The sequence below is a fragment of the Panicum virgatum genome, chromosome 3N (genome assembly GCF_016808335.1).
Source record: "Panicum virgatum strain AP13 chromosome 3N, P.virgatum_v5, whole genome shotgun sequence".
Taxonomy (NCBI): Eukaryota; Viridiplantae; Streptophyta; class Magnoliopsida; order Poales; family Poaceae; genus Panicum; species Panicum virgatum.
In genome coordinates this window covers 62,442,747-62,512,895 of record NC_053147.1, presented here as the reverse complement: position 1 = coordinate 62,512,895, position 70,149 = coordinate 62,442,747, and the positions used below count along the sequence as shown (strand labels likewise).

Sequence of the window (70,149 nt, the reverse complement as noted above, 5' to 3'; positions counted from 1 at the left end):
AGGGGATGAGACCAGGCACATCAACGTTCAGATGTGCCTACTAATTTTCCACACACAGAGAGAGAGATCACCTCTGCAGCAGTAGCAGCCGGGTATCGACAGGAATAGAGAGAAGGTATCGCAAACAAGGTATATGTGCATGATCCATCCATGTGTCCATCAGGAACAGCGAATCAGGACACCGCAGCCGGCCAAACCCGACTCGGAAGCCACGTCAGGTACCACCGCACAGTTCCCAGCCCCTGCCACCACCGATGCCACGGTAATGCAACGGGAGAGCAATTGCGAGGCGGCACCGTACAGATGGGGACCTTAATCGACATCCGCTCAAGAGAATGGCCCGCGCACAGCCTCAATTCGGACCCACCGTCTCAGAGCCTAACCAACTCAAATCCTAAAAAATCCGCGAAATGAAAAAAAAAACTAATTGGTTAGAATGGAGGAGTTACCTTCAAGGATCGGTTTTCCTTCGTTTCCTCTTCGAATCGGGTGGAGGATGGAGTGGATCTAGAGGAGGAGAGGGAGGAGCGGCGCCATGGAGGTCGGGTCGAGTGGGGAGTGGAGGAAAAAAAATAGGAGAAAAAGGAAGAGAAGGCTGGCCGGGTGGATCTGTATTAGGCTGAGTCGCGCCAATGCATGTGGCGCGACTCAGCCTTGCCACGTCAGGCTCGCTGGCACGCGTGTGCCAGGGTGACAGCTCGGTCGCACCGAAGCATGTGGCGTGACCCTTCAGGGTTTGGCCGGCTGTGTGTGCGGACAAGGCGGCGGGGGCTCTGTGGATCCCGTTTTTATCAAGCGATCCTTGAGAATTCTAGCTGAATTCCGTATATTCGAGACCTCCTGAATTCGATCGATTACGAATTCTGAACCACACAAATATCGAGTTCGTGACGCCCGGTTGCTCCACCAGCGCGCGGGAAGTCGTCACGCGAGAGCGAGCGTCGTGCGTTCACGGACCCCCTTGGTTTCCTGCTGCCCCTTCCTTCTTGGTCCCTGTCGTGCGACTGGTGAGCGGTGACACCTCCGGGCTCCGGCCTCCGGGCCGCGCGCTTTCTTTCTCTCTGTTTGGGAATGGGAGAGGCGGCGAGAGACTCGACTCGAACTCGAAGAGATCGTCCATGGTTCGCGTTGCGCAGGGCGGGCCTGGTCCCCGTCCGTCCGTCCAACCTCGCGCGCCTCCCCTCCTGACACGCGCGCACCAGCCCCTGTGCTGCAGGAGCTAGTTCTGCACTCTGCTGCCAGGCGGTTCAGAGAAAGGGAAAAGGCCGCCCGGGCAGGCCCTTTTGCCCCCTGCATGGCACGCACGCCAACACGTACCGGCACGCACGCTGCGCCCGCCGGCGGCACCCGATCGCTCGTTCATACGTGCGCGCCTCGCCATGCGCACGCGCGCTCCGGCGAAGCGCGATCCTCTGGATGATCGAGATCCAGTGGCACGGTGGCGCACCTGATCAAGCTACCTGTATTCGTGTAATAATATTTTTTTAAACTGTAATCTGTAGATAATTCTTTTTGTTAACTGAGAATGATTTGATGGCTGGGTCGTTGCTGGTTGATGTGATCGTGATCGTGATTCCCCTCGACCTGCCGTGCGGACACCCGGCCCCGCCAGCGCGCCGGCGTTTCGCAGCGCCATGGCCTGGACGCACCACGAGTACCACTGTACGTCTGTACCAGTGCCATGCCATGCCACGCACCCCGCGCCAACGTCTGCGCGCACACACCGCCCCTGCGGCGCGCCCCGCTTGAGGCTGTCCGCGGTGGGTACTCCAACCCGCTCTGTATCCCCTTTGCAGTGCGTTTTAGCGCAAGAAATCACTGCAGCGGGGCGCGCTATAACATCCGCAATCGTTGCGGACGGCGAGCGGCTCGCCAAATCGAGCGCTCGTAGCGGCCTCGCGCTACGCCGCCACCGTGGCACCGGGCCCGCGCTGCCCAACAGCTTCACGCCGGGAGGGACGGGCCGCCGTGAGGAGCCGCCGCCGCAAAGGGAGGGTGCCCGCTGCGTACGTCCAGACCGGCCCGTGCCCACCGCCGCCGCTAGCACGCGCCGGACCGTCGCGCCCGGAGGAGGGTGGGGCAGCAGCAGCCCATCGCTCCGCTGCTCCTCCATGTGCTCGCCTCCGCGCCGCCTGCGCCTCCGCCGATCTCGAGGCGGTCGGCGCAGAGGCCATGGCAGGAGAGCGGAGCCCTCCGCCCCCGCCGCCGGAGACAGGCCACGCGCCGTCGTGACTCGGAGGGGCCGGCCGCCCGCCGCCTCGCCACGGAGCAGGGGCCGCCTGGCCGGAGCCCCGCCGTGGCGACGCGCCGCCCGCCACTGCCGTTGCCCATCGCGGGCCGCGTGAGCGCCGCCCAGCGCCTCGACTGCGTGCACGGCAGTTGAGCCCGGCACCTCCGCTGCCCACCCGCCCAGGCTCGAGGCTGCCTCGCCCCCGCCGCGTGCCGCGGAGCTCGAGTCCGCCCTCGCCCTCTCTCTCCGTCGCATCCTCCTGCGCCGCGGGGGGCGCCCGCGCGCGCTGAGCTCCGCTGCCGGGGGCAGGGACGGGGACGGGCGGCCGCCCACGCGCGCGGAGATCTGCCGCCGGGTGCAGGGACGAACACCGCTCGCGCACGACGCCACGACCACTCCGACGAGCGGCGAGGCAGAGCGTGGCGGACGCGCGGACGGACACCCGGCACGAGGACGGCTGGCAAGGCCCCTGGTCCGCGCCGCCGAGGAGGCCCTTGCGCCGGGTCGAGGTGGTCCAGCCACGCCGCGGGCGCTCCACCTCGCCTGTTCGCCTCCAGACCTCCGTCACCGCCTCTTCCCGCTCACCTTCCTCGCGCTCCCGTGCCCCGCCGCGCTCGCCCGCACCGTCCCGCCACCGGGGGCTGCGTCTCGCCGACGGAGGCGAAGCAGGGGAGGGGCAGGCCACGGGCCGCTGGTGGATGCCGCCCCGTCGCGCCATGGTCTCCGCGCCACCCAGCTCACCGCCCGCTCCGGCCACCGTGCGCGCGAGCTCCACCGCCCGCCGCCTCCATGGCCAACACGCGGGGCACTGCCGCCACGCCGCCATGGCCACCACGAGGGAGGAGGGAGAAGAGCTGGCGAGGGAGGGGGAGGAAGGGGATGCCGTCTGGGAGGGGGCGGACGCGGGCGCCGCTCGCAGGGGAGGGCCCGCTCGGCCGGCCACGCCGCCTGCTCGCCAGGGGAGGGGCGCCCCGTGGCGAGAGCCCCGGCCGGGGGGCAGGGCGGGCGCCGGGGGGGCAGGGGCCCCTGCTCCGCCGCGAGGTCGCCGGGGGCGCCGAGGTCCAAATGCGGGGAGAGAGAGAATGGGAGGAGGAGAGAGAATGGAAAAGGAAAAAAGAAAGAGATAAAAAAATCTGACGTGTGGGTCCCACGGCTGGTACTTGGTATAGAGAGTAGATATAGAGAGTGAATGAACGCGGAGAAACTGAATATAGAGAAGAGAATCTCGATGACCAGATAAGAATATTCTTTTTAGAGAGTGAATTTGGAGAATGACGAGTGCGGAGAGCCTGATGGCGAGTGGTAGCGCTACTACCTACTCAAGAGAAGAGGAGCCTTTAAATCTTAGTAACTTTTTGATAAATTTTGTCAAATTTAAAATTAGTTGACTTATCAAAAATTGAGAGTTGTAGGCTGCTAACTACTACAATAGCTAGCTAGGTAGAAACCTCATGACAGGTTAAAGCTACTTCCTCAATCCAAAGAAAATGCAACTCTCGTTTCTCGAGAGGTTGAATAATTTCAAATTTGACCAAATTTGTATAAAATTATATTATAAATTAAGTATCATTAGAATAATCACGTGATATATTTAAATACTAAATTTATTTGAAGGCATAAATATCAATAATATTTTATATAAATTTATTAAATTATTTGACTTATCGAAAGGCGAGAATTACCGGTCCGGAGAAAGTAAGCTGTAGCAGGTCTAATATTTCTATAAAAAAAGGCTATGGGAGGAGGAGCCAATTGGACACCTGCTGGCAGCCGGCCCTGGCCTTTCCCCGTTCGCTCCAGCAAGCTCTACGGCGTTACTCCTGCATACTGTGCGCTTGCCTGGGTTGGCACGACCACATCGTAGAGTTTTTCTGATTTTGCTTCAAGCAACAGTGGCCAGTGCGGTGCCTGTACTACAGTCTGTACCAAACGGTACAGGGATTTCTTTTCAGATCTTGCATCCGTCTGTACTACAGTCAGAGTGAGTCCTGCACCAAACTGTCCGGTGCTCGCAGTCGCCCTCCCGTCTCTCCCTGCCCTTGCATCGCGGCGGCTCCCTGGGGCCGGGGGGTCGGTTGCGTACTTGCGTTGCGTGCTGTCTGCTTCCGTCCGGATCCGCAGCGCTGCCACCGTGCGCGCAGCCTTCCGTTCCCTACGCCTCCGGCGGGCCGCCGGTCGCCAAAACGACAAGACGCGCACAGGCCGCTGCTCTGCTCCTGCTGGAGCTGGATGCTGCCGAACACCGTCGCGTTTCACCTACGCGCGCGGACACGGATCGGACCCCTCGTCTCGCCCCTTGGTGGTGGCGACGATTGGAGCGAGCGCCCGGGCTGAGGGTCCGTGCCGGCTTGCGTGACGAGGAGCATGCATGCATGCCGGATCAGGGCCTGCCGCAGCTAGCTGGGTGCGTTGGCGCCAGCCGCCAAGGGCACCGTGCATGAGATTTCGGCCTCAGCCCCTCTACGCGGGCGTCCGCCCAGAGGTGTGTCAGTTGTCTCTCCTGATTTCTTTGTCTGCCCATTCTATCTCAAACGATTTCAAATTGGCCACGGTGGATTTACCAACGTGGCAGGAATACGTGACTTTGGCTTTGGCCGTGTTTGGTTCCTGCTAGGAACATAGCATGCACGTTTTTCGAGAGAAAAATCTTGCATGCATGGAGTACTAAATAGAGTCTATTTGCGAAATCTCTTTAGAGATGAGTGCAACTTTTCGCGACAACTTTAATGACGATAATTAATCGATGATTGGCTGCAATGATGCTACAGCAATCATCCTCTAATCACGCGGTCAAAGACCTAATTAGATTCTTCAAGGTTCCGAGCGCAGGGGTTTTGAACTTGATTTTGTGAACTGGCTTTGTTTGACACCGTAATTAGCGGTCTAAATGTTACTATTCCTAGCAAAAGAACGAACTAAACATAGCCTTTTTCTTTCACCACACATATATTCGTACTAGCAGGGGTGGTAAAGGGCCTTAATTTTTTGCCTACATAATCTAAGAGCCGGGCTCTAATCTTATTCAATTTTGAGCTAAAAAAATTAAGGGCCAAGTAGAATTGTGAAGAGACCATTAGGGTCATGGTTCATTACCACCCATCACGTCACTTTATTTTTTAGAGGTAATTCAAATGTGGGTGGCAGAGAGAGAGAGTGCCCATATACCATGTAGCGAAGGTAATATTTTTTAACCTAGTGCACGTAACATTCAGTTGCGGTGTGGTGCCGAGCCGATGACCGTCCTATATATATATATATATATATATATATATATATATATATATATATATATATATATATATATATATATATATATATATATATATATATATATATATATGTGTGTGTGTGTGCATGATTGTACCGCTCTCTCAAGGCCACGAGCTACAAGAAATAATCGTGGGAGAACGGCATATCTTGCTACAGGGTGCAACTGCTATATATACACGACTGCCATCATCATATCGTCCTCTCCTCTCCCTTTATGTCGCGATGCAACGGTGCTAAATCACTTCTCAAAGTAGCTAGCGAAAAAAGATGAGAAAAAAATAGCGGTATCTTTTGTGGAAGAAAGGGGTAAAGACTAAAGAGGTTGATCGATGAGAAGGGCAAGCACCTCAACAATGGAGGGCACTCATATATATATAGTGCTATATGCACTCGTTGCCATCCGCCCTTCTCCTTGCCATCATTTTTTTTAAAAAAAAGTTTGTGAGTGCACCTACATGTTTGATCACTCGAGTTCCTAGCTAGTAGATAGGAGTATAGAAAAGTAGCTAGGCAGATCACAAGAGCCACAAATGCCCCTAGATAGTATATGAGATTTTTTTTAAAAAAAATGTTATAGAAGACGTAGACTAGCATTGCCATGCTTGATATTTCGCACAGAGCGAGCATACATAAAATTGGGGGAAAAACGCGTACTCGTCTTGCTGCAAAAATAACGATGCTAGCTAGCTCATTTTACCAACGCGTGTACTTACCCACCGGTACCACAGCCGTGGCACTGCGCGTGGCATGGATCGACCCTGGTGCAGTTCAGTGGATGGAGATGAAAAAGTTGGAAACCGATCGATACCACCGTACCCCGGTGACTTGTCTACCAGGTGTCGACCGGGCGGATCATGTCTGTCATGCAGCACGTACGCAGGCGCACCGGCACGCGGCGCAAGCCTACCCCCCACACGAGCGCCACAACCACAAGGCCACCACACGCACGGGCCTCCCCTTGTTTGGGACGACGGAGGAAGAGGAGATGGAACCGAATCAAACAACGGAGAGGAGGGACACGCGTGCCCACCTGCCGTTGGCGCTGCAGGTGCAGCCTGCTGCCGCACTGTCCTCCTGACACCAGCCGTACTGGGGCGCTGCAGGTCTTTGGTTTGTGTAGCGCTAGTGAATAGTAACAATTTTGATCACTAAATACGGTGTCAAATAAAGTCGATTTACAAAATCAACTTCAGAACCCCCGCGTTAGTGATCCTGAAGAATCTAATGAGACATTTGACCACACGATTAGAGGATGATTACTGTAGCATCATTATAGCAAATCATCGATTAATTACCGTCATTAGATTCGTCGCGAAAAGTTACACCCATCCCTAAAAAAATTTTGCAAATAGACTTTATTTAGTACTTCATGCATGCGAGATTTTTTTTGGAATGTGTGCGTGCTAGAATTCTAGCACAGCCAAACAAGGCCTTGTCCCCCCGGCGGCACGCACGCCAACGGCCGGAGCCGGCCGGGGTCTGTTACGCCCCGCCCCCCGCGCGCGCCGCACGGGCTTGCTGGATCTCGAGTGCTCGGCGCGTTCGTGAGGGGGGTAGGGCTAGGCTAGTAAAGTAGGCTTTAGACCGGGTCGGCCTGATCAAGTGATCAGCAACACCTTCCCACCCTCCGCTGTTTTTGCTTTCTTTCTTGGATCGGAACATCGGCTCGTTTTGGTTTTGCGGCAATGCGTGCGGGCGTTGCATTCTCTCTCCTCTGATTGCAGCGCGGGCAGGTTTACCTGGGCAAAGTTCCATTGATCGATCTTCTCCATTAACCAAGCTCGACCCCATGTGGCACTAAAATTTGCTCCGCCCGAGTCCATGCTTCTCAATCTTTATCCTTATTTAAAAAAACAGTTATAACCTATATTTTTCTGCAAAGAAAACTCTGACCCACAACTTTTCAACTATTTTTTGTCGCATGTGCTTTCGCTACGCATTTCATGTATCGTCGTCCCGTGGAGTGAAAGAGCTGAGCGTGGAGGTTGGCAAGTGCCGCCTATATCTGGTAGGGCGGCACTTGACTAGACATGGAGATCCACGCTTGTAACTTTGCTTCGCAATAACAAAAAATTTGCGCTCTTCTTGTAGCTTTTTGGCATGATGAGTGGGTGGGCTACCAAGATCCATGACATTACCATTGGACATCATTGATTCTAGTTCATCCACACTAATTTTCACCATTTTAGTCCATCCGATGGTGACCATTATCGTCCGTTTTGGTTTTTACAACGGTGAAATAGCTAAAATCATCTCTAAAATATGGTGTTCAGCTTAATTTGGTCCTTGAATTATGAAAACATCAAATTCAGTCCTCAACTACCCAAACCAGCCCAAATTCATTAATGAACCAACGTGGCACACCACGCAGGCTCCTCCTGTCATCGTCCAGTCAGTTTGGGGTGTGAAATGTCATTTTTACCCTCCATCCATAGAGCAGATTTTAACATAACCAGCTTCGACCCAACCCGCATTGAGCTAGCCCGCTCCCTCCCCTGCCAGGTTGCCAGGCGCCAGCCCTCCTGCCAGCGCGCCCAAATCAAATTGAGATCCCACAAGGAACTTGCACTCACCTTCAATCATCAGCACACCTATGCAATGCTGGGGAAGGAGAACAGCTTGGCTGCGACGGCATCGCTAGTAGGGAGTGGTTGGTGAGGGGCGGCGATCCGAACTGGCTAGGAGTGGCCACGCTCGGGCGAGGGGCGGCGAGCCTATGTGGCATGCCACGTCAAATTCATGGGTGAATGTGGACTGGTTAGGATATGGACTGAATTGGATGTTTTCGTAGTTTAGTAACCAAATTGAGGCGAGCACCATAGTTTAAAGATGATTTTGGCTATTTTACCTTTTACAACCTATGATCACCATTTCCCCTATGAAAGAAAGCGTGCACGCATGATTACAAGCACATGGTGACTTTTTTCAAATGACCTACAACATTATAATAGTTGTAAGAAAGTAGTAACTACACACGCAAAATGGCAACAATAATTAGTTACTGATGGGACACAACATAAGAAACAAACATCAATCCAAGATGCCATGCCTCACTGCCCCTCCAACAACGCATCATCATCCATTGAACATTTGAACCCAATGAAGGCACTTGCCTGCTGGCGACGCTCATGTCCATCCCTACCCAGCTACCCCTCTGACGTCATCACCAACCAAAATCCCCCCGCTCGCCCACCAAGAACGATACGCGGGGCCCACCTCCAAACCCCTCCTCCTCGTCCCCCACGCTTTGCAGGCTTCCCGTTCGCACGGCCGCCAGCCCGCTACCACTCCAATGAACCCCACACCACCCTCTGACTCGCGGGCCACACGTATCCCTGCCCCACCTCTCAGCGAGCCCCCACGGAATCTTCCGGAGAGCACCCACCCCGTCCCGTCCGGTGGCACGAAGAAGCCCCGGCCCATGGCGGCAGCGCCTGCCCCCCGGGTCCTTGACACGCACAGGCGCGGCAGCGGAGCACCGGCCGGGACGCGACGACAAAACGGCGAGCGACTCCACGCCACCACCCGGCCGCGTCGTCCTCGTCCGCCCGTGTCCCACCGGCGCCTTCCGCGCAGCTTCTGGCTTCTGCTTCTCCCCGGGGTTTCCACGTGTCGCCGAGCGATTCGAATCAGGCGGCCGGGCACGTACGAGCAGCATGCACGGCCCGGCCGGACGGGGGTGGCGTTGGTTTGGTGTTGGGGTTTCATCCCGTGGCAGCGGCCCGGTTGCCTGAAACGGCAATGGGGAAAGGGGGTGGGGAGCGCAAGGCGACGAGCGAGGGGGGCAAAAGCTGTGACGGGTACGGGGAGTAGGTAGAGCCCTGCTGCCACTGCCAGAGATAAGAGAGAGAAGACAGAGGAGGGAGGGAGACAGCGGCAGGGGGGAGAGGGTTTGCTGCCCCCGGCCGTGGTGAGTACAAGAGAGAGAGAGAGAGGCAGGACGATCGTTCGGGGGTGTGGGAGCTGGAAGGGGTGGGAGGGAGGTGGTTCTCGGAGGAGGCCCAGGGCAGCATAAAGCGAGAGGGGAGAGGTGGAGGTGGGTGCGCAAGGAGGAGACGAGCGCGCGCCCGTGCGAGGCGAGGACGAGCCGAGCACGCATGGGGGAGGTGAGTCGCGAGGGGTAGCTTGGGCCGGCGCGTAGCTAGTCAGCAATGGGCGTGTGATCGGCCACCTTGTTCTTCGGCGCACGCGCCGGCGGGGGTTGTTTCGGCTCTCTCGCGTGATTTGGTTCGTCGGAACCCCTGTTCGGTGTGGTTCGTCGCGCGCGCGAGGTTTGGTTTCGAGTTGGTTTAATTTTCGGCGGATTTTTCGTCGGCGTTTCTCGCAAATGCGGCGTGCGTCTTCTCTTCCCTGCTCCCGGCGTCGCTTGGGCTTGACGCAGCCGATGATGGTTCGCCGAGGCGAGCGGTCGCGGAGCTGGAGAATGGAATTTCTCCCTCATTTTTTCCTTTTTTTTTTCTTGGGGAAGTTGCGATCGGGGATGATCGAGTGTTGTGTTGTGCGTGCGTGTGCTCCGCTCCGGTTGGCTTCCGTTCGGTTCGGCGGCGGTTCGATTTCCCTGGGGGCTTCGCAGGATTCGGGGGTTTCCGGGGGGCCTTCCTGCGATTCTGTCCGGCTTCTTCGTCCGGGCGGCCCTCGGGCTCCTCGCCTCCTCCGCCGCCGTGTGTTTCCCAGCTCGCGGCAGCGCGAGCGCTGGCGGTTCGAGCTCCGGAATCCGGCCATTTCGCAGAGTTTTTCCTGAGCTACCCTCGAATTTGTTCTCGTTTATGCCCCGCCGCGCCTCATTTCGGCGGATTCCGTAGATGATGGTTTTGTTGCTGTTACTGTTAGGGTTTTTGGCCTCCGCGTTTTCTCCCCCTTTGGACATCGAGTTCGCCCCCATTGCTTCGCTTTCGGTTGATGTTTTTCCTGCGCCGCGGTTTACTTCGATCGAAAGCTCGCTGCCATTGCTTTGGCCGGGTTGTTTGCCTTCCTGCACGCCGCGGTCTTCTTCGATCGATTTCAGTGGTGGGTGCTTTTTGCTTTAAACTGGTCCTATATAACCAAACTAAGCTTCTAAGGCAAGAGGATGGGATGACGAAATTTCTGCGAGAGCGCTCTCTCCTCGCTCCTTCGCGAGCTCTCTGATCGCACCCCGTGTGCTCCCGTTCCATCTCACTGCTATTTCTGGCTTTGCTTTTGGGGTTTTCCACGGGCTTGTTTGGTGTTTTCGTTCACGCGCAAATGACGTTTCGGTGCGGTTCGATGCGATCCACCGCCATCATCCATGCTATTTTTGGAATTCCTTCTGGGGTTGGGGAGGTTTCGCGCTTGTTTCCCCGTATCCGATGGCTGCTACTATTTCCTAGGTGGCGGTGGATTCCGAAGAAATCTTTCGCACAAATCTTTTGCGTGGCTTGGTAGCTTCGTATCTGGTACCTGTGGCCATGTCGTGTCATTCGCATCTAGGTGACCCGACCTCCGGCCACTGTCCATTGATGTGCTGATGTGACCCAGCTCAGTCAGCTGCTCTACTTGTGATTTGACCATGGTCTGAGCAGTGAGCAGGCACTGGCTGGAGAGAAACTCTTGTCCCTTCTGCTTGTTCTTACACGGCGTGGTCAATTGATTCGTCGCGTTCCGTTTTCGTGTCTGTTGAATGTTGAGCGGCTTGACTGGCTGCACTTTTTTTTGTTTCTATTACAGTTCCGTGCTGTGCCTCAAGCTGAGTAAGTCTGAGTTGCTTGGGTATTGCAGTAAGATTCAGCGATAGCGATTTTGAGCAAGGGGCATTTGTCGGATTCCATTCTGGCTTGTCTTTAGTGGCAACCCAACGAAGAAAAACTTGATTAGTTTGATTTTCGCTGCCTGCATTTGTCAGATTCCACTCTGGGCTGTCTTTATTAGCCTGCTGTTTCCTGTTCTGCTCGTGCTTTGTGTTGCCATTGCTCAAGTGGAAGTTTCGATCATTAGTTCCTTAGGGCTACTGCAATAAGATTTCACCCACTCTGCTGGGGCATGTTTCAATTGAAGCAAATTGATCATTTTTTTTGTTGTAACATAAGGTGTTAAAGTGAATTTCGTCTTTTGAATTTGCAGAGTTCAAGTGAAGAAACCAGCGGTGCGGGGACTGGCGGCAGCATGGACCGCGTGAAGCACGAGAACTTCTGCCGCGCCGTCGTGGAGGACAACACCGCGCTCCTCCTCTCGGCGGTGGGGAGGTTCAAGAAGGAGGCCCTGTGCCGCATCCGCAAGGGCTCCGACGCCTCGAGGGTGCTGGACCAGGAGATGTCCACGAGGCTGCTGCACCTCGCCTGCAAGCACGACGCGGTGGAGTGCGCCAGGCTGCTCCTCGAGGGCGGCAGCGGGATCACGGCAGCCCCCGTTGATGCCAGGGACCAGCTCACGCGGACGCCGCTGCACGTTGCCGCTGAGACACACTCGGCCAGGTGCATCGAGCTGCTGCTCTCCAAGAACGCCCGCACTGATCTGAGGGTGGTTGATGGGAGAACACTTCTCCCGCTTGAGATCTCACTAATGAGCAGGAGGTATGTGAATGTATCCCATAGCTAATTAATGCATGAATTTGATTGAACCCACTCCCCAAGTTTCCTGCAATAACTGTACTGTTTCCTCATTCACAATGTACTGCTGTTTCATTCAGAGTTCAAACTAATTGGTCGCTGGACAAGGACAACTCAATTGAAGATCTTCTGTCTTTTCTTAAAGAAAGGGTTCGTATACTCATTACTACAGCTGCACATTATCTGAATTGTTCCATGGCAGATCTGTAGGATTAAGTGCAGCTTTTTACTCAAAATTGCCACCTCACTCTTTGTGTAGGATCTCAAAGCAGTAAGGCTCCTGGCAGAGAAAACCAGAGTGGTCGGGGAGCTTGCTTACAGATATGCCATGGAGGGACGTGTACCTGCATTGGCAATGCTGCTTCTCGTGGTGGAAGAGAAGATATCGGCACAAGTGAGTGTAGTGATAGAGGGTGTCAGAACAAAGAGATCAATTTACAATGCTGTTGTGGATGAGGCTTTATCCATGGGAGATGCTTCAGCTCGTGATGGAAATGAAAGGAGAAAGGCTCTGCTATGTGAGATTCAGCTGCTTAACCAATTTGGGTCGGCATCTTGGAGGGAGCACACTGACAGGAGAACATTACCCCCTCTACTCAGGGCTGCTAAGGTACTACTGTTCATATAGTAATGCTTAAATACATTGGTCCGCACTCAGTAGTATAGTTATAAAAAATTCTACTCGCATGTTGTTTATGTTGCTTTCTTTTTCATGACATCAAATAAGTACTAAAATATACTCGCATGTGACTTGTGTATTCATATTCAATGCGTGTATAGTAAATGAACTTTCAGTTACTGTGACTTTCACTTTGAGTTATGTATTCGATGTGTTTATTTTGAGATCTAAACTGACTTTCATGAAAAACAGTGGATTTCTCGCAAACTAGGTTGATGCTATTTACCTTAGTCGTGCTATGCATCACAAGCTCAAGTTTTTTTTGGGAATGCAACTGTATCTTCACAAACATTCTGCTGATCGACCTTTCTTGTGTAGGTTGGAGATATGAATGTCATAAAGATGCTTCTGATGGGGAATGTTGATGTAAATGAAGCCGACTCTGAAGGAAACACAGCACTTCACTGGTGCCTTAGTGGTAGCTCAAGTACACAGGAGCCAAGGTGCCCATCTCTGAAACTGCTTTGTCCTAACCAGTGATTCCTAATTTGTTAGATAGTTGTCTTCTGTCATTGTGCAGGATTGTGTGGCTCCTGCTCAAGAATGGGGCCAGAGTTTTCCAGGGGAACAAATTAGGGCTCACTCCAGTACACAGTGCTGCAGCTAAGGGCAATTACAAGGCTCTTCAGGTAGCCTTTTGTTACTTCCTTTCATAGTACCTAGTTGCTCTGTTGTGAGTTGTTACTGATTGGTTTTATTTTTCTTTGCTTTGAAAGTCACTTCTGCTTCATGCCCAAGATTGTGTTGATATACCTACCAAGACCAAAGAAACCCCATTATTCTTAGCAGTGAAGAATGGTTCTGTGGACTGTGTTAAACTCCTTTTGCGTTTTGGGGCTGATACCAAAGCCCGGAACCTACGGTGAGTACATTCAAAATAATTCAAATAATAGAATTACAAGAATAAATTACAAAAAGGAAAATACATAAAATGATTTTTAATCTATGGTCCAATGCACTTAACATACTTATTTGACTTGAACAGAAAGCAAAGACCCATTGACGTGGCAACGTCCCAGGACATGCGTTTCATTCTTAGCTCTGCAAATGTGGTACCATGTAAGAGACTAACAGAGATTTACTCTTTTTCTGTTCGGCCTAATCTTAATATATGTTTACATTTTCTTCTGTTAGCTTATTTGTTTTCTGTAAGTCTAGTAGTAAATACAAGCCAGGAGTTCAATTAGATGGAAGGAATTTACTAAACTGTGCATATATATTTGTTGTTCTTTTGCTAGTATTACTACATAATTTTGGACACCTAGAATTGCCATTTTAACAGAAAAGTACTCTAGTTTCAGGGAACCATAGCTCACTTCAAAAGAATCATTTGATGAAAAAGGAAATTTGCAAAGAGCTTCTGGGTGATGATTTTGATGACTTATACAGTGAGGACTATAGTGAAAGGTACATCTGGTATACACTACAATGCTACATCATTACTTGAACTATGACATCTTTGCTTCTCACCTGTATTTGCTTTGAATTTTTCTGCAGCTATACTGGGCTAAAGACATCAGTAGGCCAGCGTGATTTGCGGTCCAGTAACCGTTCTGCTCAAGGGCCTAAGAGTAAGAGCCAATATGTTACAAAACAAGGACAAGGCTCAAAGTTTGTGCCACGGGTAAGTTAAGCATCCTCAGCCTCATTCTCTCAACATGTATTTCTTTGTTCGGTTTGCTTCTTACATTACATTCTTTTTTTAGAACAATCATTGGCCAAAGCATGACTACACTCGAAAAATTTTTGTTGGGGGCCTCCCACCTTCAGTAGACTCTGGTAAATTTCATAAATCCTGAAATTGCTTGGTGTTGAATCAATTTGAACCAAGACACACTTCTAACCTTCTGCGTTGTCCCTTTCTGACAGAGTACCTTATTGAATTCTTCAATGCTGAATTTGGGCCTGTGGAGGAAGCAGTGGTCATTGGGATACCGGTAGGCAATCGAATGCAGTCCCGAGGTTTTGGCTTTGTAAAATTTGAAAGAGAGGAGGATATGATCAGTGCAAAGGAAGCTCATCATGTATACATGCTTGGGAAGAGAGTGGAGGTAAAGGATGCTGTTGCTAGACCATATTTGCCTTTAGAAGAACAAAGAGCTACTTCTCTGAGGCAATTCATCAAGGAGCGCCCAAAGGTAAACCATAGTGTGCCGGATGGTGAACTAACTGAGGAACACAACCTTCAGAAGCGGCGACCATTGCCTGAGAAATGCCTTCCATCTTGGTTCTTCATATTCAGGAAGTGGTTGCCAGGATTTCTTGAGGATGCATCTGAGCGACTTGGGGGAGAGAGGTATCCATTAAGCTCTTTGAAAGGTGATTTCAGAGCAACTTGCAGGATGGAACTTGATCACACTGCACTTGGTTATCCTAAGCTAAGTGACTTTATGCGCTCCCTCCCTGGCATCTGCAGGATGTGTGTAGTTCCTGTTGGATGCGGACCTGCAACACACATGGTCCTTCTTCCACCACTCTCAAGACCAAAGTATGTACCCTTGCTAGAGCCTTACTCCGTTGATCACGATGAGCTCCCTGAATCAGTGTCAGATTATCACTCCCCAAGATCTCCACTTAATGCCAACATCACTGATGACTCCCCTCATAACACTGACAGCCAGCACGGTGATGATGCATGCAGTGGGACTAATGTTCAGATCCAACAGAGTGATGATGCATGCAGTAAGAGCAATGGTCAGAGCCATCAGGCTGATGGAAGCAGCAGGAGCAGTGCTGAAAGCATGCTGGATGGAAGTTCCTCTGATAATGGCAGCTTGCTTGATGATATTCCTGTCAGCACCCCAAAGCTAGATTTGGTTGAGCCTGTACCTGCAGGAAAGTCTGATGTGATTGACCCTGCACCTACAAGAAAGCCTGATTTGATTGAGTATGTACCTACAAGAAAGCCAGATTTGATCGACTGCATACCTACAAGAAAGCCTGATTCAGTACAGTATGGATCTCTTCACAGAAACGAGTCTGGACCAGTCCGGAAGCCTAATTTGCTTGATTTTGGACCTACAAGAAAGCTCGACTTCATTCAGTCCAGGCCTTCAGCGTGCTTTGTTGATTGTCCAGTTGAAAGGCCTGCAGTTCCTCCAAGCAGCTGTGAGACTGAAATGAGATTCTCTTTCTTCGAGTCTCAGTGGGACAAGTATCTGGTAAGAGCTCCCTGCTTGCAAGGTTGCAATGTTTATTATGTTTCTTACTAGTATGTTAACCCGTGCTCCCACACGGACTAATTAGAATTAATATAAAAATAGGATCAATAATTATAATTATTCATCTCACGCCCTTTTCATCTATTAAATATTCTAATACATGCTCTAAAATATATTTTTCCATTATTTAGTTACAATAGATTTTATTTTTTGCACCTCCGTATGTATACAATATATGTTTAGTTGAAGTATTTGTTTGTGAATTGATATTCTTATCTCTTCCATCATACATGAATATATGATGACATATATCGTTGGTAGTACTTTTATAAATAATAATATTAATAATATATTAATAATGATAGAATAGTAATTTTAGAATTTTATATTGATGCACTTTAATATATTATTGTAATTATATAATTTAGATTCAGATTTATGAGTAATTTAACTTGTAATAATAATAATGACATAATTGAATAATTTATATGCAAAATTTAGGGGGGTATTTGTATTATTTTTATAATGGCATTGGTGGGTAATTTACACAAAGATTAGGGGGTTACTTTAGAATTTTTTTATAATGGCAGATGTGGGTAATTTAGATACATGTTTATGGGGTTACTTTAGTCTATTTTCATAATGGCAGAGGTGGATAATTTATTAGAAAAGATAATCCGATGGCTATTATAATTAGAGTTATTGGATTGATGGCTAGATGTTCCTGATTTTTGTGAGAATTTATAGAATTTCTCTATTTTTTCAGAGTATCTACCTAGGATCCTAGGTGGCTTCACGTGAAGGCTCCAAAAGAGCCTCCAATTAGTAATAGTAATATAAGATCAGAATAATGTTCTCCAAGTACTAATATAGTTATTTGCATGTTAGGCTCCAAACCCCAAGAGTGACTCTTGCATCATCTGTCGATCTTGCGAAGCTGCTATGGAGCTCGTCCCATGCCATCATAAGATATGTGTTGCCTGCCTGATGAGGTGTAATGTCAGGGCATGCATGGCTTGTGGCACTTCTGTAAGTGGAGTGAAGTCTTCCTCCCCAGCAGCGGATGCGCCATACAGATACATGGTAGTGGAAATTCTCTAAGCAACTAGAATTGTCTTTTATTCCCTCTTGTTGAGAAATAGATCATATCATTTGTAGCCTGTTTATTTATTTTTTTAAGAAAAAGTGAGAATCTGTTCTTTTGGTGCTTTCTTTCTTCACTGCACTTGAGTTGAACTGGTCTGATCAGTTGTGGCGAACATGCAGGGTGTCACGGAGCGCGTTCCGGAGCAAAGGTGCCAGTTGATGGTTGTCTGTCGTGGTGCTGAGGCGATCGTTAGATGCTCCCCCTGTAGGCATGCCATTGCTTGCCGAGGATGCCTCCTGTCATCAGTGACTTTACTGAAGACCTGCACCACCTGTGGCTGCACGATTCAGCACTTTATGTTTGGTTGATAAGACTCACCTCCCAAATATAGTAGTATTACTTACTATGCAAACTAAGGTATAGAATAAAGCAAGTTATCCTACAATCTGAAGGAGAGATCTGACATGCTCTCTTTCGGTTTTGCCACACTTGTGGGATGCGCTAACAGGCTATTTTGGTAGTGGTATAGGCACCCTCGCTCTTCTGGGCCTGAGGTGCTCTCTTTTGCCCCCTTCTGTTCTTGCTTAGATATGCTAATTAGACATGCTTGATGGCTATGCTATTTCTGCTTCTGAGCTTGTGATGGCTCTGGCAGTGGTAGTAATAACATATCAAACCTCCCTTGTCTATTATGGAACTCATTTTGTAAACCTGTGAGCTATGAAAGCAATATCTCTGGGGTTGTGGTGTTTGCAAAGCCCCTTTTGTATATGTTCCTGATGTCTGAATTTGGTTTGTTTGGCTCTTGCTTCTCTTTATTATGGTCAAGTTCAACCAATGTTTGTCGCGGATGATCTATTATATGTTACATTTTTCAGAATGCGCTCAGCAATTTCCTGTTACACTTGGAAGCTGCACTGCTCAATTTGGTTGTTCTGCATAGCTTTATTTTTTTCCCCAAACAATTGCATAGCATTATGTCACATTGCTTTCAGAATCGTAGTTGTGTGTCTTCACCTTTTTTGAGCAATCAGTTTTCATTTTAAGCTATCGATTATACTGTTTCGACCACTGTTGATTCCACGAAGGTATGTATGGCTCTTTGATTTTTAGTTCTGTTGGGCCCCATTTGACACTGCCCCGAAATGCTGTCTGCACTCTTTGTTGGCAACAGCAGTTATCAGTATGTCTTATTTGTATAGAAGTTGCAAAGACAGATCATGCTTGACTTTTTGTCTTTAAATTAACTGTGAAATTTGACAAGCTTCGTTTGAGTATATTACTATATTAGTTAGTATATTATTGTGTGCATACAAGGATACAACCAAATGGAGCGCTGGTATGTTCTTTTTCCCTGGTTCTGTTTCTATGATCACGAGGGTGAAACGAAAAATAGATGACACCAAACAGTAACTCCATGATGGTGAACAGTAGGTAACCTCGGCCAAGGAATTCAAATGAAAGCAAGAACAGAGTGTGCCATGAGCGCTGTAGCGAGCAGCACATGATCACTGGCTGCTGAAGTACCCATTCCACCGCCGTTGATCATCTTCGTGCTCCCAGGGAGGAAGCCCCCGCTTGATCCTGCCAACCCTGTCGATCATGCCGTCGACAGCGATGTCAAAGGCGTCCCTGAACCCGCCGGCGGGGGTCCTCGGGTCCCTGTAGACAATGCCGGGGATCATCCTGACCACCCGCTCCCTCATGGCCGTCACTTCCGCACGGCCGAACCGCCGGAGCACGTCCTCCACCCTCACCGTGCCGTTGCGCACGCTGTCGCCCGGCACGAACACCGAGTACCTGGCGTGGTCCCCCGGCAGGTGCCACCGGTACTGCGTGTACGCCGAGCCCGGGTGGAAGAACACCGGCACGCAGCCGGCGAGCATGGCGTCGAACGCCGACCGCCGCGTGTACGAGTCCCCCGGCGGCTGCAGGCAGAAAGTCGCGCTCTTGAGGTGGCGCATGACGTTGCCGGGGGCGTAGCAGTCGTTGCGCCGGCCGCGGCCGCACTGCAGCAGCCCGCACCGCCGCGACCGCGCGCACTGGTCGATCACGGTGTCGCGCAGGGTGCCGCCCTCGCCGGCCCGCCGCGCGCCGGCGAACGCGAACAGCCACGGCCGCCGCGCGCGGCGGACGGTCCGCTGCCAGGACGCCACCTCGGCGGCGCGCGACGGGTGGAAGTAGGTCGGGTACGGCACGCCGACGTCGCCCACGTGCCACGGGCCGCCGGACTCGAGCACGAGCGCCGTCATGTTCCTGGCCTCCGGGAGGAGGAGCAGGCGGCTGCCCCACTCGCCGCCGTCCTGGCGCCGGAAGTCCCACGCGATGCGGCCGCCGACGAGGAAGTGGTCCCGCCCGCCGTGCGCCGCCCACGCCGGCGTCGAGCGGAGCCACTCCACGAGGTCCTCGGCGAGCGCGTCGCGCACGTCGTTGCTGAACCCCCACAGGTGGCGGCCGACGTCGAGCCCGGCGTAGTAGGGCACGTACACGGCGGCGGCGCGGGAGGCGTCGGCTGTCAGGCAGACGTACTGCCGCATCCGGTTGTGGAAGACGACCTCGAGGGTGAACTGGTTGGTGTCGTACCAGCCGGTGGGCGGGAGCACGCCGCCGGTGCGCGTCAGCCGCGGGCCCATGCCGGCGTTGGCGACGTGCTTGCACATGTCCGTCCACTCCGACAGGGATCGGCAGCCGCGGAGCAGGTCGGTGTTGAACCGGTTCGGCAGCTCCTGGACGTAGATGTACCGGCCGGCGCACCGGTCGGCCACGGCGGCCCGCGTCGCCGCGCGCGACTGGCGTTCTTGACGTGCCACCTGCGGCGGTGGTGGCGAAGGCGGAATCCCTATTCGTGCTTGATGATTCGGTGGCGGTGATGACGCGCCAGTTATTTCGTCAAGCTTTGGCGGCGGCGGCGGCGACGCGTCAACTATCAGCTCACGCTCCGGCGGAGGTGGCGGCGACGTGTCAGCTGCTGCTCGGCTTTCCGGAGGCGCCGGCGCGGTGTCAATTGTCTCTTGACGCTCCGGCGGCCGCGGTGACGCGTGGACGATATCTTCATGCCCGGGCATTGTGCCAACGATCCTCCAACCGCTGACCTGGGAACCCTCGCGGCGACGCACGGCGAGCGCGGGCGGCGTCGGGGGCGCGAAGGCGAGGAGCATCCACACGACGCAGCACGCCGGGACGGCGAGCGGCAGGAGCCACCTGGCGGCCCGCAGCGCCGCCGCCGGCGCGCGCCCGCTCCCCATGGCGCGTCACCGGACGAGCAGAGACACCCGCCGCCCGGTCTGCCGCCGGGGAAGGAAGGAGAATCGTGTCGCCGAATGCGCGGCGGCTTCAGCTCCAACCCATGCCGCCGCTGGCTTCCGCCTCGATCCGTTCCCATTCTTGATCGCGTCTCTGCCTAGGATGTTTCCATCCACAGACGCGCCCCCAAGGATGTTCGATTAGGCGCGTGCATGGGAGCATGGCCGGGGCTGCTAATTAAGGAATGGAAGCTCATGCATGCAGGATTAGTGGGCCTGAAGATCCTCCATGCCTTTTATTGTGGTCTTGGATGTTTCTGAATCTTCGTCATTTTGGGACCACAACTGGCTGCACAGATGGTTTAGGCCGGGACCACATGTCAGCGTCACATACTACAACTTACAACGCAGCCATTTTGGAAGTCAAATAGTTCAGGAATCAGCATACACAATTTGGAACTAAAACCTCAAAGTTCAGACTTCATGTCATCATCTGTCATCAAGAAGGAGTGCAGAACGATTACAGATTCAGAGTGCCTAAACATCAGAGTTAATAAGGAGTTCATATGTAGGGAACACCATGCTTCTCCAAGTTACATGGAATTCTTTGCTATAGCCAACACAGCCTGGTTCTTCTCAACTGCAACGGACAACAGATGCATCATGACCTGGTGCCATCATGACACTGATACAGAACCAAAAGAAGCTCACGACCTTTGTTCCTTCATCACATCCTTCGAGGGTTAATTAGCGGAAGATCATGGCCAGCCAGCCATCCTGCACAACAAAAGAGAGGAGCGTACAACAAAAGAGAGGAGCGTGAGCTCGACGTAGAAAGCAGCATGGCATCATTGCGTATTTGATTCTCAAGGAGAAATGTTTCAATTTATACGCAGCTTCATGGAGAAGGAAATATGTTGAAATCACATAAGATGTGGTGTTCAAATAATATAGAATCCTGGTTCCAGTCCTCCGCAGTGTAACTCTCTGCACGGTCTACCTTGGCCCCCTTATATTGTCTCTTTGGTAATAAAAGTTCAGCAGCCATTGACTGCCATAGTTTTCTTCAAAAATAAAAAGGTCATACCACATCATCCCTAATATCATTTTCAACAACCTGAAGATTAGCTGCACTAGCTTTACCCTACTGAACTGAATACCAAACATGTTCCACTATTTGAAAGGATCTGGGTGCCAAATTAGCTAAAGCGCATATGAACTAATAAATCAAATGATATGTCAACCTAAATGACCAAGTACAAGCTAATGCTTGTCCAGGAGCAGTGAGACAGCCACAGTGAAAAGGATAACATGTTATACCTGCGAGACTTCCTACGGCGGGCCACGGTGAGTTGCTTCACTTGATCAATCAAGTACTCAATGCCTTCTTCAAGAGTGGCCTTCCTCCCTTCCTTGTAGTTCCAAAGATCATAGGTAAATACTCCATTAGAGTTGTACTCTTTCCTCTCCATCAGTGCATCAACAACAGACTTGTAGGGGCCTTCTCCCCATTCCCTCCTCAGCTCTTGCAGCTTCTCGTCATCAACATCTATGACCTCATTCTAGTCATAAAACGTACGTTCACAATTGTCAAAACACAAGCTGCAAATTAATTAATAGAAAGCTTTTGACAAATGACTTGCCTGACAATCACCGCCAACCGCAACTATCTTGAAGGGCTTCCAGCTTGGTTCGTTAAGCAGCTTCTCCCATATGGAGTACAGTTCAGAGGCTGCCAATTCAGCTTCTTCAGGAGGCAGTGACACAGCACAAGCTGCTTGGAATGGTTTCTCGTTTAGTTTTCCCATTTCCTTGACTCCAAAGTTGCATGCACCCTCGAGTTCCATGAATCCCTAACACACAATTACCATGTATGAAATGTATCATCAACTCATCTGGTCACACCTCAAACTTAAGGGATCTCAAATGGACACTAATTAATAATGCAAGTTCAGGATGTGAGCAAACCTTGATCAGCGTTTCCCTCAGCACCTCCAAATGATGATTACTCGAAACACCTTGTAGCGGGTTTCCCTGCTTCTTCATGGATCTTGTCCGCCTCTGGTTTCCCAACGAAACTCATATAAGAACAAAACAGAATCCAACAAAAGAAACATCGAGAAGAAATTTGATGTTTGGTTTGCATCGATTGGCAAGTGAGATGTCAGAAACAAAACTAGGATAAGGAAAGAATTGTGTGTTCAGGATGTGAGCAAACCTTGATCAGCGTTTCCCTCAGCACCTCCAAATGATGATTACTCGAAACACCTTGTAGCTGGTTTCCCTGCTTCTTCATGGATCTTGTCTGCCTCTGGTTTCCCAATGAAACTCATATAAGAACAAAACAGAATCCAACAAAAAAAAACATTGAGAAGAAATTTGATGTTTGGTTTGCATCGATTGGCAAGTGAGATGTCAGAAACAAAACTAGGATAAGGAAAGAATTTCATGTTCTTTGCAAAGGTGCATTGCATTTACTGGCTAAGGTTCTGTCTTCACATGGACTAGCGGGGCAAAAACAGGTCAGTCATTCATACTAGTGATACTCTCTACACATGGAAGATCCAAGAAACACTACGGAAGCACTTCACAGTCCAGAAATTCACTATTACTTCACATGGATGTGTTAAGATTTTACCCTGGTGGGTTGGAGATGGACAGGATCAGGTGCAGTCCCATTCTGCTGATCAGTGTTACTGTTCCTGGCTTCCATCTTCTGAAGCTTCACCCTCAGAGCCGCCAGCTCCTCATCCTTTTCATCTAGCTCCTGGTTCCTCTGCGCAAGCTGCTCCCTCGCCACTGCAAGCTCCTCTTTCACCATCGTGAGCTCCATCTTTGATGCCATGAGCTCCACCTGCACGAGCGCCAAGTTATCCACGCGCTGCACGACCATTGCCCTGCGGCGCTCCTGCTCCACCTTCTTCTTCTCCTCGGTGATGTCGCCGAGTATTCCCTTCATATCCATGTACTCTACCACGACGTCCTTGTGGAAGAAGATCTTAGCATTGACCTTGGAGTCCACTAGCTTCAAGCGCTCGTCCAGTGCATCACTTGCCTCGTCATGTCCACCTGCCATGTGGCCACTCTCCAGCCTGTAAACACAGTTTGCAGGACCAGTAGATAACAGAATGTCATAACATAGTCAAGTTCACCTTACAACAGTTTATTTAATTCTATAAGCCAAATCTCAGGTAATTCTGTAGTTTCCTATGGCACTAAGTAAACCAAGATTATGAGATAGTAAAGGACCGAAATGGCGACTAGGGGAGGGGGGCAGGGAGCCAATAAAAATTTCAACAAACCAAAAACCAAAAAACTTGGCCTATATCCCAATTACAAACCAACACGACTCTCTTCTAATTACCAAGGTGACACAAGACAACTAGTGACATGCTCACCCTAATAATAATTAGGAATTTCTCAATGCAATGTGGAAACAAAACGAGTCATAGAGCAAGCAAGGGAGGGGATTAAATAATTTCTAGTTCACCCAAGCCAAGCAAATTCGACAAGCAATGATAACCTCACTGTTTATCCAAATAAACAAATATCAAGAGCTAATTAGAATTAACAAAAGACCCGGCAAACTGATCAATCAAGAAATAAAGTAATTTACAGTTTCACAAATGATTGCTTGAAAGAATGTTTCACTATTCCTTGAAAGGACTCTTCAAAAATCAGAAAAATGAACCACCATGAGCTGCTCTTACTAAAACAATAGAACAGAGCCAGTATCGTGGACCACACATGAGAAACCTGCGTGCACAAAGCAAGCACTGACTTTGATTTACAACGAAGCTTGACAAGCAGCTAGTACTACTGCGTGCACATGAACAAGTAACCAAAAAACCTGCTACTGAATATTGCAACCACCGGCCAGAAAAACATTTGAAGAATAAAACAAACAAAGCTACTCAGGTAGGCAGTTAACAGTAACTCAGACAAAAACGAAGTAAGCTGCACCTCCTATTGACAAGCAAATAACAGTAACACTATTCACTCAATAAAGAACTATGAGCTGCTACTGAATTGAAACAAAAACGTCAATCACCTACTGTAGTTCACAAATGAGAAAAGCGCAGAGGTGCTTCTGTAAACTTTTTTTTTCCAGCAGGGGCAAACCCGAAATTTCATTACCAAGAGCAACAAAATTACAGTAGTTGTTCGGTGCTTCTGTAAACTACCGAGCTAATTTCCTGCTGCTTACCTGAGAGAAGCTGAGTTCGAGCTATTGCACTGCTGCTGTCACTCAGGCTGTGATTTGTGCTCCTACTGTGAACTAGCCAAACAACACAAACAAGCATACAGGAACTAGCTAGAAAGGTCCGACTGAAAAATTTAGAGCACTGAATAGCCTGTGAAAGATCAGGCAAATGAATGGATTAAACCCAACAAGCAACAGGCTGCTGTCGCTGCTCACTAAAGAAGACAAAAACCGAACTGCTGTAGGTCTGAGAAAATGAGAATATGTGCTGTGTTCCTGTTGATGCTTCCGAACTGCACAATACAGAGGAAGTAAAACAAGTTCGAGAGGCAAGAGAAAACTGCAGATGCACAGAGTAAGAATAAGAGCCCGTTTAGTTCCCAAAAATTTTCACCCAAAAATTTTCACCTCCTCTTTGAACACATGTATGAAGCATTAAATGTAATTAAATAACAAAACTAATTACACAGTTTGGATGTACACGACGAGACGAATTTTTTGAGCCTAATTATGGCATGATTAGCCATAAGTGCTACAGTAACCCATATGTGCTAATGACGCGGTCAAAGGCCTCAAAAGATTCGTCTTGCGGTTTCCAAGTGAGTTCTGAAATTAGTTTTTTTAATTAGTGTTCGAAAAGCCCTCCCGACATCTGGTCAAACACTGATGTGACACCCAATTTTTTTTGTTTTTGGAACTAAACGCCCCTTAACTGAGCAGAACAACTGAACCGAGCTGCAGAAGTTTTCACCACAAACGAGTCAAATCGACTCTGAGTGACACAAAAATTAAATTACAGTGGATCATGTGAACCCATTACAACCGGAAATATCCAAAAAGATGGAAGATTATCACCAATTTCAGAAATTTCGAGGAAACCCTAAGTGACGAACAGATTGAAGAAAACCTCAAATTCATGGTGTTCAAGTGAGGGATTTGATAAGGGATTACCCTAGACTTGCTCACACATGTTCTAGCACCGATTTTCCCCAAGAAAAAAAAGAGTGTACCCAGTGCCGTAGGCTTCTCGCACTGTGCTTGTTGCTCCAAAGAAGAACTAGAGGCCCGGGAGTGTAGGAACAAATGCAAGTGGAGGACTGGAGGCAGTGAAGAGGGAGATGCGAAGAAGATAGAGGGGGTGGAGGTGGGTGGGTTTGCAACCCATTCATTAAACATCAATTATAAGTATTAAATATATTTAGATCCCACCCACTAAATACATCGGATATTTAGATATCAATTAAAAATATTAAATATAGAATAATTATAAAACCAGTGGTGGTTGGTTAGAAATGGTACCGGAGTAACCGAAAAAAAAAACAGTGAACTGGTAACAGTTGCATATCAACCTGGAAAGAATCCAATGACTCGAAAACATTGTGGGATTGGAACATTACCGAACGTCTAGGTAGGTTACTCTCCTTCCAAACTCTAGTGGGCTGCTTATAAAGAGGGAATTTTTATAATATTAATTAGGAGTATTAAATATAAATTAATTATAAAACTAATTATATGGATGGACAGAAAATCGATAGACGAATCTATTAAGCCTAATTAATCTATTATTAGAGGTCGTTTACTGAAGCACGACATTATCTAATCATTGTATAATTAGATTTATTAGATTCGTCTTGCGATTTTGTCCAGGGATTATGAAATGTCTTTTGTCAGTTATCTATATTCAGTACTTCTAATTAGTGGTCAAACGTTCAAAGTAAGTTACTGTATCCCGTGAAATTTTTTGAAAACTAAATATAGAGTAAAATTGAAAGAATTGCTTGCTACACAAAGCATATGAGTATCCTGAGTTATTAAACTATATATTTTTTCCTTCTCACGCTGGTCCAGGACTCCAGGTTACTAGGAGGAACAGCGCGCTCCGCAGCGCTCGTACAGGGATCGTGCTCATAGACATTGATTTTTTCTCGAATGCTGCTCATAGACATTTGTTGGAACTATATAGTTATGCATACCGAATTATTCATACTTTTGGATTTGACCATTTTGTAATATATATAATCTCTACTTCTCTATCTCTATTATTATTAAAGCAAGCAATGGTTTCATGGTCCATTAATTGGAGTCCTAATCTTCCGGGTAACCATATGTTAAGGATTCAAAACTTTTTTTTGAACATAATTAAGGGTTCAAAACTGTTTGGAAAAAATTGAAATCCTCAACCAACGCGTGCTGCTATATATTATTATAAAATACATATGGTATATAATATATTTTTATATAATAATGAATATATTTATATAGCTTCTCGTAGCAACATACGTACATATTTGATTTGCTAGTCTATATCTATTAATAAAGCGAATAAAGTTTCCACCTAAAATTTTGTTTGGTCCGTCTTGTGTTGACAGGTGGGACTTAGTCTATCCCGTATGTGAATTAGATCAGCACTCCATCAACTATTTGATCATGTAAATTCCTACAAATTAACGAACGGATAACTATATGCATCTAATACTTCGAGTCGGACTAGCCTTTTATCAATGGAAATTCTAATTGGAATTTGGACAAATCAATCATAATCATAATCATAATCGGACTTCGGATAATCAATTGGAATCTCAATCGGATCCCGGACAATCAATGTCTCGCATGATCACAACATGGTCTATACACGGAGAATGAGCACAAAGCTGGTGATATTATTTTGCTGATATTATATAGATTTATTATAGTACCCGTAGCAATGTATGGGCACTATGCTAGTCTATAACTATTACTAAAGCGAGTAAGGTTTCCACATTTTTGGTTTGGTCCTTGTGTCGTTGATATATGGGCCTTAGTCCATATCATATGCAAGTCGGACTAGTCTTTCGTCAATCGAAATTCTAATTAGAACCTAGAAAAATCAATCAGAATCATAATCGGACCCTGGATAAATCAATCGGAATCCCAATCGGATCCCGGACAATCAATGTCTCGCATGATCACAACATGGCCTGTACATGAAGAACAAGCACAAAGTTGATGATATTATTTTGTTGATGATATTATATAGATTTATTATATTACCATAGCAACTCACGAGCACTATGCTAGTTATCTCTAAAGCAAGTAATGATTTCTTGGTCCGTCAATTAGATTCTAATCGGAACATGAACAAATCAATCGAAATCATAATCGGAATCAGACACATTAATGGGAATTTCAAACGGAATTTAGATAATCAATGCCTCGCGTGTTCATGTCATAGTTGTACACAGAATAAAAAGAGTATAAAGTTGGTGGTTTCATATAGATCCGGATAAAATTTATATTACTTGTAGAAACGTACGGGCACCGTGCTAGTCTGTAATAAAGTAAGCAATGATTCATTAGACCGTCAATCAAAATCCAAATCGGAATCTAGGTACATATGTTAAGGATTTGAAACTATTTAGAATTAGTGTCTACCGATTAAAATAGAAAAAAACGGAAGTCCCCGACCGACACGTATTATAATATATCCATACATTATTGCACACCTTATTACATCTAGCAGTTTATTCTACACCAATAGCTAAATGAGCAGAATTGCTGATCAAATCTATTATCTTATTATTTAGCCAACAAACGGAGTCTCCACGTTCGCTCTTAAGGTCTAGAAATTTCCACGTTAATCAGAGAAAAAAATAAAAATTAAATTACCCACCACTGCTATTATGAAAAAACTAGTAAGGTGACCCGCGCAAATAGCGCGGGTAGCTAGTTTTTTTTCTTTCTAATCTCTATATTTTTCGATAATGTTATTGTAATTCGTTTTCCAAATAGTTCAAATTGAGGGTCATCTATATCATTTTACATCATTTATATTTTATAAAATATTTTTGGAACATGAATTTAAGAGAAAATAGAATCTCTTATGTACAAACATATATTTTTATATTTTCATGCTCATGCTTTAATATTATTTGTATGAATATTTTTAAAATTTTTGATTGGCGGTGTATACCAGTAAAAGCAAGTAGTCTTCTTTCTTTTCTGTATATGACTATTTCATCTTTTTTTGTGTCACTTGTCGTCCATACGCGGTCTACAAATTTAGTATTACTGCTGGCAAGGTACAAACTTCTCCTTTATGCTCACCACTCTTACACTGTTCGGCTGACTGCAAGTTGTTTGGGCTGAATTCGGCTGGGCTGACACAGCTCAGCTGTTCGGCTAGAAGACAGCAGCCGTTCGGTTGGCCAACTTGCCAATTAGTAGTCTCGATCGCCGTCTGTCGCTCGCTCACTCAGTCCGGATCCAAAATGGAGTCCACGGCTCGCTCACACAGTCCACGGCGGAATCAGCAAGCTGGCTGCTCGTTGGCTACGACGGGCTACAACACCTCCAGTCCAGACCAGCCATAAGTGGACCAGTCGAACGCAGAGTCTGTATATTCGTCATCACCCTCTTGGAATTCGAGAAATTTTAAATTTTTTTTCTTCGTTGTTCTCATCCTAGTTGTTCCATATAACATACTACTGTTAAGTTGTGCTTCTCCGCAGCCACTCCAATGATTTTTCATGGTTGTTATTAGCACGCTCTCTAAATTGCACAATGACGGTCTGTATGGTAGGTTTCAAAACCTTCAAAAATAGTTTTAGCTTTGGTTTCATTTATAAAACTACTTTTTTGAGTCAAAGTTATTTTTTAAAAATATTTAGGAAATCAACTTCTTAATGATAATTTGGTAATTCTAAGAATAATTTAGAGCTAAAGGAAAGAGGATAAGTCGATGAAGCCGCTTTTTAGCTGCTTCCCTCTTTTGTAAGTTATTTTGGAAATCCATGTGGGCTTATTGTGTGAAGTTGTTTAATCTTTTTAACTTATTTGGTAGGACTTCATCTGATGTTAGAGAAGTCCAGTCAAATACACCCTAACAATCACAAGGATTACTTGTGGTATCATCAACAGCACTGGTGTTTGAGACGTTGCCAATATGATGTAAGTGCACATCAAGGCTCGATGAACGCCATGGTCGAGCCTCAACCTAGCTACTGATCTATGACAATTGATTCGTAATGTATTTCAAACTATATTGTAGAGTAAAGCTTGATGTTAAAAGGTAGCAATTACTATAACGTAGTTGATGTACTCCACGATACTGGACAATTGGTGAAGCAAGCAGTACACATACGCAAATGGACATGTGTTTTTATTTAACTAATTTGGTTCCAAATATTAATGGAAATAAAACATCATTTTTTCATTATATATTTTGTAATATAGTCATATATTCATTTGATATTTACATGGAATTTATATTTTCAATTCCTTCCAAATTCAAGTAAAATAGTACAATTTTTCTATTTTTTATTTTCAAGTTAACCCATATATTAAATATATTTATAGAACCTTTTGCATTAACCTAAAACATTAGATGATTATAAAAGTAACATTGTAAATATTTATCTATTATCTTGACGATTCAACCCATACTTTTGAACATAGCTTAAATAAAATTTCTCTATATGGACTATTCACACATGTCATTTTCTTTCCCAACTTAAAATAAATCAAAATATCTATTTTTATTATTTTATTTCCAAATTTAGTTCTTTATCAATTGTAGTTCACAAATACTTTTATGTAGACATTTTTTCCTAAAATTCATATACAAATTAACTGCTTTTTTATTATTTTTTGTTCTAGATTTAACTATTTATAAATTATATTTGATATGAAGTATTTAGTGAATTCGTAGTTTTTCTTCTTAACTTCAAATTTATTATTTATTAGTTATATTTGACATATACAATTTATTAAACTATTTTCCTTCCTAATCGGTATACAAACTAACTACTGATATATTATTTTTTAAAATACAAAATTTGCTCATTAGTCATATTAAAGATGGTCTCTTCAGTCAATTGCTAATATTTTTATATTTTTTTGTTTGTACTCTTTTTCAAATTGCTATTTTCATTTTTTAGTTTCTAATTTAGCTATTGAATATTCTAATATTATTTTTCATGGACTCTTTGGTCAAGTTCTTTCTATTTTTAAATTTCGAATTTAGCTATTTAGTAAACATATTTGGCAATTATTATGGTATTTGATATAGATTATTTGTGTTAGTCTAAACAGATAGATTTTTATAAATGCAACGGTATAAATTTTTAGTTTTCTAAAATAATATGCGAATTTTAAAACATTTTAGCAAATGTGGTGGCTTTCTTTTAACGGTCCCTCGGTCTCTCGGCACCGCAGCCGAGGAGGACAGACGATCTTGGGCGGGATGGCTGGTTCAACCTTGACGATCTGTGGTGGCTTTCTTTTAATGGTCCCTCGGCACCACAACCGAGGAGGACAGACAATCTTGGGCGGGATGGTCGGGTTGACCTTGAAGACCTGTGGTGGCTTTCTTTTAACAGTCCCTCAGTCCCTCGGCTTCGTAGCCGAAGAGGACAGACGATCTTGGACGGGATGGTCGGGTCGACCTTAACGACCTTTGGTGGCTTTCTTTTAACGGTTCCTCAGTCCCTCGGCATCGTGGCCGATTCTTCTTAATTTCAAATTTATTATTTATTAGTTATATTTGACATATACAATTTATTAAACTATTTTCCTTCCTAATCAGTATACAAACTAACTACTGATATATTATTTTTTAAAATACAAAATTTGCTCATTAGTCATATTAAAGATGGTCTCTTCAGTCAATTGCTAATATTTTTATATTTTTTGTTTGTACTCTTTTTCCAATTGCTATTTTCATTTTTTAGTTTCTAATTTAGCTATTGGATATTCTAATATTATTTTTCATGGACTCTTTGGTCAAGCTGTTTCTATTTTTTAAATTTTGAATTTAGCTATTTAGTAAACATATTTGGCAATTATTATGGTATTTGATATAGATTATTTGTGTTAGCCTAAAAAGATAGATCTTTATAAATGCAACGGTATAAATTTTTAGTTTTCTAAAATAACATGCGAATTTTAATACATTTTAGCAAATGTGGTGGCTTTCTTTTAACGGTCCCTCGGTCCCTCGGCACCGCAGCCGAGGAGGACAGACAATCTTGGGCGGGATGGTTGGGTCAACCTTGACGATCTGTGGTGGCTTTCTTTTAACGGTCCCTCGGCACCACAACCGAGGAGGACAGACGATCTTGGGCGGGATGGTCGGGTCGACCTTGAAGACCTGTGGTGGCTTTCTTTTAACGGTCCCTCTGTCCCTCGGCACCGTAGCCGAGGAGGACAGACGATCTTGGACGGGATGGCCGGGTCGACCTTAACGACCTGTGGTGGCTTTCTTTTAACGGTTCCTCAGTCCCTCGGCATCGCGGCCGAGGAGGATAGACAATCTTGGGCGGGATGGCCGGGTCAACTTTGACGACCTGGGTCAGATCGACGATAATGCTCGCTAAAGCTGGACACACCTAAGAGGTCATGCAGCGGGTTACCGGATGGTGCCGTCATGCCGCATCCCGGGGGCAAGGTCGTCAGCATTGAGCTGCACATGTTGTTGTGCTTGGATGCACAGTAGCAACGTCAGCACCACCACGTCGTGGGCGGCGAAGCCCTCTACCGCTCTACGTGCTTTCCAACGCTCTCCACCCTACCGCATCTCTGTCAGCAGCCGTTTTGCAGCACACGATTATTGTTTTTCAATGAACAAATAACATATTGGTTTACGTATCCATACATAGGTCTCGTGGCCTAAGATTATTCTCGGAATGCTGGCGCCACCCTTTTTTTTTAAACTTGCTGGCGCCACCTAGGGATAAGGTGAGAATGAATAAAACTCGGATTGATCATGAGCTGCGGCCACTGGGAATTGGGCACCATCTTTACATTAGCCTGCCAGTGGCAGAGCGTGGTGAAGATGATTCTAATGCATACTCATGTCTCGTACGCTCTCGTGGATGGACGATGATCTTCTCAATGGGTGCTAATTGTTTTTATTTTTAAATTCCGAATTTAGCTATTAGCTATTCTAGTCGTATTCATTATGGACTCTTTGGTCAAGTATTTTTTTTATTTTTAAATTCTGAATTTAGGTAGTTACTTGTTATATTTGTTAAGAACTCTTTAGGTTAGTCTAGACCGTTAGATCTTCATAAAATCCAACGGTCTAAATTTTTCTCTTTTTTAGATTAATGTGGGAATTTCTAGCCTCTCTCGGTGAACATGGTGGCTTCTTCTAACACTCAAATATTTATATAATAGATAGCCTAAAATACCCCTATACATGTTTATAAATTACCCACCAGTGCCATTAATGTATATTTCTATTTATTAATATAAATTTATCCATCGTTTTGCACATCAAACTACATATCGTTCATACCTATAGAATACTAACTAAACAAATAATTAACATATTTTACCACACATATATATTATTGTATTACCAAAATCTCAAATGTACCTTCACGATTATATTATTATTAGTCAAAATAAACAAGATAATTATAGACTTTGCCCTCCAAAGATTTGCTGTCGACATTGCTACAAGACACTACCGCACCTCACAATTTACACCACAAGCTCAAAAAAAATTAACACCGCAAGCAGATCAGGAACCAGAACAATATCGATCAGGCCATGATTGATATAGTAAGTTCATCAAGCTTGAGACATGAACATAGGTTCCTGAAATTTTGAACGGAATCTTGTGCTCCGCACTATGGAGATTTGTTGGCTTCTAAAAAACAAAAAACTTGGATAGATTGTTTCCCAACATAAATTAGGCCACGAAGGCATGGCTTCATAAACATAGTAGCAACAGACGACCAAGAGAACTATAAAGTAGGGAAGCTAGCAAAAGAACAACTGAGTTAGTTGAACTGAGCAGTGGGCAGCATTACTGCAAGGGCTGGCAGATAAGAAACATGCTTCAGTAATCGAGGAGATAGACAGTCGTGACAGAATTAGGGCTGTGCGCTTGCCATGCGGTCACATCATTGAGAAAGAAAAATATATGCAAAAGGAGGCACCACTGCACTAGCAGCAGAGAAGCACTCTTGATTACTGAAGCATGTAGCACGTGATGAGAAAAATTTAAGTTTATGAATAATAATTTCATAAAAATGCAAGATATATTTAGAATATCAATAATAGCCGCACAAATGCGCGGATCATCTCGTTAGTTTTTAGTAGTTCAGTAACGGGCGAGCTATTATGAAACATTGTTCAGCAGTTTGGAAAGTTTAGGATGAATAGCATTACCGTTAATGTATTTACATATTTATATGTTTTCTCGTAGCAATGCATATACATATTTGTTAATGTATTAAAAATGCAACGTTTCTAGAACTTGTGAAGGAATAAATCATGGCCGATTGTGCAGAGTCAGTGCGCCCAGAGATGCCATTAAGTTGCAGCCGGTCACAGCCAATGATAACACGGACGGAAATAGAAGAGGCGAGGTGCAGCGCGCTTTGCTTTCTTTGCGAGGCAAGCACGAGCTGTTGGGCCACGCGTGTAGGAAGCAGAGCCAGATTCCAGAAAGAGATCGACCTCACAAATTCAACGTGCGACGGCACTGTCTGGGTCCACATGGGACAAGTCGGTAACAGTAAACTTAGGCCTCCGCATGCCTCCATTTTCTTTGGCACAATAGTGTACATATTAGCAGGCATTACAATCGCATGTGGGATGGGGGTGTGCCCCAATCTTGTCAAAGCATCTGCATGAAGCTTTGCACAAAAAAAAACTGTAAAGATATTTTATATCTGAATTCTGAAGAATGGGCGCCGTCATAAAGAAAAAGAGGAAGCAAAAAATTAAAGAGGCACCGACGATGATGTGGGATGGGCCAGAGGTATAGCCCATGAATATGCCAAATATAGACACGGGCCGCAATAAAAGAAACCCACTGAGGAAGAAAATGAGTTGATGGGCTGCCCCATGGTAGAAAAAAAAAAGATGACAGGTACACCATACACGTGTCAGCTAGCAATTCGTAGAGATGGGAGAGCTACTGCCGTGGCTGGGATTTCTTCCAGCATAAGGATGTATAGTACATATTTAGGATACCGCCATGTCATGTATATGCAAAAATACAGTACAAAAATCCAAATACTTTGCACCGCCCTATCCACGCCACCATGACTTGGAAGTGTAATGGGAATTGAAATTTTAAAACCAAATAAATATGCAAAGCAGAGCTAGCTCGACCTTATAGCTCTCGCTAGCTTGTTAAGCTCGCGAGCTATGCTAGCAGAAGTTAATTATATGTGGAAGCTACATGATCATACTAGCGAGCAAAAAATAACTCTTTTTTCAAAAAAAAACAAAAAAAAACTCTTACGTGCATGCAATGCGCACCACACTGCTATAGTGCTATGTGCTGGAGAGTTGTTTTTTTAACTCCTCTCTCCTTCCTTCTTTCTTCCTTTCTCTTTCTTTCCACTAGAACATGATGCGCGCTTTGCGCGCCCCATCATTAATTTCATTTAGTGTCTCTAACATGAATGAATCTAAATTATTTAGAAATATAATCCGAATTGGCATGGTGCATCAACCAACACTTCAAGTATTTGATTTCTTTACTAATATGCATTGTCATTCATCAAATTGACATCTGAATACATCTATCCTTGAATTCATTTGTTTTCTGCGGTCAAACACAAGCACACGACTCCAACCATTTTGACAGCAATACATTATGCCGGAGACACCATTTATTTCTGTCTTGCACCTACAGCTTGAGAATACTTATAGGGCTTGGTAGGAAACTGGGCCACAATGAAGAGAACCTCGTCTTTTCTGGGTTGTGCTTTGAAGAAGTTCCTGTTGTCAAACGCCAGGTGCCACTTGCAACCATCTCGCGCCTGTCAGAAAACAAAACAAGATTCTTTCTTCTGACAAGCAACTACATGCTCTGTCAGAAGTGGGGAAAACCAAAAAATCATCATGATAAAACTGGGAGTTTCAGCTAGTTTTAAAATTCTGAAGCCTCTCATAGCTATTGTGCGACCATTCGTTCTTCCTAGACAATTATTCATTCTAACAGTGAAGTGATGCTCGAGGCACCACTGGCAATCCTAGTTCATCCTCCTGCACCACATCAGATAAGAACCAAGCAACCCTTAGCACCATTCAACTAAACAAACTTCTACATGATTAAGTGGTTCATGTAAAACAGTTTGTTTTAGTTTTGGCAAACAATCATAAAGCAAACCCTAAAACAATGTTCTGCAAGGCATCAAATTATATAGTGCAAATGCATGGAATATTCAAAATATAATATAATCCGATAAAATTTATCCTTCTCTTCACCCAACCAACTATTGCATCAGATCAAAGATATTTTGAATTGCATGCTGGATCGTTCCCAAGGAAAAAACATCAGAACAGTAGTAACCTAAGTTGAGAATGTTGTGCAAATAAATCACCTGTCCACCTGCTTGGACTGCTGCAGGCCGGCAGGTAAATTGAGGTCGGCAGTAAAATCAGTTTTTGATTGAAGATATGGCAGCACTGCAGCAGACTCAAACTCCCTATCAGACTCCAAAGCATCCAGCTCTGCAATTTCGAAGCAAAAAAAATGATAAGCATATCGAACTGAGAATTCTCTTCTTAAAGTAGACAATAAACATCACTGGCTCAATGGTAAAGAAGAGTTGACATCATTACTATTACGTGTTTCCTAAGACAATTGAGCCTGATAGCAGTTCCTTATGTCGAGCTTGCTGCTATTTCAGATTACCTCACAGTTATTTAGAACAACAACCCGCTAGGCTAATGTGGAACTAATTCCCTCCTTGTTCATCCAATCAGCCAAGGGCCTTTCTCTACAAACCCCACTTGAAAACAAGCAGAGAAAGAGCATCACAAGAAAAACACAGGTTGAATTAAAGCACCAAATGAAAAAGCAGATAACCACAAAGCACAAGCTAATAAGCAGGTACATGCAGGAAATCAATATCCTGTGTTGGTTGTCGCGCCTGCCTAAATCTAGATAGCAGATACCAAGAAGCCCTTCGATTAGGTCAAGCTGAGATGTGAGAGTACCTGCCTTGTGATCCTTGATGGAGCAAAGAGGCCTAGCCTGATACTCCTAGACCTTGTCGACATCTCACCAATTCTGGCATCCACTCCATCCTTGCCAGTGATTTGCTTGAGCTCCATTAGAGGTGTTCATCGTATGAGCTGAAGAAATCATGAACACAAACAATTAATCTGTCATCGCTTGAGCTCCATCAGAGGTGCCAAGCAAAGCAAGCAGCCTAGCTTATAAGATAAGCTAGCATAATTCGAGTGCCACACAGATCATAAGCTAGCATAACTCCAGCGCCACTCAGATCAACAATAACATGTAACCTTCCCACACTCCATTAGCTACCAGAGTAAACAACAATCCATGCCAAAGTCGTTGCAATAAACCAAAACCAGAGCACACAGACTATGATGCACATTGACACACTGATTTCTTTAAGAAATACCGTGATATGAAACTAAGATGGACATTGACACACTGATTTCTTCCATCAGTCGATTTCCAAGTACCTAGGTTTGAGAACTGAGGATCTTTCAAATATTTTACACAAGGTTTAATGTATTTTTTAGAACAACTAATCACATGTTTTTCTTAAAAAAACTAATCACAGGTTATACAGTGTTAGCAAATCCAACTCCCGTCAAGGAATGGTAAGAAAGGGGTGAGAGGTCAGAGGTGGGTCCGGACCTGAGGAAGGTGTCGTCGGAGGAGGATGAGCCGACATCACCGACCTCCGGCCTCGAACTGGAGCTCTTCCATGTCCAACTCCAGGATCTGGTCGATCTGCTTCTGCTCCCTCTCCAAGATCCAGTCCAGCTCCGCCATTTCGCTGCCGCCGCAGGACTCGCGAGGTTCAGAAGCGGGTTGCGGGGGAAGCTCGGCAGGAATCGGGGGCGAAGGAGAAAAGTGTGAGGGAGAGAAGAAGAGGAGCACGATGCGGCACGTCGATCTGGTCCCGATGCCACGCTTCTCGCCGAGGCCGGCACTTGCGGGGCCGCGCGATGCCGACATCGGCCATGCTGGGCCGCGCGGCCGCGCCGGATCTGGATGCCTCGGGAGCGAGTGGGCCGGCGGCGGCAGCGGCGGCGATGGAGAGCAGCCGGTGGAGGCAGGCGGGGAGGTAGAGGGGGAGGCGGCGGCGGCGGAGAGCTGGGAGAGAGGGATGGGGAGGAGGGTGAGGGGTTAGGGTTCGGGTTGGGGGGGGGTTTCTGGAAAAATGCTTTCCGGGGGGTTATTGTAAAATTAACAACGCTCTCGAATTTTCTCTTCTTCGCATCAAAATAAAGTTTAAGACGAGGTCATATATGAAAAATAATATAACAGGAGTACTATGCGACTTGGATGAGCTGGACTTCGTTGTGATTCTTGAAAAATGAAAGGACTTTTTTGTAAAATGGCTAGAGCGGCAGAGACGCCCTCGCACACGGAGAGGCCACGTCGACAAGGAGGACGCCCGAAACGCGGAGGCGCGAGGGATGTCGAGCTCTCATTAAGAAACGCGATGATCTGAGAACTTAACTCTTATGTCCTTATGTGTGTGCTAATTATCTAGTCTTTATACAACGTTCTTATGCTCAATTTTTTCATGCACAAGAACTAAGTGTTTTTAACTGAAGACGAATGCTCTGTTTATAGGCGACATCATTCAGCTGTTGGCAGCCATCGCTCTGAGCGTGCTTTTTGCTAAATCACAAGTGTACTTTACACTTTTGGCTGCCAGCACAAGCTCGTGGATTTTTGCCACACCCTGACACGCATGCAAGAGCATGCACTAGCACTATATATTGGATTATATTTATGTAAAAAATAATCTAGCAACCTCGCTAGGCACATAAAATTGTACAAACATTAATATATATTCTTAAAATAAAAAACATCTGATTCCAAAAATGCACAAACATTATAGGATTCGGGAAATTAAACTGGGAATTGCCATTTATATATGTATGTAAACTTGGAAGCAATATACCCTGAACATAAACAGAAATGCAACGACAAACTGAGCAAAAGATAATCCAGTTACGCGTGACAAACACAAATTTAGCTTCAATTCCACGAGCATATCACATGAACCTACTTCTCCGAGGATGGCATCAGCGTGCTTCTCCTTGAGACCTTGACGACGACGGAGGACGGACAGCATGCTCAGAAGCTTGTCGATCGATCGATGGCCGGGAGGCTCGGGATTGAATCGTCCCGCAGCCTAACCGGCGCGACGGGCGACGATGGCAACCCGCGAGCGAGCTCGCCAATCGCCAGCTCCGATGGCCGGACGACCACCGGCGAGGACTTGCTCACCACAACACTCATTGTCCTCCGTGTAATGTCGATGCTCTAATTTCAGCTGTATCTTGGATTCTTGGACTCCAATTTATAAATCTGCGATGGAGCTGAGCTGCTCTGTCTCCTTCTGACAAGCAGCTTGATGACGATGGTGCCAACCGGCATGGCATGGCGATGGTGAGGACGACCTGGTCTCGAGGTTTTGAACGCTGGATGCCTGAGGAATTCAGGTACCATTTTCAAGTTCTGACACCAGTTCGCGCAAACAGACCGACAGGGCAAGTTCAGAGTGAAAACAATGGTGCACCAGCACCGCCAAGTGCTATCAGATATAAGCAGAACACAATAAAGAATTAAAGATAAAGAGGTTCAGATAACCGGTTCATCAAAGTTCTAACACGAAGCATGGGAGTTCATCGGAATAACAGAGTCGTACGGATACATGTTCTAGTGGCAAGTCATAATCTGTCTGATAAAGTTGCTTGCTACAGCCTACGCTCTGACTCTTCACCAGTCAAAGAGCCGTGAGCTCACTACATTAGGAGCACTGCTTCTATGAAGCAGAATCATTAGCCTACTAAAGTCATGGCATATTTGTACATAATCGAAAAGGGCTTGCGATTTCCTGCGATGCTACTTCTCATATCCTTGGGGAGTTAAAAAGGTGGTATGGTAGCTCATTCCTTGCCGTTCAACCTGCACAAAAAGAGGCAAGCATCAGTTCGCAGTAGAAAGACAGTTTGACATTTGGGGGCTTGATTCTCAAAGAGAAATGTGGCAACTTGAAAAGGAACATTAAGGTAACCCTAGGATATTACCAATTCTCGATGCGAATATGAACCATGAATGAATGGTTCTCAAGGGAAGATTTGTGGAAACTACAAAGAGCACCCAGTAAGGTGTTGGTTGACTTTACTAGCATATGCCTGTATCATCCAGACTTTCAGAGTCTATCAGTTTCACTTCTAGTTATTCACAGTGGTTAAATTGTAATTTAAAGAACCTGTTTTCTTCGGTAAGGTTAGTTACCAGTTTTTTATTGCAATATTTCCATGTTTTCTTATGCTACTAGCTCACCTGTCCCTTCAGTCACACGTTTTTATTAAGTGCCGTACTGATATTGGACACTCCTACATATGATTCATATTTCACATAGACCATGGAGTGTTTATGCCGCTGTAATTTTAAAAAAAAATTAGCAGGCAGAAGAAGTTTTGGGTCTCAGCGTAATTAAAGACAAGAAAATGCTTCAGACAGAAGATGTGTCACATGCAACTGCCATCTATAATACACTACTCTTATGCTACGATAAACTAGCTAGAATGCTGCAACCCGCAACTTTATCCACCCAATAGCACTTTCACAATAGGAGTCTAGGAAAATGTTGCACTACCTGTGAATCTCTTCTTACGCTTCATCGCGGTAAGCTGCTTTGCCTGATTGGACATGTAGTTGATACACTCCCTCATAGTAGCCCTCCTCCCCTCCTTGTAGTTCCATAGTTCATAGGCGATGCTTCTGTCACTCAGAACGCCGTACTGTTTCATTTCCATCAGTGCCTTAACCACAGCATCATGGGCACCAGAACCCCATGCCCTCTTCAGCTCTTGCAATTTATCATCATCAAGGTTCACAATCTCCTGATAATGTAAGCAACATGTAGTTTATCATCCTTGGTAATGGATTAAAAGCAACCTGTGAGATACCGTGAAGCTTTCTAGAATCAACATACCTGGTGACTGCCATCAACTATAACAGTTTTGAAGGGATACCAGCTCAGGTCGCCAATTTGCTTCTGCCATGATGAGTATAACTCATAAAATGCCGTATCAACTTCTTCAGGAGGTACCTTTGCAACACAAGCGGCCTTGAATGCCTTCTCATTCAGTTCCCCCATTTCCTTTATCCCGATTTTCCTTCCACCCCTATCAATTTCAAGGAGTCCCTGGAACACCCACTTGCATTTAGCATTGACTCCCTGGTACAAACAGTTCAAATGATGGATCAAAGTACAGTGAGTAAATATTGAGGGATATGATTGAACCTTGATCAGCTCGTCTCTAACAGCCTCTAGGTCATCATCTCCCCTAACCATAACAAATGAGGTTTGGCCAACAGGTGGGCTGTTCGCTAGCCCTTCCCTAGAGCACTCTTCTGTTACCTCAAGATTGACAGCATCATTGCCCAGAGGTCTTTCAGACAGCCTTATCTGTTCCTCTATTGATCCTGTTTGCACCTGCATTCACATTAACACTTATAACGGCAAGAGATACCTCAAATGCATGCACAAAGAATGAAGAGAAATGATATCGATAGGGATAATGCTATTATCTTAGAAGCATAGTAGTTTGCAAAGGTTCCATACATTGAGATTTTCCGACGACTCCACAGGAGGCATAGATAGACCATCCAATTGGCCAGTATGCCTATTTTCATCAGCACCATAGTCCAAAGGTCCTCCAGATGGTCTTTTCCTCTTTTGCATTGATCTTGATTGCACCTATTTTCAAAATGAATATTTAGTGAGCCTGATATAATCCAATGTGGGAGAGATTAAACATAAATTATGAAATGAGCATTGATAGTTTCCTAGATAAAAAAAGGTAGCAGGGATCTCATCAATTTACTAAAGGGAAGGATATGAACATAGATAGCTGTCTTAGGACTGTTTGACCTCAGCGAAAATTACAAAAAAGAGAAAACACATGTTGATTTCTCTGCAGCGGTTCTACATCACGGCACTCCATGTGTTCCAAGCAAAGCAAGGAGAAGATCAATTATCCATAAAAGTTAATATACAAAAATATGTGGGAAAAAACAATGTAGCAATATTTAACGTGTAAGTTTAACCACAACAATGAAGCATTATTTTCAAGCAAGTTGGGGTTGACTAGAGATGAAACCCAACAAGGCATAGCATATAATATGAAAAAACAACAGAAGTTCAAAATATAAAGAGTCACAACATTTTAGGCTGCACTGCAGAATGTGACTGACAAATGACATAAGGATAAGGTTCTTTGCAAAGGTGCATTGCATTTGCTGGCTAAGGTTCTGTCTTCACATGGACTAGCAGGGCAAAAACAGGTCAGTCCCTCATACTAGTGATACTCTGCACATGGAAGATCCAAGAAACACTACGACAGCACTTCACACTCCTGGAATTCACTATTACTTCACATGGATGTGTTAAGATTTTACCATGGTGGGTTGGAGATGGACAGGATCAGGTCCAGTCCCATTCTGCTGCTCAGTGTTACTGTTCCTGGCTTCCATCTTCTGAAGCTTCACCCTCAGAGCTGCCAGCTCCTCATCCTTTTCATCTAGCTCCAGGTTCCTCTGCGCAAGCTGCTCCCTCGCCACCGCAAGCTCCTCTTTCACTACCGCGAGCTCCATCTTTGATGCCATGAGCTCCACCTGCACGGGCGCCAGGTTATCCACACGCTGCATGACCATCGCCCTGTGGCGCTCCTGCTCCACCTTCTTCTTCTCCTCGGTGATGTCGCTGAGTATTCCCTTCATATCCATGTACTCGACCATGGCGTCCTTGTGGAAGAAGATCTTGGCATTGACTTTGGAGTCCACCAGCTTCAAGCGCTCGTCCAGCGCATCACTTTCCTCGTCATGTCCATCTGCCATGTGGCCACTCCCCAGCCTGTAAACAACAGTCTGCAGGACCAGTAGACAACAGAATGTCATAACATAGTTAAGTTCACCTTACAACAGTTTATATAATTCTATAATCCAAATCTCAGGTAATTCTGTAGTTTCCTATGACACTAAGTAAACCAAGATTATGAGATAGTAAAGGACCGAAATGGAAACCAACAAACCAACACATGCATCTCTTCTAATTACCAAGGTCACACAAGACAGCTAGTGACATGCTCACCCCAATAATAATTAGGAATTTCTCAATGCAATGTGGAAACAAAACGGGCCATAGAACAAGCAAGGGAGGGGACTAAATAATTTCTAGTTCACCCATGCCAAGCAAATTCGACGAGCAATGATAACCTCACTGTTTATCCAAATAAACAAATATCAAGAGCTAATTAGAATAAGATTAACAAAAGACCCGGCAAGCTGATCAATCAAGGAAAAACTAATTCAGTGTCACAAATGATTGCTTGAAAGAATGTTTCGCAATTTCTTGAAAGGAATTTTCATAAATCAGAGAAATGAACCACTATGAGCTGCTGTTACTAAAACAATAGAACAGAGCTACTATCGTTGACCACACATGAGAAACCTGTGTGTACTAAGAAACAACTAGAACAAGCAGTGACTTTGATTTACAACGAAGCTTGACAAGCAGCTACTGCGTGCACATGAACAAGCAACCAAAAAAACCCTGCTACTGAATATTGCTACCACCAGCCAGAAAAAAAGAACATATATAAAGAATAAACAAAGATACTCAAGTAAGCGGTTTACAGTGGCCCTGTTTGGTTTTTTCTAGAATGGGCTAGAACACATATTGACTGCTAATTATGATGTCAAATAAAGTCAGTTTACAAAACCAACTTCAGAACCCCGCGTTAGGAATTCTGAAGATTCTAATGAGACCTTTGACCGCGTGATTTGAGGATGGTTACTGTAGCATTACTGTAGCTAATTATCGATTAATTACCGTTATTAGATTCGTCGCGAAAAATTACACTCATTCCTAAAAAGATTTTATAAATAAACTTCATTTAGTACTCCATGCAAAATTCTTCTCTCGAGAAACGTGCACACTAACTCGAATAGCCACGTCGAACCAAACAGAGCCAGTAGCTAGTGACAAGAAAATAGCAGGAACACTATTCACTCAATAAATAACCGGAATCGCGTCCCCCCAACCCTGCCCTCTCCCTGCGCCGCCTGTACCCTCTCCGCGCGCCATGGCCTGGAAGTCTCCGGATCGCTGGTGCTCCCGCGCCGTCGGCCGCATCTCGCGGACCATCCATCGCCGGAGCAGAACCATGAGAGAGAGAGAGACCACACCTAGCAGATCGAGCACCGACGGGGGAGCCGCGGCGGAGGCCCGGCCTCCGGGAGCGGCGGCTCAAATGGGGCCCCGCCCTGACCACGCCGGAGGAGAGGGACCGCTCCCCGAGGCTCCGCTGCGCAGGGCCTGCCCCTGTCCGTCCCTGACCCGTGCAGGAGCAGCAGCAACACTGCGAGAGAGCGGAGGGAGAGCGAGTTGGAAGAGGGAAGAAATACTGAGGCGAGAGCCTCCGAGAGCAGTGGCATTAACCTATACTAGTATTTGATCCAAGTGAAATATTCGGGTAGGTGTGCAAGGGCAATTAGAATCGCATAACCGATCTGTATCTGAAAGCTGCAAGAAATCCAGCCTGAAAGTATGCAGCTCCATCTTGAAAAATGCAAACAAAAAACTGCTTTTTTTCACAATGCTAAGTAATAAAACCAGATCGAAGAGGTGTACTCCTAAAACAAAGATTTTTCTCCAGCCGAGGGAGACAACGAGCAGGGCGAAAGACAGGATTTTCTTCACCAAAGACAAATCGCAGAAAGCGAATCTGCAGAGAGCAAAAGTTGAAGCAAGCACAAAACTGCATCCATTCTTGTAACATCGCGAAATGAAATGATACTAGAGCCGCAGCATTGGGAAGATCTGCGCTCTCAAGAAGGCACTACCACCTAGATGGCCTAATCATCCCCCAACGAAGAATCTTTCCTTCGAAGATCATATAAAAGGATGTCGAAGCCCGAGATGGCCTAATCATCCCCCAACCAAGAACAGCAACATACCCGCACGGAATAAACTGCGCAACAGGAAAGCAAGAAGAGACGCCCACCTCGCAAACCACCCAAGACGAATACCGATGGTGACTTGGTGAGAGGCTGAGAGCACTCCGGATGAATGGGTTGTACCCACCAATTCCTAAAGCTCTGATGAATTTCTTTGGGTTGGCGATAGAAAAGAAAGCTTGCAACCAAAAACCGGCGACGCCTAGTCATGTGTCACCCCGCAGGCCCACGTGTCATCGAGCCAAGGGGTGTGACTGTGAGATTCTGGGGGTAGTTTATAAGCCAAATTGGAATGAGTTGCTAGAGGGAGAGTGCAGAAAATAATAATAACTAGGTGATTAGCCGCGTTGCCGTGGAATTTGAGAAAACTTTCCAATAAACTATGAATAAAAGATGTAATATTTTTAGATAAAATACTATAGAGAGCTTGTAGTATTAAAAAGGCGAGTTCATTGAAAAACATGAAATGGTAGATTTTTCGAATAAAGAAAACATATTATGGGGCTAATGAATATTTCAAGAAAATTAATACAAAACAGAACTAGTATTCACATAAAATAGATAAAGCTATTTACATAAAAAAAGATAAATATTGCTTAAGGCATATAGTCTAGTTTTGACTTAGAGATGTAATCATAATGGTAGCTGACACACATGCATCAACATTTATATTATGGAATAAACCATTTAATAATTAAATCAAATAAAAACTAATGCAGTTGTTTAGTTGTTTGTATAGATTACGTTGAAAGTTATGCGAGCGATCACTGGATGAAAATAATAGAATTTTAGTTACTCTTTGGTTAATTAATGAATGGAGAAGGAAAAAGACCAAAGACACTCATCTAATGGATAAAATATGTGCGCGAAGTTAATCAGACGGTTAGGATAATCAAGATGCTATGGCTGATTGAGAGAAGAGAAATAGAAATAAAGTCATCTATATAATTCATTAATGAAAACAAAGATACCCATCTAATAGATAGAAGATGTGCACAAAGATAATCGGACGGTTAGGATAATCAAAGTGAGATGGCTAATTGAGAGAAAGAGGGGAATATAAATAAATGCTTCTTAGTGGGTGCCATATATATAGATAGATAGGATGTTGAGTGGTCTAGCGTCATGGAACTAGTGGCCCACGGATAATTGTTAGAGAGTTGGGTTGAGACGTAGAGTGGGTTCACCGAGCTAACTGATCACTGGGACCTACCTGGCTACTACCTAGTTGCATAGGAGGAGAAACTAAAATCGGTTCACTTTCTTTCTTTTTTTTGGGTGGGGGAGTGAGAGCTCGTTGGTGACTCCATGCTGACCGTAAAAAGTGAGATATAAGATAGTAACGAATATGATTCTAAGGATCTCTTTACAATTCAACGTAATCATAATCCTACAGTTACAATCTAATATAGTCCTTATATTTTTTTAGCTTAAAATTATAGATAAGAATCCGGCTCTTTTTATCCTGTCCAAAATTTGAGATCCTTTACCACCCAGCTCCTCACCAAACATTTGAGTTTGTGAATCATCATATTCCGAGAGAAAAGTATTTTAAGTTATAACTTTGGGCCATTCATTTTGCTACAGCACATGGTTGCCATGATCTGATCAGACCAGCATGCATACCTGGTTCTTGCTGCTGTGCCCTACTGGAACATGAATGCATGATCATCGATCATAATTCATGAACCCTGATGTTAACAAACTTACTTCATGCAAAAGACCCTTAAGACGAAGCACGTAACGTACTCAGCAGAAAAGAGGCTGCTCGAGTCAATGCCATGGAAATCCAGAGCAATGGGTTATGACCGGCACACACGTAATTATGACCCAAAATATGTGTGACACGTTTTATTGTGCAGGCCATTTTTTTTCAGGACACCAATCGCAACCACTGCAATGAACTAGCTAGCCGCCGTCAAGTAATCTATTTTCCTCGCAACCACGAAAAGTGTGACCAGGTAATGTAAGGGCATTGAGGGTAGAGAGGTGAAGAAAGGAAATGCTAAGTTTGTAGATAGTCTACCGCAAAAAATAAGGGTTTGTATATAGTCTACTACTCTAATTAATACTCTCCGTTCCGAATTGTAATCTTTTCTATAATTCTGATCAAATATATAAATAGTTTGACTCTCAAAAAGTTGGAGTGACTTATAATTTGAAACGGATGAAGTACAATAATATGGCAATTTAATGCACATGGGGTTACATAGATAAAAGCTAGTACTGCTTATATTGTTGCAAAATGATATCAGATCAGAACATAAACCAGCAGCGTATATCATCCATTTCTTTTTTTTTTTGAGAAAACCAGAATTTAAATGAAATTTCTTTTTGTAAGTGCTTTTGCGTTTATTCACTTATTGGGCCTCGCGAATTGAAGCCGTAAAAAAAACCAGATAGCTTGAAGCCCATTCCATTGAGCCCAGGGATCATAGACGTGTCCGTGGGTTGGAGACCCAAAATCTCACATTTGTGAGCTTTTCTTTTATCATTATTATCTGTGAGCTTTTCTAACTCAACGGCAAATACGCTAGCAGAAAACACAGACATAAATAAATGAAATATCCTTGATACTTGTCAGGCAAACCGGATGCCGTCACTTTGATCTGAAACTTTGTCTGAATTTCACTCTTATTCAGTGCTAAGTAAGAAGCTTGGCATGAAATGATCCATGACTTACAGGATGTAATGTAAGCTGCTTGGAGAGAAGAAACAATGACAGTACACAGGTAGCACCGTAGCAGCAGCATTACATGCATTTCTGGATTCTGAATTTCTGACCAACAAGAGAGAAATTGAACCTTAACAACAGTTGCGAAAACAAAAACAACAGAAGGAGATTCATGGCGTCGTCCTCTGATTGCTGTTGGTTTTACGTGTCGCGTCGAAGAAGGTAAGAAACTGTCAAACGGAGTAGCAGGTCGAGCGGCGGTGCGATGATGGCGGCCAGTGGTGGTCAGCGCGTGTCGAGTTCAGTTCGGCTCAGTTCATGTCGGTTGCGGAGGACCATGGCCGGGAGCAGCCGACCTGCTCGAGGAACTTGGCGACGCGGGCGTGCTTGGCGGCCCACTGCTCGGCCATCTTCTCCTCCTTGAGCTGCGCGTCGCGGCGGAGCTCGGCCACCTTCTCCCGGTGCTCCCGCTCGACGCGCTCCGCGGCGGCCGCTTGCTCCAGCCGCATGGTGCGCATCTTGGCCTCGTACTCCTCCCACACCTCGCGCCGCCGCATCTCGCGCTCCATCTCCAGCTGCTGCTCCACGCGCTTCAGCCGCCACGCCGCCTCGCGCCGGTGCGCCGCCCACGCGCGCTGCCCCTCGTCCAGCTCGCGGCAGCACTCGGCGAGCTCCGCCAGCGCCTGCCCCTCCACCGCCATGCTCGGCGGCGGGGGCGCGTGCTGCGGGCTCGGGAACCCGTACGCCGCCGCGGCCGCCTCCGCCGCGGCGCGCTCCGGCATCCACTGGGCCGGGCCGGGCGGCGCCACCGCGGCGGACGCGAGGCTGAGCGTCACGGACGGCGACGGCGGCCTGGGCGGGGGCGGCGGCTGCTGCGTGACGATCGTGGCGGCCCCGGCGTTGGACGACAGCCAGGGCGGCAGCACGGGCGCGGCCATGAGCAGCGACGGCGGCGGGGGCGCGGCAGCGACCTGGGGCCTCTCGCCGACGAGCTTCTCCGCGAAGTTCTCGAGCAGCCAGTCGTACCTCCCGCGCTGGTCCGGGCTGGGCTCCGGCGGCGGCCGCCGGCTGTCCCTGAGCTCCCGCTGCTGCTTCTCCTTGAACACCTCCCACCACTTGCCGAGGCGCTTGGCCGTGCGCCCGGGCACCTCGGCGGCGATCTTCTTCCACTTGTTGCCGTGCTTGGCCTGCAGGCGGATCACCAGGCGCTGCTCCTCGTCGGTGAGCGAGCCCTTCTTGATCCCTGGCCGGAGGTAGTTCTTCCAGCGCTCGAGGCAGGACTTGGCGTCGCGGTCGAGGGCCACGTTCATGCGCTGCGACACCAGGTGCCACTCGCGCGGGCCATGCTGCCGGACGTACGCGCGCAGGACGGCGTCTTCCTCAGGCCGCCAGCGCTGTCGCTCCTTCATCTGCACAGGCCATCGCCCATCCCGCACCACCACACCTCATAATGCGCGCTGCTTGCAATGCATCCATCCACCATGCAGGGTAAAAAAAAAAATCAAATCTTCAGCTCATGGCAACATCAGTTGGAAGAACACCAAATTGTCAGCATAGATCATCATCAAATCTTCAGGCCATCAAACATTGAAAAAGAAAGCAGGCATGAATAACTAACTATGCTAATCTGACATGGAGCGCCGATGTCTGAATCCGTGTCAAGCTTGCTACATGCAGAACAGTGATTGCCATGGCAGATGCAGAGGTAGATGCCTGTTCTCAGTGGGGGTTAGCTGCTCTAATTCATTGCATTGCAGCATTCATAACTGCTGGTGTTTCAGGTTGGGGTGGCGAGAAAGCAGGGAGAGGAGTAACTCTGGCCTGCAAACCTCGCTACTAGTCGCCACTGCTGCAGCCCAGAGGCAACCACCAATGCACACTCGGAAAACATTACTGCAGCTCTAACAGTAATTACTGAAGTGACAGGATCACCTGCAACTTCTCCAGGCAACATTTACACAGCTGCTACTATGACCAAGAACAATTTCTTTTTTTTTCTTTTTCACATTTCTTTCTTGACCAAGACTAGGAACTTTGTCAGCAAATCTATGACAAAAACTAACTGTCAAAGATTAACCCATAGCTTTTACTACACCAAAGGTAGTAATGAAAACCACAAGCCAGCAAGTAAAGGTTACTTAACCCACCGGAAGCTCCACTGAAGTGAGGCTCAAGCAATGCAGGCATACCCGTCCATGCATCCATCACCCATGGCGACGCCGCTATCAATCAGCCCACACATGGAGACAAAGCTGTGGGCACGGCCTACACGAGCAGCAAGAGCACGCCCTGTTTCCTCGCGCGCTTGTCTTGTTTCTGGAGCGGGGTCGCCATCCGCCATTAACGTCGAGGACGAAGCTCAAATCCGCCAAATTCAATGCCAACCTAATGCTCGTACCTCAGGGAAAGCTAAAAACAAAACGCAGGGGTGGGGATGGTATCCAGCGAATCCGAGAAAACTCTGCAACCTTGATAGCGCCAGGACCAGCGCTAATCCGCGCTTTGGCGCCTTGCTAAACGCCAATGGCAGGTTAGAGGCGGCCACACCTCGAGCTTAAACTTACTGAGCGCATTTTTTCACCGACCGTGAAGCTGTAAAAAGAGGATCCGAGGCAAAGAAATTCTTCAAGAGAGAGAGTTGGTTTAGAGGAAAGTATGAAGGAGGCTTAACCGTAAAACAACAGAATCTTGAACAAAGTACTGTCAGCAAACAGTGCTAAGCTTGCTGTGTTCAGGAATGAAATTTAGTATCGTCTTATGAAGCATGATCATGTGGAAACAAAACATTTCGACGTTGAAAGCCAGATTGATGTGGTATTCCAGCGGCTATGGCACTGACAGGTGACAGATTGAATGCAGTGCGGCTATGACTTTAGGACGCGACTTGGATCTATGGTGCTTTGTACAGGTAGTACAATTTTTCAGTTCAGGTAATCCAGACAGCAAGTTCCCTTTTCTTCAGATTCCTCATCATTTTGCAACCGTTTTTTGTCCTATTTTTCCGCATATGCAAGTGAATATTCCAAAGGGCACTAGGGAGGAGTAGCAAAGCAGTTGAAACAATCATGAAGCAATCCAACCAAAAATGATGGGGAAAACAAGTCATTTCGGAAGGCGGAAAAGGAACTCTCTAGTACACAACATGACAAGAATTTCTAGGCTTTAGATCTTTCAATCTAGGCTTTACCAAGGAAAAAGGTTATGCACGGGCCGCACGGCATATACTGCAATAATTCAAATCAATGATAGGGAGGCACCGAGAACCTGTGAATTGATGCAGCAGGCACTAGAGCTGAGAAACCTTTTACGAATCAAAAAGAGGAAATTTCCTACTCGCATCGCAAAGAAGAAATACACACAAAAAGACTAACGGCATCGCACAGCCAACCTGCCATCATTTTCCAAACAACCTAGTAAAACACGACCGCGGAACCACGGAGCAATCCTTGTTACGAATGAAATCAACATCTACCACAGAAGTAGTACCTGCTGTTTTTTCAAGCCAATAAACGAATAGATCAGGCGCTACTAGCTCCACAGCACATGCAAGAGTTTCAAGAGCAAACCATTCCCTTTTCCCTCTGAAACAGCCCAAACACTGAAACTAAACTGAATGAGCAAGCGCAGGAAAGGAGAGACTAGCTTAGCTATCTTCGAGAACTCGAGAAGCACACAGCACAGGAGCAGGCGTCACTGGGTGGCGGTGAACTGAAACTAGTGAGACGGTGGTGGAAGAGCAAGGGATGCTTACAGAGGCACGGCTACACCATCCTTCGATTCCTTCCCTTGCTCAGTTCTTGGCCTCCCTCCTGTCCTTGGTCGAGACTGGAGCACCTGGAAGAAGGAAGGAAGAGGAGCCTGCCGGGCCCAAATAATTGCGAGGTGAAGACGACGACGACCAAGGACCTGGCTCTCTAGCTAGCAGAGCAGGAGAAGGGAGAGGGCCGGGGGAGGCAGGGATAGGGAGGTGTGAGCCGAAAGATTCCTTCCCTCGGCCGGCCGGCGCGGACGCTCGCTCGCCCAGTCCCCAGCGTGTGTAGGTGTGTATGTATAGGGGGAGGGGACGGGGGCGAGGTGAGCAGGTGGGGGGACAAGGCGCAGCGAGAAATTAGGGCACGCGGACAGGAAAAGACGGGGGGCCGCGAGGCGAGGGGGAGCCGCGCGGAAAGGAGATGGCCGGAAAGGGGGCGCGCGTGTATATATAGACAGGGCGCGCGTAGAGTGAGCGAGAGGGCGGTGGAGCCGTGGAGGTCGCTACTGCTGGTGGTGGTAGCTACTAGCTAGGAGCGCTGGACTGGAGCGCTGCAGGCGCAGTGGCAACAGTTGCAGGCACCACCATGGCAAGAACCGCACCCACAGGCGGCCACACGGCTGCACATGCAGCAGCATGCACATGGACGGAGCTGGAGGCAGGGTTTTATTTCCCAACCGGAAACCGGTTACCGCCGCCCTCCGGTACCGGTTTACCAGACCGGTTAGGCCGGTAACCGGTGGAAACCAGTTGAATTCAAATCTAAATTTAAATAAATTCAAATTTTCCCGTGCAACCGGTTCCGACCGGTTTGACCGGTTTACTGGCCGGTTTGACCGGTTTGAAATTCAAACGCTCCCGTGCAACCGGTTTACCGGCCGGTTTGACCGGTTTACCGGCCGGTTTGACCGGTTTGATCGGTGGGCCTTCATGGGCCGGCCCATTTTTTTCTTTTTCTTTTTTGATTTAACTTTAAATTCCCACAAACTATACTAAATGAATGAATTTTTGAGAAAATTTGACACCATTAGATTCATCACACCTTGAAGTATTTTTAGGAATTTTTTGGGAATTTTTCATTTTTTGAATTCAAATATAAAATTTGAATTTTGGCCGGTTGGGTACCGGCCGGAACCGGAACCGGACCGGACCGGTTCCCACCGGTTAGGTTAACCTTGGCTGGAGGAGGAGGAGGAAGCACTACTACAAAACAGGCCTTTGTTCCTGGCCATTTGTCCCGGCAGCCTTTGGGCCCGGGACAATAGGTGGCTTTTGTCCCGGGTCCAACGGCTAGTCGGGCCAGCGGGGGGGGGGGGACGGGGGCCTTTTGTCCCGGTTGGAGACACCAACCGAGACAAAATGGGAGCCTTTTGTCCCTGTTGGTGGTTCCAACCGGGACAAAAGGCCCGCGTAGCCTTTTGTCCCGGTTGGAACCACCAACCGGGACAAAAGTCCCCCCTTTTGTCCCGGTTCGTGCCTCCAACCGGGACAAAAGGCCTTGCGCCCCTTATCCCCTTCCCTCTCCCCCCGCCCGAGCCATTCAGCTCACTTGTTTTCTGCCCGAGCCATTCAGCTCACTTGTTTTCTTGCTGTTCTTGGCTCGGGATAGAGGAGTTCTTGCTCATTTCTTCACCACATTTATGAAGATCTTTGATTCCCCGTCCATCCATCTGCTCCAAAGGTTTGGGGCTTGTTTTTCTCTTCTTCCTTGGCTTGTATAGCTCATTTCATACTTTAGAAATAGAGAAAATGTGTAGCTAGCTCATTTCTTGGACATTTAGCTAGCTAGATTGCATATGTAGGTGTAATTTTCTTTTAGATTTAGATGAGTATATGGATAGTAGAAATTTTTAGAATGAGTGTAGATACTTCATGTGATGTACTTGTATATATGACCATATTGTGGATAGTTGATTTTTTTATTCGTGAATGAATTAATGAAATGAGTATATTATAGAATTTTTGGTATTATGAATGGATTATTTTGACACTCTAGTGATGTATTTAATCAGGCTCACATTGAAACCATCTAGAAGCTAAAAAAATCTTTATTTCGAAACAAGTATACGTCGTTAATCTCCATCCAACGGTGATGGCACTACCTTTCAGGGATACACGATGCGCTATAAGGACGTCGCAAATCGGTTGGTCGCATCACCAGCACTTCCGATTGATAAGAAGACAGCATTTGACGTAGTCAGCATGCCCGTTGTTGTACTGAGAGCATATCAACAGGCATGCTGTCTGTGCCAAGTGCTGTGCCTATTAATCGTAAATGTTGGTGCTGCGACTAGCCGATTGGTGACATCCTTGTACCGCACCGTGTCCCCCCGAAAGGCAGTGTCGTCACCGCAGGGTTGAGGTTACTGACATATACATTTTCAGAAATAAAAGTTTATTTTTCTTCTAGAGGGTTTCTGGATATTGAAAAGAGTGTACTCCTGGAACTGAAGGGTGTCAAAGTAATTAGAAGTTATAGAGATTTCTTTCAATTAATTAGAGATTTCTTGAGGATTAATGATACATTTCGTCTTTTTTATATAATTTCATTGTTATTTGCAAGAGTTATTAATCTGATCATTGTAATTGTAATAGTAAATAATTTTTGCTTTGTAATGGTAAGAATTTATAATTTTGTGGAAAATAAAGGTATTTTTCAGTAAAATATGGCTTCAGCAGCTGGAGGGAGTGGCGCCGGTGGGAGTGATCGTTGTCCTTCTGGAGAGAAGGGCACAACTCGAGTAGGTCGTCGTTCCAAAAAACCTAGTGCTTTTCATAGGGCAGCGCTCCGTTATTTGGAAAAAGAATATAGAGAATGCATGGCAAGGGGCGAGGAACCTCCGTTTGATCCTGAGGATTTATTGCGGCGTTACGGTTCGTCACCACCAAACTCGGATGTTTCAGCTCCGCCATCTTATTCTGCGCCAGCAAGAAATCCGTTAGAACATTCTGCGTTCCAACGCAAGGACGGTTGAAAACCTATGTGTTGTTGACCGAATTTTTAAATTTCATGTATAGTACTCCTTTGTTAAGTTCTGTAATGGATTAAGTACCCCTTTTAATTAATCAAGATGTATGATGGATATTGCATATCTTTTAATTATTCATGTTATGTTACATTTAGTTTAATTCGATACGTGTAAAGAATTCAAATCGATTTATTTAAAATGCAGATGGACCGGCAATGGATGTACAATGCTGACCGACGTTCGAAAGAATTCATTGATGGCCTGCATTATTTTTTGTCTGTGGCTGAGGCAAACAAGCAGAATGGTTTTATGTGCTGCCCGTGTGTTCATTACAACAATAACAAGGATTACTCATCTTCAAGAATCCTACACAGCCACATTTTCGCAAATGGTTTCATGAAAAAGTATGTTTGTTGGACGAAGCACGGAGAACAGGGGGTTACCATGGAAGACAATGAAGAAGAAGATTTTGACGACCACTTTCCCGGGAATGCTGGAATCGGTGCATTCGATGACGATATTCCCATGGAAGAGCCCGAAGTAGATGTAGCAGAAAATGATCCCAACGACGATCTGGGGCAAGCATTGCACAATGTGCAGGCAGACTGTGAGAGTGAAACGGAGAGGTTGAAGTTCCAGAAGTTGTTAGAGGACCACCATAAGTTGTTGTACCCAGATTGTCAAAATGGATTTAAGAAACTTGGCACCACCTTGGAGTTGCTGCAATGGAAGGCGACAAATGGTGTATCCGATAAGGGATTTGGTGAATTACTCAAACTTGTTAAAAAAATGCTTCCTAAGGACAATGAATTGCCTGCCACAACGTATGAAGCCAAACAACTTGTTTGCCCTTTGGGACTGGAAGTGCAAAAGATACATGCATGCCCCAACGACTGCATCCTCTACCGATGCGAGTACGAGAATTTGGATGCATGTCCCGTATGCAGTGCATTGCGTTACAAGATTAGAAAAGATGATCCTGGAGATGTCGAGGGGGAGCCTCCCCGGAAGAGAGTTCCTGCGAAGGTCATGTGGTATTTGCCTATAATACCACGTTTGAAGCGTCTGTTTAGAAATAAAGATAATGCTAAGTTGATGCGATGGCACAAAGAGGAACGCAAGAAAGACTCGATGTTGAGACACCCCGCTGATGGGTCGCAGTGGAGAAAAATAGATAGAACGTACCCTAAATTTGATTTGGATGCGAGAAACATAAGGTTCGGTTTGAGTACGGATGGCATGAATCCTTTTGGTGAGATGAGCAGTGGTCATAGCACTTGGCCTGTGACTCTTTGTCTGTACAATCTTCCACCATGGCTCTGCATGAAACGAAAGTTCATCATGATGCCAGTGCTTATCCCGGGTCCAAAGCAGCCCGGAAATGACATTGATGTGTACCTAAGACCATTGGTCGAAGAACTCTTATTGCTCTGGGGCGATGAAGGTGTACGGATGTGGGATGAATACAAACAGGAAAACTTCAACCTACGAGCATTGCTGTTCGTAACGATCAATGACTGGCCTGCTCTTAGTAACTTGTCAGGACATTCGAATAAGGGATACAAAGCATGCACACACTGTTTAGATGATACCGATAATATATGGTTGCGGAAGCATCTAATGCATAACATGGATATAAGTGAACAACTGTTCTTATTGGCTAGGGGACCATCTTGGAATATCTTAACATACCAAGGGTACGAGATAAATGGAAACACATTTTATACGATAGCCCAAGATAAAAAGAGTACCAACCAAAACAGCGGTGTTCGTATGGATGCCACGGACAATAATGGAAAAAAAGACACATATTACGGCTACATTGAAGAGATATGGGAGCTGGATTACGGTCCCAATTTCAAGGTGCCTCTATTTCGTTGCCAATGGGTTAAGCTATCTGGAGGAGGGGTAACAAAAGATGAGTATGGGATGACAATAGTTGATCTCAACAATCTTGGGTATAGAGACGAGCCATTTGTCCTAGCCCAGGATGTCGCTCAGGTTTTCTACATTAAGGACATGTCCAGCAAGCCAAAGAAGGGGATCAACAAGCAAAAGGATGAGCCTAAGCGACACATAGTTCTATCAGGAAAGAGAAACATCGTTGGAGTGGAGGACAAGACAGACTTTTCAGAAGAATATAATAATTTTGTTGCCATTCCACCTTTCGAAGTAAATGCTGATCCATGCATCCTGCTAGCCAATGATGATGCTCCATACTTGCGCCGTGATCATAATCAAGGGACATTTGTGAAGAGAAAGTCTGTTACCGCTAATCCTTCATGTACTTGAATCATTTTATATTATTGTATAAAAACATAATCGCAATTCGAATACTTTTATTATATATGTACTGTACAATTATACTTTATGTGTTATTTATATTATTTTATATATTTTTCACTTAATTACTAGACTCAATTATAATTTTCATTCAATAATGGATTACTCAACTAATTTTATTTATTTCATGAAATTACATTCACATTAACACACTATACTCTCACACTAACACACACTATCTCTCAAACTCACACACTACTCATTAATATCATGAAATTGCTTAATTTTATATAAAATTCACTTTTTAAACGTTAATATCGTGATAGAATCCACTTTCTATCGAAAAGCAACAGTTTGAAAAAAAAATTCACCTAATATATTTTTGCATGGTCAAAATAACAAATATGATTTCAAAAAGTTAGATATTTCATTGACCCGATCACTTGAATGAAAATTAATTATTTTTGTTGCGTGTATCAAGTTTATATAGAGATAAGAAATTTTGTTCCATAATTTTTGGAATCATAATTTTATTAACTGAATTAACAAATCAAAGCCAATTTTAAAAGAGAAGTAAAAAAGAAACAAAAACAAACATAACATTAGGCGGGAGCGAGGGAAAACGGGCCCCTTTTGTCCCGGGTGGTAGATCCACCCGGGACTAAAGGTGGGCCGCGGGCTGGGAATTTTCCCGGCCCGCCCAAAAACCCCTTTTGTCCCGGGTGAAGCCACCACCCGGGACAAAAGGACCTTTTGTCCCGGGTGGTGGCTTCACCCGGGACAAAAGGGGGGGCCTTTTGTCCCGGGACAAAAGGTCCTTTTGTCCCGGGTCGTGGCTTCACCCGGGACAAAAGGCCCCCCCCATATATTTCCTTCCTCCTTCGCCCTTCTCCTAACACTTGGTTTCTCATCTGCGCCCGTCCTGCTCCCCCCCACCGCGCGAGCCGAGCACCGCCGCCATCGACGTCGCCGCCGCCCAGAGCCCGCCCCGACCTCACGCCGCCGCCCAGAGTCCGCCCCGACCTCACGCCGCCGCCAAGGTGCTCAAATTTAGTGCAAAGAAGTAGTAAAACTTTTGCATCGTTAAGGGAGTTAGAGGTTCAATTTCGGCACCTCATATTTTTGTACAACAATATTCTTATGCAAAAATTTTATTGTGATTTGAGCAAGATATTAAATTCGTGACGATTTCTACTTTCATTTTGTGACGTTTTCAGATGTTTGCCACAGAAACTGGGCCCAAACTAGAGTCCATATGGATTATTTGCAAATATATAATGAAAATTTATAAATTGTCATAGATCCTTTCTATTTATGGCAGTTTTCGTAAATTTCACCAAAAATCTATCATACATTTAAGGATTTCTTGTAGCAGTAGAAATGAGCTATTTTTTGATTCGCTCCTTAAAAAAAAGGGTGTTCCTACAAATTATTTTTGTAGTAGTGATAAAAGGGTACACTAATAAGTCTTTAGATAGATGAAGTTTGAACAGGGGTGAAAAGACATATACTTAGGGTTCCACAAATTACTACAGAATATCAACAACGGTATTATGTAAAAAATGAATAAATTAAAAGAGAGAAACAGTAAAGATATCAGCAGAAGCAGTGATTTGACGACTAAAGTACTAATTAACCCAGTAACGGAGACTAAAGAAATACAATTATTTTGTTGCAATTGGGTTCTCCAACGGAGAGTTAAAGAAGATGATTCCTTGTGTCGATTCACAAAGCAAATAGCCTTCTCTCAATCTTGAGGGGAATTTCAAAATAGCATCCGTACGAGATCAATACAAACACAGGTACATCATAAACTGGCCCAGCTCAGCTGGCACATGCATGACTCTTCAACAAACGCGCACACAGGCAAACAATTCTTGTTTAGGCCCAGAGATTTGCTACGGCCCAATTACGGCACAGAGTCAAATTAAAACACACTGTAATACATTTGTTATACCTAAAAGGTAAAAGTAATGCAGCAGCCTGGTACATAAACTACTAAAGCTACCTGTACCTAAAAATAGATGGAATCATACTGGAGAAAGGCCGAATCCCACTGCATTTGACACCGTGGTTTCATCTCCTAAAATATCGTCCTACTACGAGAGTCCCCTCAACACCTTCTCCATTCCATTGAACCCCAGAACCTCTCGCTACGTTGGGAAGCTCCTGCCTCTATATAGTTCCCCAATGTTCTTTAATTTTTAGTTTTCAGAGTGTGTCGAGTGTTTGCAGCACTGAGATCGACATCGTCGACCAATTATGGCTCATTTTCAGTAGCTAGGAAGCTACACTCATGTAACTTTGGGACATGCTCATAATTTGAAATCATAATTTAGAGTTCATGTTATTTAGAGTGAAATCATAATTTGTTGTTAAGAGTGAAATCATAATTTGTTGTGTAAATAAAGGTATATTTACAAATTTTTAAATGTATGAATGTATGTATGTATGTGTAAAGTGAGTTTAAATTTCTTTTAAATATTTCATGTATATTTCTTGAATTACTTAGTGAAATATTTCTCGACCTCATCCATCGATCGGTACTTAGTGAAATTATCGATAGAATATTTCAAGTTCATTTCTTGAATTACTTAGAGAATATTACTCGACCTCGTCCATCGATCGGTACTTAGTCAAATGCTCGCAAATATGTGGATTATTTAGATAATTTTTTAAGGGTTTTATTTGTATTCATATTTTAGTTACGATGGACCCGCGACACACAGACGCGGAAGACGAACAATTCTTGTTGAATATGATTGGCGAAGGTCAAGGAGATGTCGCTGAACAAGCTGATGATGGCAGCAATACCGACATATATTTGAATATGTCCGGTGATGGAATTGAGGCACCATCTATTCAGGATGACGCTGCTGCTGAACAAAGTGCTAATGTACGTATCACAACTATAATTATTTGTAGTGACAATCATATTTTCATCTGAATTTATATGAATACTATGAATGTTTTTTATAGCCGTTTGGATCATCGTCGCAGCAGAAAAAGACGAAGCGAGGCCCAACAAAAAAAACTGGAAGGGCGGTTCATTATAACGGAAGTTGGTCCAGATGGCGAACCGATCGCTCCAGAAGCCGCCGCCAAAAAATTCATAAGACAATCCGGATGTATTGTCAGGGGCCACATCCCGATCAGCTTTAGGCTCTGGAAAGCTTCCAATCCAAGCGAGGAACGGGATGCGGTACCCGAAAGAGAAAAAGAATGGTGCTGGCGGGAGCTTAAGAAAAACTTCACGGTTCCAGCTGAATCCGAAGAGATATGCAAGCGCTGGACCCTAAGTAAGATGGCCGAACAACTGCGATCATTCAAGAAAATTTTGACGAAGAAATATATCAAGACCGGGACCACACCCGTATTTACCGGCGAGCTCGAAAAGCTCAGGGGTCACTGGGATGCATTTGTGGAATACAAGTCTTCAGAGCTTGGGCTTCAGAAGGTGCAGAAGGCCAAAGACAACGCCTCGAAGAAAGTGTACCATCACACTCTAGGCCAAGGAGGCTAGAAGCTTGCAGTACCCAAATGGGAGAAGATGGAGCAGGATCTGCTTGACAGAGGCATCCGACCTGCGACCATGAACTGGCCTGAAAGGTCAAGGACCTGGTTTTATGGTCACGGGGGAAGCTTGGACCCATTGACTGGTGACTGCATCTATGGGCCAAACATCCAGCGAGCAGCCTAGAGACTACAGGAGGCCATACAAGCAGCGGCCGAGGGAACATTCCAGCCGGATAGAGAGAGGGACGAGCTGACTTACGCCCTTGGGAATCCAGAGCATCCGGGCCGCACAAGAGGCAAAGGCGTGGTTCCGTGGAAGTATGGGTTCAGGGATTACATTGATTCATATAGAAGCTGGCAAAGAAGAAAGAATGATGAGCGGGAGCACCTGCGAAGGCTAGAGGAACGGCTCATGTCACACGATCAAAGACTGGAGGAAGAGGTTCAACGCCAAGTGGCCGTAGCAATGAGCCAGCAACAGCAAGCGCAAACGTTGCCTCCAGAGCCTAGTGTCGCAGCCGATCACCTGTCTCAGCGGAAAAGCAGCTGCGCTTCCACAGACGTCGCCGCCGCCGAGCCCACGGGGATCCAGGCCGCAGTTGAAGCGTCGGCCCCGCAGCGATTTCCAGTGGATGAGATCACCCACCGGACACCTTGTGACCTGCAGACTGCCGTTAAGAACTTAATGTTCACTGTTGTGTACGGTACCGCCATGCCAACCGAACCAGGCGACGTGTACCACGGGCAGCAAATTCCGCCTAGATACACAAGAGTTGGCGTGGAGCAGGTGTGCCAGGGTTGGGAGACGCTCGAGCTTGATATTCCTGGAGGCGATGGGGAGAGGACACTAGCAGAAGCCATTCATGGCTACATCCTATGGGATAAGCGCTACATTGTCCTAAAGTCGGATGATCAAACACCAAGACCGGCATCTCAGCATGCCTCTCCAAGAACGGCATCTCCGCAAAACTCCCCAACGGCAGCACTGTCTCGGCAAGGTTCACCGGCACATTCTCCATCACCATCATCTCATGCGCCGATGAACACTCAAGCGTCACCGTCGCCTCCATGGTCACCCCCTACGCCGCCGGCAAAGAAGCAGAAACGGCCGCCGGCAAAGAAGGTAGCTGCACCGGCTAGGGAGCCTCCAAAGAAGAAGGAAAAGAAGAAGAAAACCAAGGAGGCTCCTATTAAACCCTGGGACATGAGCCTTGAAGAATGCGATCGGATAACTCAAGAAAGAGTTAAAGAGCACTTCAAGCCGAAGCCGAAGCCGGAGCCCGAGAAAGTCATAAATCCGATAGATTTGAAATTTTTTAAGGGAATGTGCGAAGCAAATAAGAGAAAATTCATTCCGAGAGACCCCCTTCAGACTACGAACGCACAATTATCAAAACTACTGAGAAAAAGAAGAGACAATCAAAGTCGTCGTCGTCCGACGTTCCACAGCTGGGAGCCCAAAAGAAACAATCAATAGAGCCTCTCGTAGTGGGACAGACGACGCAAGAACAAGACTTTGTTACATTTCTGAAAGAATCAAACCTGACGGCCGCTCAGATTGCAGGGGGAGAAGATATTCCAAAGGCCGATGTGGTCGTCAAATGGACGTTTGAGATCGGCAAAACTCTTGTACCCCCCGAAGTAGTGTCTGTGCTTCCAACGCAAATGTATAAGCTGCACCAGCACTACATGCGTGCGATGGCCGATTGCATCTTCATGCAGGGCGCAAAGATTAAAGATGACGATTTCTTACGGGGGGAGACCATTATATGGATAAACTGGGAAGAAATTTACCAACTATTCCATCAGGAGGCCCTCGACATCTCTATGGTCGGCTTGTGGGTTCTGTAAGTATTTTACTCTCCTTACGTATTGTTTTGCATGATCTCAACATACTGATCTCTTGATTTATTCGGTATCATGTAGAATGGAGATACATACTTGCAGAAGAAAGGGATACTCTCACCTCGGCTTCATCGACCCAATTACTTGTAATTGGAGGCTTCTACGGGACAATCCCGATGACATATTCCAAAACTTGTTCAAGTACATAAGTGTTCATCACAACAAGCAAATGATATTGTTTCCTTACAACTTTGCGTGAGTGATTCCTTCCGTCTAACTCTTTCTATTCTATAATCGAATTATTTAAACCTTAACTACCAAGAACTGCCTCCGTATAATCTTGCAGTGAACACTTTGTCCTAATTGTCATAATTCCCGAGAAGAGCCTACTCGTGGTTATGGACTCATTGAGGAGACCTCCAGAACAATACGAAAATCTTCTTAACATGATGAAAAAGTAATTCTACCACTACTCCGTCCATGACCGATAATTTGAATCACTTTGTTACTTGATTATAATTGTTCTAATCATGCACAGGGTTTGGAAAGAATTCACTAAAAATCATCCAGGCAAATTTGGCAAGGATTTGAAGATCAAGACAAATTTTCCGGTACGCGCTTGGATGATTCGTTGCACGATTCATTAGTTTTATTATATATTCATGTAAATACCTGATAATTTCTTCTCTCTTAAAGTATATGAGGCAGAAACCAGGCACTGTATTGTGCGCATACTATGTATGCGAGAACATCCATGGTCTGGTAGGTCCTCCAAAGGGCTGGACAGATTGGGAGGAGGAAGTAAGTAAAAAAAACTTGTTAATATTTGAACTCGTATTTTAATTAGTCAAAATTAATTATCCCCTTTTTCCATAGGTCGGGGAGATGCGCGATAAACTCATACCGGAGGAAAAAATTATGGCGATTCAAGAACAATTCTCCGGATTTATTGTTGAGCAAGTCCTCGATCCAAAAGGCGAATTCTACTATGATGGAATATCTAATATTGACAATCACAGTAAATATGACAATATACGCGTATATATGTAATTAAGAACGAATATAACTATGTAAATATATATGTGTGTCTATGTATTAAATTTCTATTTTTGAGTATGTATGTATTAAATTTCCAAAAGGCGAATTCTACTATGTAATTAAGAACGAATATACCTATACAAATATGATGGAGTATGTATGTATTATATATATAAGCACTCTAATAATATATATGTGTATATATATTTATATAATATTGGTCCTAGACATTTTCATATGTAAAGGAATTCACATGTATAGATATGTGTATACATATATATATAAGTGAATTAATTTATATATGAAAATTATCTAGGACAAATATTATATAAGTAACTATATATATGTATATATTAGTGGAGATCATACACACTGAATTCCAATACATAAGTTTAATTGAAATGCAAAAGTATAATTGAAATAGAAAAAGAATTGAGAAAAGAAAAACATGAAAAAAAAGAGACCTTTTGTCCCGGTTGGTATCACCAACCGGGACAAAAGGGTGCGCCAGGCACGTGGGCGCTGGCTGCACCTTTTGTCCCGGTTGGTGTTACCAACCGGGACAAAAGGTCCCTTTTGTCCCGGTTGCCACACCCGGGATAAAAGGGCACCCCTTTTGTCCCGGACAAGCGTTCCCGGTTGGGAAACCGGGACAACAGCGGTTTCCCAACCGGGACAAATCAACGTTTTTGTATTAGTGAAGAGGAAGAGGGGAGGAGCGTGCAGTGGCAGGGCAGGCGCGGGCAGTACGTGCTTGTGGGGGTGGGGCGGGGGCGCTTTCTTTCTCTGCGCCGAGCTGACTTCACAGTACGGCTGGGGATAGGGAGTGAGGGAGGAACTGTTGGAGAGGAGATGGAACAATGCAAGAACAAAGGGACGGGTGGCCACTGGCCGTCTGGCCGGACAGGGGCACCTCAAATCAAAGAGTTCTCCAAATCAAACTGCTGCTTTTCAAATCCATGTAAAATTCACGCAAGTTTGGCGTAAACGTGCCCACGGATGCGTCCGCGGTGGGCACGGGCGGAACAACCTGCCTGCGTTGCATGCATTGGCTGTGTGGGAGTGTATGCTCTGGATTCGTCACAAATGGCCAGATGGCCGTGGGGACGGAGGAGAGAACGTTCGAATCGGAGGCGGAGGGAAATCAAGGAAGAGGAGGTGATGGGATGGCGAGGCAGCGGGCTGGCCGGCCGGCGGTGGAAAAGGCGCCGTACGTCGTCGGCGTCGTCGCGTCTTGTCGCGCGCGTGGAAAGCGATGAAAAGATGGGGAGGGAAAAGCAGGCATTCCACGAGTCCAATCAGGGCCCTATTTGGATTGTCCAGATCCAAAATTTTGGATCGAAGAATTTTAGCTTTTAGATTATTAAATAAAATCTAATCACAAAACTAATTGCATATTTCTAGAGCTACTTTGCGACACGATTCTAACGAGGTATATTAATTCACAATTAGTGGATGGTACTGTAGCATCACTGTACCAAATTATGGCTTAATTATCGTCATTAGATTTATCGCGAAAAATTACACCCATCTTTAAAGAAAATTCGCAAATAGACTTTTTAATGTATCAAGCATGTAAGATTCCTTGATCAAAAAATTTGGATCCCTGTAACCAAGCAGGGCCCAGGACGGCATGGTTAGGGATCGGATCGTTGTTTTGGCAATGCCAAGCAGTTTTTTTGTTTCTTTTGAAACAAAGGCAATGCCAAGGCCAAGTTGTTTCCAAAACCATTTACCGGACTGTGGGCCCACGTGCAGCCTCAGTGTCATGAGGTGCTTTCCCATTTCTGAGGTTTCATGACACTGGGGGCTGGGGTTATGCGCGTGGGCCCAAGGTGTCAGCGGTAGGTTCCTATGAGAAAGATTGCAGTTTGGTGGTAAAATAACTTGTAGCTATTCTGAAGGACACAATGTTCTTTTGGCAACATTTGGAGGTATTTTTGAAGATTTTTTGAGTTACTACTATAGTTTGTAGACAAAAGATCAACAATCTGAATACAAAATAAAAAAAAAGTTATTGTGGTAGGATCCGAGCCGTTGGGTGAAAGAAGAGACTATTATTTTATACATACTTCTGAACAATCGGTTAGAATAAGGTTCTAAGACTGTCTCGTACAAACCGTGATCCAAAACCCAAAATACATCATGTACAGTATTTTGCCTACCAAGAAAAGCCACTCCAACAGAAAATTCGAAAAATGGTACCCATTTTGCCTACCATGCGAGACAGGATGCATATTTGTATCCCTTTCTTTGCACGACCAAGTCTGCGGCAGGCTGATCCACGGCGAGGAGCTGCCGAGGCGGCAGGATCAGGGCGGCTCTGCGGGGAGCGGCCGGGATGGCAGGTTCGCGGCCGGGGTGGCGGGTCTGCGACTGTTCATCGCACTGGCGGAGGATAAACAGGGTCAATGGGGGCCATGGCCCCCCTGGGTTCCTAATTTTTCTCTTATGATCACCTAATTTTACCGGCTAATCTGATCCACTAGCCCTCGCTGAGCACCGATGCACCCCCCCCCCCCCCCCCCATTTTGCTCAAACTCCGCTACTGGTTCATCGGTAAGGTAGCCGACCTCCAACGGTTGTCCTCGTAAGGCAAAATCCAACAAAGTCGCGAACCTAGCCGGGACGACAACAATTCAGAATGGACATACTTCAAGAAAACGAAAAAACTGTTACTGCATTTGTTGTTTAAGAAACATACGAATCATTCAAGAAGAGACACACATGTTGAATTCTTTTAAGAAAAAAAGTTCATCGCTTTCCACACATGAGGCGACGGCACACACCCTCACGGCCTCACCCATTGAAAGTGTTGGTACGCCACTCATGACCCTACCAAACATGGCCCTACATCTAGCATCGACGGCGAGGGTTAACCAAATAGTCCGCACATGCTACTAGTACGTCGCAGCATTAGCACGTACTTTCCGGGCATCCGGTGTCACGACGACGATCAAGTACCGCACCACCCCTCGAGCAAGTATACTAATCAGCTGAAAGTCGGCTGGAAGTTTGCATGGACGAGGAGAGGGATAGAGGCGGGCGTCTCGCTCCGCGCCCGTTCAAACTGGCGGAAAGGCCTTCCGTCCGCTGTTATTGGCTGAGCTGGCGGAGCCCGACACCATCACTCTGTGCCTCCCAGCCGGCCGTCGGCGCCGCTATTAGTCTTGCTCTCATCAGCAACCGCCAGTCACGTACTGTACATTGTACATACGCTTGATGGACCCCAAAAAGAAAAAAAAGAAACAATCGTGCTACACTATTGCTACTTTGCTAGGATGGGGGAGTTGGAGGCGGAGGCGGCGGTGGCGGTGTCGGTGGCGCCCAACATTTGAGGCTGCTGCTGGCGCCGTTCGGCCCGTGCATATGCTAGGTAGCATGGTCCCTGGGCAGGCCGGCCGGGCGGTGCCGCGCCGGTGCCGGCGCGTAGTTGCAACCAGGGTTTACGTTATCACTGATACATGGTTTATCAGTGCCCTCCGGTATCGATAATCGATTGAAAATCGGTGAAATATCGCTAAAATCGACTAATAAGGAAGATCAAATTCAAATATCGATAATCAATGATTTATCATTGATAATCGATGCAAATCGGTCGATTTATCGAAAATTCGGCTGAGAAATATATTTAGCAGATGGAAAATAGAAATTTTTATAGTATTTTTATTTGATTTGTTATGTATGGTATTTTATAAGGTAAATTATACATACATACGTAGCTTACGATAGAATTGCATTAGAAATAAACATATACATATATTTTGGACATAAATTGAATAAACTATAGATACATATTACATATATCCATGTTATGTATAATTATGCAAACCACACAAATAGACATACACCAAATGAAATTGCACATAAATACAAAAAAGTACATAGTCCATACAAACCACATTATCCATATTAGCATAAATTGACACAAATTTTATGCAAATTGGTAACAGACTCATATGACCACATCCATAATTCATACAAAAAGACACTTAAAACATCCATTTTTCATAAATGACACTTTTTTATATAATAATTATGTAAACTAATTAGACATTTAGACATAGTTTTTTTAGTATAAGCATACATATTATAGTCAACATTGAAGCCTATTATATCCTAACCGATTTAACAACAAGTCAACATTGAAGTCTTTCTTCCCACCACTAATATTTAACACTAGTCTACATTGCAAATTATCAGTATAACCATCCATTTGTAGCATAATATACAACAATATAGTAAATACCCCATGCATATTTGGTCAAGTTGGTGAAAGGAAATAGAAAATCAACCAAAATTGTTGAATATCAATTGATTTGCATTGATTATCGATGGATTTGCATCAATTATCAGGATTTAGTATTAGAAACATTTTTTTGTCTAAGCAAACGGTGGTTGTTTTTAATATGTGACATCATTCTAGACTATAGAGAGGCTCTAGTTTTTTATAGAATTTTTTCCACACTAGTTATAAATTTTTTTGAATTTTTGAAATTTGGATTGAAATCCATCGAAAAATCAATTGATAACGTTTATCAGTCAACATCGGTAACGGTAAATTTCACCGATAATCGCGATTATCGAGCGATTTTGTATTCCATGGTTGCAACTGCGCGCGTGGTCGCGTACATGCGTGTGGTGGGGACCAGCAGGCCCCCCGTGATGTGATCCCCTTGACAGCACTGTTTGCAATTCCTAGCATGCAACCCAACTCCATAGCAAGAGATGCAAGTAGGTACGTATTGTTGTTTTTGAGTTTCTAATGGTAGTTCATTTTTTTCCCAAATTAATTACATAGCATACCACTCTAGTTCATTTTATCAAGTTTCGGGTCGACCCAATGACCCAAAAAATATGGGACTTGCATCCCTACCCATAGCTGACCGGCCGGCCGCATCATTGGTCCTTTTTTGGTTTCATAATGTTTCATATATGGAGTACTAAGCGAAGTTTATTTGCAAAACCTATTCACAGATGAGTACAACTTTTCGCGATAAATCTAATGACATTAATTAATCGATCATTGGCTACAGTAATGCTACAGTAACCATTCTCTAATCATGCGATCAAATGTCTCATTAGATTCGTCTCGCGAAGTAGCGTAGAGATTGTGAAATTAGTTTTTTAAACTAACTTTATTTAATACCTTTAATTAATGATCAAAATTTACTAAAGTAGCTTGTGCTACAGAATCAAATAGAATCATTGAAGCCACGCCGGAGAGAGGCAAGAAGGGGACCTCGCTCCAGCCCTCGCCCCTCGACCGTGTCCATGTCGTGCTGTCCTCTCCGGCCTCTCTACTACTGCTAGCAGCTAGACTAGTAGTAGCTGATCATGGTCGCGTCGCACGCTTAGTCTAAGAGCTAGCTAGCGTACTTGGCCTGCTGATCGGGCTCGTTTAGGGGCCGGGGCAACTAAATGATCTCATGTTTACAGGTGGGGACGACTGGGGAGGTGACACCATGGCGTGGGTGTCTGTGGTCACCGGCCGACAGGGCGAGGCCGGCCGGCCGGGGAGTGGGGGCGCCGGGCCGGGCGGCGTTCGCGCGCGCGCGTGAGTTGGCACGGCGGCGACCTGCAAGTGGAGACCGGACCGGCCGGACGGGACGACGCGCGTGGCCGTTTTGTACGGCGCTGTGTCCACGGACGGATGGATGATGGGTCGGATGGGTCATGGGTGGAGATGGATCCATGCGAGACGACGACGACGTAGCAGCAGCTAGTAGCCAGGGTACGTATGTACGTACGAGTGCGCCACGCACACACGGACACACCCCGTGAATCGAGAGGGTCAACTGGTTTGTACGTTTCTTGCCGCGGCGCCGCGTGCAGATGCGCCCTTGGAAGGATCTGTACTGTCACAGCCCAGGGAAAAAAAAAATCCCCCGCTGGGCCCCACTCGTCAGCCTCTTCTCTCCCTCTCCTCTGTTTCGCTCGGCGCCGCGCCGCGCGTCGCCGCCCCGGCTTCCGTGCCACGTGCCGGCCATCGTCGTGACCCGTGCCGCCTCTTCCCTCTTCCCTCGCCCCCTCCTTATCCGCGCTCGACCGGCCTCTGCTCCCCGCCTCAAACCCTAGCTCCCGTTCCCCGAATCCCCATTGACGCCGCCCGCCCGAGCTCCGCGGCCGCCGTCGAATCGCTGTCTCCGGTGAGCCTCTCGCCGATTCCTTACACGGGAAGCTTCTCCTCCCCCTCCTCCTCTGATTCCAGCGCTCACCCGCCCTCCTCGTTCGCTGCGCAGGGCCGCCGCCGGTCGCCTCCGCCCGCAGCCGCCCATCCCCGTCGCGCCACCTCCACGTCGCGGCTCCTGGTCTGCGCCGCCGCCGGTGAGCTTCGCCACCACCTAGGGCACGCCATGCGCCCTCGCCCCGAGCCCCTCCAGCCTCGCTCCGCCGCGCCGTCGTTCGCCGGCGCCGCCGCGTCGCGCACGCGCGTGGGCGCGCCCAGGCGCGGGGTCAAGGCAGGCCTTGGCCTTGACCCGGCCTGGTGGTGCCGCCCGGCCCCCTGGGCCCACCTGTCGGTGGCCGGGGTGGCTGCCCTCGGGTGTGCCTAGCTTTTAGCTAGGGTTTTATTAGGTTTAGTTTTCCTGCAAACTTGTAAAACCTCTAGAAATTCATGTAAAGCTCCAAAAATTATGAAACTTGTTTTGTTAGATTCCTCTTGCTGAGATCTACATAGAAAAAATATATTTTTGCATGTTACTCTGATGTAGATTTATCTATAGATTTATCTTGCAAAAGAGAGTTTATTGCTTGGTTATTTGTGTACTGGTCGAAAAATGTCAAACCAAATTTTTTTAGACTCCTAGTGATGTGTAGTTTTCAGTGGTGCAACTTGTTCACTTGTTTCCTTGCTGTGTATCAAAGTTTTAGTTTGTTTCCCTATACTTTGTCTGAAAATGGTTTATTACAGAACTTTGTGCAGGAAAGTGATAAAATGGCAAAACCAGTTTTGTTAGCCTTGTGTTCCTGCCTAGTTCCCATGATAATTTTCTTGGATTTGTTTAGTTCAGTTTGTATGCCTTTACCGATTTATCTTGCTTAGAGTAGCTGAAAATTGATCTATTTATGTTTACTTATAGGAAAATGCTTTTCCTGCAAAACCAATTTTCATGAGTTCTATGCTTTGTCCTCTGCATGCTCAAATTATTTCATGATTTATTCTTGCTGTTTAGTTCATTTTTTAATTCTTGCATCGCATTCATGCATTTTAGTGACCGAACGGTCGGAGAACAAACCCGTGGAGCCCACCGAGTCCGTGGAGCCTGAACCCGGAGCCCCATTCGTGGTCGAGTCGGAAGTTAACCCAGGCAAGCAACTAAGCATATTCCTTGCACCTATTTAATCTGATTTAGCTTAGCTATCTCACCGGGTAATGTTGGGTTATATATAATATCTATGTATTGCATTCTTGTACCTAATTTCCTGCATTACCCTTCCTTGATTTGTTATCCGTATTCTTTGCACTAGTTAATTAGTTAATTACTTAACCTAACTAGATGCTTAGCCCTGCTTAGGATACTTCTGTTGCTTGCTAGAAAGGAATGGTTTGGAGTATCACACTTACCTGTTTATCCTTGATCGCACTTGAGCTGGGGCAAGTAGAGTTTGGTAGTACCGAGATTCGAGCGGAATGGTAGGGCCTAGAGAATGAAGTCACAT

The 70,149-nt window shown here is 45.9% G+C and overlaps 6 protein-coding genes and 2 long non-coding RNA genes across 11 annotated transcripts; 2 read left to right on the top strand and 6 right to left on the bottom strand.

Annotated features, from left to right (window-relative positions):
• Window positions 1-1,901: 1,901 nt before the first annotated feature.
• Window positions 1,902-3,056, bottom strand: LOC120667986 (spidroin-1-like). Its single transcript, XM_039947953.1, has one exon. The coding sequence runs from the start codon at window positions 3,054-3,056 to the stop codon at window positions 1,902-1,904; it is 1,155 nt and encodes a 384-aa protein (XP_039803887.1).
• A 6,413-nt stretch (window positions 3,057-9,469) lies between these two features.
• LOC120666543 lies at window positions 9,470-17,761 on the top strand. Its single transcript, XM_039946408.1, has 14 exons — window positions 9,470-9,606; window positions 11,579-12,027; window positions 12,144-12,213; window positions 12,323-12,673; window positions 13,061-13,185; window positions 13,263-13,371; window positions 13,459-13,604; window positions 13,728-13,801; window positions 14,038-14,149; window positions 14,240-14,366; window positions 14,449-14,521; window positions 14,612-15,903; window positions 16,792-16,986; window positions 17,170-17,761. The coding sequence occupies exons 1-14, from the start codon at window positions 9,598-9,600 to the stop codon at window positions 17,356-17,358; spliced, it is 3,321 nt and encodes a 1,106-aa protein (XP_039802342.1). The 5' UTR covers window positions 9,470-9,597; the 3' UTR covers window positions 17,359-17,761.
• Window positions 17,762-18,498: 737 nt separating this feature from the next.
• Window positions 18,499-20,235, bottom strand: LOC120667985 (xyloglucan galactosyltransferase KATAMARI1 homolog). Its single transcript, XM_039947951.1, has one exon. It carries the CDS (start codon window positions 20,233-20,235, stop codon window positions 18,499-18,501), a length of 1,737 nt encoding a protein of 578 aa, XP_039803885.1.
• A 449-nt stretch (window positions 20,236-20,684) lies between these two features.
• LOC120666542 (factor of DNA methylation 4-like) lies at window positions 20,685-25,464 on the bottom strand. Its single transcript, XM_039946407.1, has 7 exons — window positions 25,447-25,464; window positions 22,871-23,323; window positions 22,451-22,543; window positions 22,201-22,293; window positions 21,876-22,085; window positions 21,553-21,794; window positions 20,685-21,009 (listed from the first exon to the last, which is right to left on the bottom strand). The coding sequence occupies exons 2-7, from the start codon at window positions 23,306-23,308 to the stop codon at window positions 20,991-20,993; spliced, it is 1,095 nt and encodes a 364-aa protein (XP_039802341.1). The 5' UTR covers window positions 23,309-23,323; window positions 25,447-25,464; the 3' UTR covers window positions 20,685-20,990.
• A 9,421-nt stretch (window positions 25,465-34,885) lies between these two features.
• LOC120666541 lies at window positions 34,886-37,540 on the bottom strand. 4 transcript variants are annotated; one of them, XR_005671777.1, is made up of 4 exons: window positions 37,056-37,540; window positions 36,383-36,520; window positions 36,005-36,174; window positions 34,886-35,893 (listed from the first exon to the last, which is right to left on the bottom strand). It is a non-coding gene; the product is annotated as an uncharacterized LOC120666541 (long non-coding RNA). The 4 variants fall into 4 exon arrangements; XR_005671776.1 differs by having other exon boundaries at window positions 36,011-36,174; XR_005671775.1 differs by having other exon boundaries at window positions 36,078-36,174; window positions 37,056-37,538.
• Window positions 37,541-39,004: 1,464 nt separating this feature from the next.
• On the bottom strand, window positions 39,005-44,616 carry LOC120666540 (factor of DNA methylation 1-like). Its single transcript, XM_039946406.1, has 7 exons — window positions 44,459-44,616; window positions 41,853-42,320; window positions 41,017-41,151; window positions 40,813-40,887; window positions 40,384-40,629; window positions 40,045-40,291; window positions 39,005-39,347 (listed from the first exon to the last, which is right to left on the bottom strand). The coding sequence occupies exons 2-7, from the start codon at window positions 42,288-42,290 to the stop codon at window positions 39,343-39,345; spliced, it is 1,146 nt and encodes a 381-aa protein (XP_039802340.1). The 5' UTR covers window positions 42,291-42,320; window positions 44,459-44,616; the 3' UTR covers window positions 39,005-39,342.
• A 2,452-nt stretch (window positions 44,617-47,068) lies between these two features.
• Window positions 47,069-51,276, bottom strand: LOC120666538 (protein rough sheath 2). Its single transcript, XM_039946404.1, has 2 exons — window positions 50,837-51,276; window positions 47,069-48,542 (listed from the first exon to the last, which is right to left on the bottom strand). The coding sequence occupies exon 2, from the start codon at window positions 48,492-48,494 to the stop codon at window positions 47,397-47,399; it is 1,098 nt and encodes a 365-aa protein (XP_039802338.1). The 5' UTR covers window positions 48,495-48,542; window positions 50,837-51,276; the 3' UTR covers window positions 47,069-47,396.
• On the top strand, window positions 48,542-49,016 carry LOC120666539. Its single transcript, XR_005671773.1, has 2 exons — window positions 48,542-48,857; window positions 48,888-49,016. It is a non-coding gene; the product is annotated as an uncharacterized LOC120666539 (long non-coding RNA).
• Window positions 51,277-70,149: the final 18,873 nt, after the last annotated feature.

Excerpts from the sequence above, each read along its gene's own strand:
- LOC120666543 (XM_039946408.1), top strand. Across the intron at positions 13,186-13,262 it reads TCAAGTACACAGGAGCCAAG|GATTGTGTGGCTCCTGCTCA; the intron begins GTGCCCATCTCT and ends GTCATTGTGCAG. Across the intron at positions 15,904-16,791 it reads CTCAGTGGGACAAGTATCTG|GCTCCAAACCCCAAGAGTGA; the intron begins GTAAGAGCTCCC and ends TTTGCATGTTAG.
- LOC120667985 (XM_039947951.1), bottom strand. The coding sequence starts at position 20,235 with ATGGGGAGCGGGCGCGCGCCGGCGGCGGCGCTGCGGGCCGCCAGGTGG.
- LOC120666542 (XM_039946407.1), bottom strand. The coding sequence starts at position 23,308 with ATGGCAGGTGGACATGACGAGGCAAGTGATGCACTGGACGAGCGCTTG. Across the intron at positions 22,544-22,870 it reads TCCATCTCCAACCCACCAGG|AGGCAGACAAGATCCATGAA; the intron begins GTAAAATCTTAA and ends TTGGGAAACCAG. Across the intron at positions 22,294-22,450 it reads TGAGGGAAACGCTGATCAAG|AGGCGGACAAGATCCATGAA; the intron begins GTTTGCTCACAT and ends TTGGGAAACCAG.
- LOC120666538 (XM_039946404.1), bottom strand. The coding sequence starts at position 48,494 with ATGAAGGAGCGACAGCGCTGGCGGCCTGAGGAAGACGCCGTCCTGCGC.
- LOC120667986 (XM_039947953.1), bottom strand. The coding sequence starts at position 3,056 with ATGGCGGCGTGGCGGCAGTGCCCCGCGTGTTGGCCATGGAGGCGGCGG.
- LOC120666540 (XM_039946406.1), bottom strand. The coding sequence starts at position 42,290 with ATGGCAGATGGACATGACGAGGAAAGTGATGCGCTGGACGAGCGCTTG. Across the intron at positions 41,152-41,852 it reads TCCATCTCCAACCCACCATG|GTGCAATCAAGATCAATGCA; the intron begins GTAAAATCTTAA and ends TTTTGAAAATAG. Across the intron at positions 40,630-40,812 it reads ATGATGCTGTCAATCTTGAG|GGAGTCAATGCTAAATGCAA; the intron begins GTAACAGAAGAG and ends TGTTTGTACCAG.